This window comes from Pseudorasbora parva, chromosome 1, assembly GCF_024679245.1.
Source record: "Pseudorasbora parva isolate DD20220531a chromosome 1, ASM2467924v1, whole genome shotgun sequence".
NCBI classification, from domain to species: domain Eukaryota; kingdom Metazoa; phylum Chordata; class Actinopteri; order Cypriniformes; family Gobionidae; genus Pseudorasbora; species Pseudorasbora parva.
Genome location: NC_090172.1, coordinates 3,215,627 through 3,287,715, shown reverse-complemented (window position 1 = coordinate 3,287,715; position 72,089 = coordinate 3,215,627). Strand labels below are relative to the sequence as shown.

Genomic DNA, 72,089 nt, shown 5'->3' with positions numbered 1-72,089 from the left:
TTTTTAATACATTATATACATTTTTCAATTGTAGTCTTTTAAAATGCATCTGAAGTAATAAACTAAGTGCAATGTGCATTTCCCTCCAGATGAATATTGTTGCTGTTAAAGGGCTTGAATTTTGGTGTGGGATTGTGCATATTGTAAGTAATTTTACCCATTCCCACAGATTTTGTTCTCACACCCAAAGTGTGCACACATAAACCTCTCAGCACTAAACAGTTATTTTTTGTTGCATAATGCACTTAAAAATAGTTTTTCTCCATTTTATTGATGTCAAAATTGTGGCTACTGAAACGGTGAGTGGCTATAAAATGGAAAATCACTAACCACAATGGCTGATGAGCAAAAAGGTTAGTCAAGCCCTGATCATACTATTTACGGTTAGACTTATTTTCCCGACCCAAGGAGATCTCAAGCCTAATAGTTGCCAGGACTACAAACTGTATAAATTAACATCAAACTTGTGTATTAATGTCATCCAGTTATTCAATGCATACAAAAAATGTATGTACTGTATCATGCACAATATATATATATATATATATATACACACTATACTGCAAAAACCACTGAGCATATGCAATGCAATTAAAAACTATTATAAACTTTGCTTAAGGCAAATGGTATTGCTTTTTCAATTGACAACGAGGAGCATTGGTTACAGCTCGGTCTGAACGACAGTCATAGTAAATACAAAACAAAAGTATTATTAATATAACATTTGCTTTAATTGGGGTTGGGAGTGTGTGTGATGGATTCAAGGTCTAGAAATAAGAGTGAGATGTAACTAACAGCATAAGCCTCATCCTTTGGAAATTATGTACATCTACGTTGAGAAATGTCATGAAATCAAATGCATTGCACTATTAACATTTTACGTACAAATCTTGAGCAGTACACATTCATTCAAATTCATATATTCAAATACTCAATGGCATAATATTTTTACATTGCCAAGAATTTACAACACTAACAAGGCACGTCATTTAAAAAACACTCAAGTCTTCAATCCAGTCTTGTGAATGAATGCTGTTCCGAACCAATGCTAACAAGTAGATGTGGCGCATGACCATTAATTCCCAGCGGTAAATGCAGAACTTTTAGCATTATGAGCCCAAACTCTCTGACAGCGCGTCCCGTTTGGAGTGCGAGTCTTCATTTTGTGTCTGTGGCTCTGCAGTTTTCTCTGAGGCTCTATGATCGGCCCCTATTGCCTCTGATACACATGTGAAACCTTGTGTCCTATAAAAAAACCAGACAAACGTGTTTAATACCTAAAACTAATTTATTTGAGTACACTCACAAAAAAAAAAAAATGCTTTTGTAATATAAAGAAAACATACAGGATGTGCTTTCTACCGCTCCTGTTTGTGAAGCGTGTAACAAAAATGAATGGAAACTTGGCCTATGGTTCGCGCCCCCTTCTGGATGACGGTATTGCATGACTGACTGTATTCAGTGTCTGACTGTATGCATCGAACCGTGATGGCTGTACTGTGTTTTGGGATAGGGCTGTAACAACTAATAGATAATAATTGATAATGAACAATGAATCTCATTATCGACTATTCTGGTCTGCGACTATGCATTGGCCGCGTAATGTTTAACATGGCTTGCTCTGTCAGGAGCTTTGACAGATGCATGTGATGTTTACTGTGTAATACATTTCCTCAGCGCAAAACTTTCATTTTATGGTAATATCTTTATCGGTAAGTTTTACAAATTCATTATTTCCTTTTTGCATGAAGGCTTGTCCTGACTGACTTCACTGAATGAGCGCCGGCATCAAACAGACAGGAAACAGTCGAGAGGCAGACAATTTTGCAGAAATATCTGTTGCTGGACGTTAAATTTAGGTTTAATATGATAGTTACCGTAAAGCGACAACAGCTTATAGTGAATATAAATGTAAGACGTTTATGAAGAAATGACAGTAAGAAACATTCCTCGTATCTCTTAACACTGCGTTTATATTTTTCTTTATTATGTTATTTTATTATGGAGGGATTTAAACAGTCCTTTTGCTTTATAGCTCTTTTGCATATAGCTTAGATATTTAGCATTCAACTGGCACATTTGTTTGAAGGACAGCATTGGTCAGGATGTGGAATATTGTGTTTTGTCAATGAAATATAACAAAGACAATTGGGCTTTTTACCCGATTAATTGAAGAAATAATCAGCCAGCTAATCGATTATCAAAATAACCGTTAGTTGCAGCTGTAGTTTGGGACGGAAACATGCACCATTACACCCCTAATATCTAGAGAAATGGATAAAACATTGGTACTCACCTCAAGAGATCGTCCAGTTCTCGTTTGATTTTGTTGACTACAGGCGGACCCTGGTATACTAGAGCCGTGTAGAGCTGCACTAGAGAAGCTCCCGCACGGATCTTATCAAGGGCGTCCCGTCCGCTGGCAACTCCACCCACTCCAACAATGGGTAACTTCCCTACAATCTCACACAAAAGCTTATTTCCTTATTCTATATTAACCCTCATTTCAATCCATTAGTCTAAATACAAATGAAATGTGTAACAGTAAGAATAAAGGCCCTTTCACACCTTTCACACTTTCAGAGCGCCAACGTTCCGAAACGTTTCAGAGCGTCAACGTTCCGAAACGTTTCAGATCGCCAACGTTCCAAAACGTTTCAGGCCGCTAACGTTCCAAAACGTTTCAGAGCGCCAACGTTCCAAAACGTTTCAGAGAGCCAACGTTCCAAAACGTTTCAGAGAGCCAACGTTCCAAAACGTTTCAGAGCGCCAACGTTCCAAAACGTTTCAGAGAGCTCCAACATTCCAAAACATTTCAGAGCTTGAAAATTCCAAAACGTTTCATAGCTCCAATATTCTGCAACGTTTCAGAGCTCCAACATTCCAAAACGTTTCAGAGAGCTCCAACATTCCAAAACGTTTCAGAGCTCCAACATTCCAAAACGTTTCAGAGAGCTCCAACATTCCAAAACGTTTCAGAGAGCTCCAACATTCCAAAACGTTTCAGAGAGCTCCAACATTGCAAAACGTTTCAGAGAGCTCCAACATTCCAAAACGTTTCAGAGAGCTCCAACATTCCAAAACGTTTCAGAGAGCTCCAACATTCCAAAACGTTTCAGAGTGCCAACATTCCAAAACGTTTCAGAGAGCTCCAACATTCCAAAACGTTTCAGAGAGCTCCAACTAGGGCTGGGCGATAAAACGATAACGATAATTATCACGATATAATTTTCCTCGATAAAACGATAACAACAGGTCGATAAATTCTCGATATAATGCTTACGCGCTATGCGTAATGCTGCGCATGCGTATTGCAGACCGGGCGTCTGCGTGCTGCACGTGGTAATGTTTACAGTCTGTGGCTGACAGGCTTGGAGGATCGGAGATAAGTGGAGCGATAAAAATGAGCAATAGTGAGGAAAATGCAGCGCTCACGGCCAGCTCGGAGGACACAGATATCGTTGACAAGTTAGTTCGCTCAACTTCAGTGGTTTGAGGATATTTTAGTGATCCCATCCGACATAAAACAGAGCGACGTGCGTGGACTGCTTATCATAGGTTCACGTTCACCACACGGAATTTAATTATTAAATTATCGTGTTTCTTCAAAGTTCTTCCATATAACATTGAGCCCAACACAGCGGTGAATCTACATTAACTACATTCACACACCAGCTTATTGTTAGCTGTAGTGGGTGACTTATTTACAACAGGCTAACGTTACCAAACTATATAATCACTAAAACATCGGACTTGTACATCGCTATCATAATTGTTTGTCTTTGGTGATGTATTAATGACTCCGCATCGCCTGTATCAAAAGAGAAATAATGTCATCTGGTGTTTAAAATTAATAAAATAGACTAGACAGCCCTTACTGGAGATCCACAAATACTGAACTTTTCTCTCTCCCGACCAGCCCACTGTCGGTGAGGTGTGTGTGTGTGTGTCGGTGAGATGCACGGTGGACCAATCCACTGTGAGGCAAGAGAAGGGGCCTCAAAATGTTTCTTAAAACGCTTTTTTTTACCTTTTGCGTTTTTAGTGTTTTACTTACACAATTAAATATATATAATGCAATATTGAGCGTTTTTGTTCTATTTCAGCTGCGAAAATCGTTCACAGCAGAACCGCAACGCGTCTCACAGCAACGTGGGTAAATGAACGATTCAGTGTTTGAATGAATCGTTTGAATGAACGACTCAATGACTCGCTCATTAAGACGGCCACCTGCTGCCACCTACTGGTGGTTTAATTTGATCTTTAAACATACTTTCCAACATGTCTTATTTGTCTATTCAAAACTACAAATCTCAAAACATTATTTAATGCTGTTGTAATTTTTCAGTGTAAATTATTTAATTTGATTGGCAACAGCCCTTATAGTGTTTTATTTTAATTTAATGTATTGATCAAAATTACAAATATAAAATGAAACATGAAGCTTAGCCTATATTTAATAAGCTTAAGGGAAAATGCCCTTTATAAAAGGTGAAAATATCACAAATTTCAAATGATTCAATAAAAATAAAAACCACAAATATGCAGATTTAAATATGTCAAAGCTGATTGAACACTGGTGAGAATATTGCTTCAGAATAAATTATATTTACAACACACAAACACACACACACACACACACACTTTTCCGGACAAGCTAATTTTTTACTTGGACAAGCTTGAACGATTTACTTGTTCGAAGGACAAGCACATGAACATGCTTAATTTCAAGCCCTGTATAATGATATATTATTGATATAAAGTGTTGAGTAAAAAAATGCTGACCACAGTTAAGATTTTAATAAATAAATCTACCTCAGTTTAAATAAATTGTTCACTTGTTTGGGAAGTGTTTGTCATGTTTTGACAATAAAGGATAGTTTAAAACCACAGCTAACTGTTTGTTTTCTACATATTTCACTCAGGAGCAAAAATATGCCTTTAAACTTTAAAGAAATAAAGATTTTACATTTATCGGGATATTTATCGATATCGACTGATATGCTAAATTATATCGTGATAATTTTTTTGGGCCATATCGCCCAGCCCTAGCTCCAACATTCCAAAACGTTTCAGAGAGCTCCAACATTCCAAAACGTTTCAGAGAGCTCCAACATTCCAAAACGTTTCAGAGAGCTCCAACATTCCAAAACGTTTCAGAGAGCTCCAACATTCCAAAACGTTTCAGAGAGCTCCAGCATTCCAAAATGTTTCAGAGCTCCAACGTTCCACGTTTCAGTCCAGTGTGAAAGGACCTTCAGGCTTTGACTTTTGAGGATTTAAGGGTACCTTGGGTCAGTGTGTACATCTCTCGCACGGTTTGAGTAGACATCTCCTTCAGAGGCTGTCCACTGAGTCCTCCTATTTCATGCTTTTTAGGGTCTTTAAGAGTGTCTGGCCTGGAAATAGTGGTGTTGGAAACCATTAAACCATCAATGCCAACCTAAAAAAACGAAACAAAAATCCTGTAAATATGCAACAGCCCCCACATATTTGTTTGACCTGTGAATTATTTGGAAGACTGACCTCCATGATGACCTCAGCAATGTCTTGCTTGTCCTTCGTAGAAAGATCTGGGGCGATTTTCACCAGCACAGGCGGTCGCTCCTCCGTCCGCAAAGAATCGCGCTCTTTAAGCACCTAAAAAAAAACACCAACACCGAGATCAAAAGTGATTAACACAAGGACAAGATAAGGTCATTCATATTTTAATGCAAGATACATATCCCTGACAATACAGATTTCACTTGTGTTAAAGCAAAACAGACAGAAAAAAAATAAAAATTTCACTCACTTTTATATTAAACAAGACACAACTTATTGTAGTGCAGCGATATCATTGTGGTGTGATTAGGGCCCGATGATTTTCACGATGCCATAATCATGGAATTCAGTCATAAAAACGTTATTTACTCTATAAAGCAGAGATGCCCAAACTAGGGCCCGCGGGCCAAAGTTGGCCCGAGGTAACCTTTGATTTGGCCCACCGTACCGTCCGAGGAGAGAGATACCTTCGACACAGATTGTCATTTCTAATTTGACATAATTTTGTTTGTTTTATTGTTAAACTACAACAGAGAATGAAATTCTACAACATTAAACTGAAATAAAATGTTTACATTAAATGTAAATTAATTAAAAATATATATTGCGCAATTCAAGGTGCAGCACTGCATGCTTTGCGACACGCGTCAATAAACGTCAAATTAAATGCAATAATGGAGAAATCAAGGCAGTGGCACACAGACAAGATACATTTTTAAAAGCTTGGCAAGATGAGTTTTTATTCACAGAAGTCCAATCCAGGCACATGCGTCTAAAACTAAAGGCAGTGTGTCTAGTTTGCAAACTCAGGGAAAGTCTCAGGGTTTTTCCTACATTGAACATTTTTTGGTGGTCGCCAAAACTAATTTTTGTCCAGCCAAAGCCTTATTTGATGAGTAATTGTGATTTATAAATTAATGTAGATTACTAATGCACATAACACGGCGCATGTTAACTGACGGATAAAGAGCAGCAAGCCCACGAGCGCACTCTCTTGAAGGGGGGATTTTGAAATCCACTGCCGCTTCAATATACCTGTATATATTTATATCCTAATTAACTTCATAATCAAAACTTTAATCAATATGTATCCTATATTATTATAATGATTCTATCCAGTTATGATTTTGTTTTAGTTTCTTGTTTTCTAAAGTGTGTATTTGGTCTCTGAGGAGTGACTGAGGGTCTGGCCTAGAGATGTGTGATGTGTCACTAAACACTGGCAACAAGGTTGTGTGTTTGGATTTTGGAGGTATCACACACCCCTAACATGTCAGGAGTGCAGTAACAGCGTTTGCTCACTTAGCCCGGCTTCCAGATATGAAAAATGGATTTGTCTTTCATTTAATTTATTATGTTTTATTCCTTTTATATTTCCTTTTACTGAAACACTAAAGACTCAAGATGAATATTGCCTGTACTATTGTGTGTTCCTCTCACTAAAGGAAAGCACATGTTATCAGTATGTTTTGGTAAGAACTGGTTAGAACTGGAGCTTAATCAGCTCCAACCTTGGAGAGACTGTGTATCTGTGTATGTGCGCAATATCCTCTGTTACAGATCAGAATGGTGTACAATGGGCACCCTAAGAGATGGGTGGACTTGTTGTTCTGGGCAAGCTGGCGCCTGCTCCAGATCTGGAAGGTCACTACGGGCCTAATTCTGGGTGAAAGTATCAACAAGTGACACGTCAGTGGAAACGTGCATCAGATTAACTGACTTGAGTGGAAATTTACCATGACTGTGCATTGTCTCTGAGCCAATCAGAACCATCCACATTGCAGTAATGACGTGGATAAGACTTTGAAAACGGTATAACTGTTGGGACAATTGTATGTATGAGAGGGCGAGGCAACGAGACGGTGAGAGAGGGAGCGCGGCCTACGAACTCCTTGTGAGACTTGAAGCTGGCTTCTGCTTTTGAAACTGCAAACTATTCTTAAGTAATTTTTTCTTTTAATTAATTGCAATCCTGACTCTGTCTTCATTTCTTCACTACTGGTCCTGGGTCATAAGCTGTTAACCCCTAACACTCTGTCTTCAAAACGATCACCGTCTGAGGTCTTTCTCACTCGCACATATCAATCAAAATCAACCAAACTGACACAATGGTAAAAGCTCGGAAGACTGACTCCATGTTCCACGTGGCGCGTTCGCACAATATTTTCCCCGAATTACTGCTGGATGTGTTGTGTTAAAAAAAAGCACCTCTTCTGACGGACGTTTTGCACACGCAGCTCAAATAAACCATATCTCCAAATACACCGAAAAATATCCTTATGAAGCGTTTTCTGTGATGACAAATCTTTTGCGTTGTTTTAACAGTCTGGTTTCACATGTAACGCGTCTGCTTTTTTCCGATTCGCGAACTAATGACTCATTTGGACCGATTCATTTGAATGAACTGATCTGTCCACTGAACTCACGAATCAGTGTGTAATCATTTACCCACAACACCTCTGAAATGAGAACGCAAGTGTGCTTACCCCATTAAACAAGAGGGGTTAGTAAGAATTAATAAGCCACAGTATTGTCATGTATTTATTTTGAGTATTTATATTAATAATGTGTAGAAAATTACTGCAAAATTTTTTTTGTTTAGACTGGAAAAAGGTAAAACCAGAGCAAGGCAAGTTGTTGATAGCCGATCATTTTATTAAATTGTATATGGTAGAGAATTAGACTATTTGTTATTACATTTTTAATGCTACTTTTTAATGATTGTAGCCAAAATAATTAATCAGTAAACCGTGCAAACTGTAAAAAATTATTTTCGGCCCACGGCTCTCAATCAAGTTTGATTTTTGGCCCTTCATAGGAAAAAGTTTGGGCACCCCTGCTATAAAGCAACAGTAATAACAAATTATTATTAAAACTTTATTTTAAGGAATTTAACACTGAAGGTCTGTTGTACAGAACTTTGTTGGACAAAAAAGGTTTGTTTAATTTCATATGATTGAAAAAGAAAAATTAATGTTGTATGCCTTCATTTGATTGCCAAATAAATTAAAATGCATAACAATTTCTGGGGAGAATTATCATCATTATTTTTTTAATTGTTAAAATTGTTGTTTTTGTGAATTAAATGAATTATACATGCTTTTTGATTAATTAAATTGTATTAAACAATACAAAATGGAATCCAGAAAACTTAAAACACAAACAACTTTGTTGTTAAACTTAATAAATTGTTTTTAAATTGTAGTTTTTCGATATATTAAACAGTTATCAGCCATTTCTTTTCATGTCACTTATTTTTTTATTGCTATGTTTCTAGCTAAGTCATTATATACACAATATAATGTATCAACAGGAAAAGATTGTTCTACACTGTGCTATGGATTTTGTTGAGAGCAGCTCATTTCTGTTAACATTCAAGTGCTACCTTGTCCAGAAGGTGGCGCAGTTCTTCCTTGCCCTGTAGGTCTCTAAGGCCGGGAGTGTTGGGGCTGCTCACATTCACCACCAGATAATCAGCGAGAGGGCCCAGTGTGCGCACTCCCTCCACATAATCTGACACCGCATCTGCAGAGAGCTTGTTCTTCCCAAGATTGACCCCAAGAGGCTTTCCTGCTGATATCAGACATGCAAGCTGTTACAGAGAAGCACGACTTTCCTCGCAAAGCTCAGTTGTATTCAAATAAGTAGGAAAAAGCAGTGAATTTCTTTATTTACAAGGCATTAAGGGAAATTATGTTATGTAAAGATATTTTCACAGAGTTAAGATGAAAACGGAAACTCATACCCACTGCATTCACAAGACCGTGATTTACCTTTGGTTAGTTCTGACTGCACATGCTTTCTGGCCTTCAACCTTTCCTGCACCGCACTAAGGCCACAACTATTAAATCCATATCTGAAATATACACAAAACACACATTTATAATATCTGACATTTACTTATTAAAGTACCATGTTTTGGAGAAACTTTCAGGATGGTATTCTTTGAAGCACTATTTAAATACCACAATATTTGACTTTGGTGTTCATTAAGATACATTTCCATCACCACAACTACAGTATTACTAATTATTGAGAGTCAAGATTAGATCTTTTTGCAGTTGTGTATAATAAAAACAACCCAATTGAAGCCATCATTCATGTTCAAAGCGTAAACAATGTGGAACGTTTAATATGTAGGTTAGGGGTTTGTTCAGATCCTACGCATTTTACAAGAGAACGTCCGGATTTAAACTTTCAAATGACGAGCAGCATTTGGCATTCAAAACCGGCAGGATGGGCAAACAGCACACATTTACTCCATCTGGACGGACTCCACCCTCGTTTGAATGCCTGTGGAGAACCTGTACACAACACTGGCTGATGATATTGGTGTGCAACTGATACTAATGACACTTATGGTTTGATGTTGACACAAATTAATTAAACAGACCAACGAGATTTTTTCCTTTGTTCACTTGAAAACAGAAAACGTCATCCAGTCAGAAATTAAGATTCAGTTACAGCATATACTTCGTTTTCCCGCATTTGCAATACATTTCACTTTAATTATGAATGAAAAAGCAAATCATGGTCAGAATTATTGGCCACCCCAGTAAATGATCAACGACAGTTGTAAAAAAATAAATTCTGAATTATTTATCCATTTTAAAAATCCGCCAAAATCTAATCTTCCACTGAAGTAAAAGCATTGAAAGTGGGGAGAAACTCACATTATGAAATTAAGGCTTTTCTCGAAAACATGTCGGCCATAATGTGACTAGGAGCATGAAACTGTTCCAATATGAGGAAACACAAAGGCCAAATTCCCTTAATCATTCATCTCAATGAGTAAAACCAAAGAATATAGTTCTGATGTGCAGCAAAAGATTGCTTCACAAAAGAGAAAGTGGCTGTGAGAAAACAGCTAAAGCATTGGAGATCCACATTTCCACCATCAGGGCAATGATTAAGACGTTCCAATTCACTAAAGATGTTACGATTCTGCCAGGATGAGGATGTGTGTGTGTATATCGTCCTAATGCACGAGAGGAGGAGAGTTTGAGTGGACAAAGACTCTCCAATGATCACAGATGGAGAATTACAAAGATCTGTTGAGTCTTGGGGGCAGAAAGAAACTTGACTGGAGCTTAAAACGGGACTTGGTTCTGTGGTCAGATAATATAAAAAGAAATATATATATATATTTTTTTAAAAGAGTTCCCGGTCTGCAGTGGTCAGTATCTATAAAAAGTGCTCCAAGGAAGGAACAGTGGAGAACCGGCCACAGGGTCATGGGCGGCTACTGGAGCTACTGGAGCTCAAACTGCTCCAGAAGTTAATGCTGGTTCTGATAGAAAGCTGTCAGAATACACAGAGCATCTCAGTTTGTTGCGTATGGTCCAGTCAGGGTGACCTCTGACCCCGCCGAAAGCACCAACAGTGGCACGTTAGCATCAGAACTGGACCATGGAGCAATGGAAGAAGGTGGCCTGGTCTGAGGAAACACGTGTTCTTTTACATCACGTGGATGGCCGGGTGTGTGTGTGTGTCTTACCTGGGGAACACATGGCCGCAGGATGCACTATGGGAAGAAGGCGAGCCGGCGGAGGCAGTGTGATGCTTTGGGCAATGTTCTGCTGGGAAACCTTGGGTCCTCCATCCATGTGGATGTTACTTTGACACGCTCCACCTACCTAAGCACTGCTGAGACCATGTTCAGCCTTTCATGGAAACGGTATTCTGGTGGCTGTGGCTCTTCCAGCAGGATAATGCTCCTGACACAAAGCACAAATCCTTCAGGAATGGTTTGAGGAGCACAACAACCAGTTTGAGGCGTTGACTTGGCCTCCAGATTCCCCAGATCTCAATCCAATCGAGCATCTGTGGGATGTGCTGAACAAACAAGTCCGATCCATCGAGGCCCCACCTCACAACTTACAAGAGTTAAAGGATCTGCTGCTATCATCTTGGTGCCAGATACCACAGCACACCTTCAGGGGTCTAGTGGAGTCCATGCCTCGACGGGTCAGGGCTTTTTGGCAGCAAAAGGGGAACCAACCCAATATTAGGATATTAATATTAGTTTCTTGAGTAAAGAAAATGCTGTCCTTATTTAAACCAGTTCTTTATTTACCATTGCATTGCAAACAAGCAGAGACACTCTGCTGTGATCGACACTTTATTCACGATAAAGGTGGGGCGGAGTTATGTTTGATGGACAGTTTGAGGATCCTATGGAGGTTTGAGGTTTAGTCACAAGCTCTTTTTAATAATTTTCATTGGTTAGATATCTGCAAAACCTACAGACAGGTGTAAAGGGTGACACATAGTAATGATTTATGGAGAGAAAAACGCCAAAATATGGATATTCGAGGTACGACAGTGACGATATTGTCAAAGTTAAAACATTTAGTTCCTTATCAGAAAGAAAAGAGCTGTTGGGTTCTATAATTAATCATATAAATAGTGTATTATACTCATCACACAATATAAGTGCAGCACACGATGAAGAGGAATCTGAAACGTACTGATGGGTCAGAAAACACAGCCACACCTGTTAATGACTGCCTGGTCCGACTCCAGTCTGAACACACGTGGCTTTGGGTTTCCATCCTGTGCCTTTGGGGTGACCGTCCCCACTTCCACGAACCCAAAGCCCAGTCTGTAGAGGCCATCCACCGCCTCACCGTGCTTGTCAAAGCCGGCTGCTATCCCAACTGGGTTCTGGAACTTTCGACCCATCACATGCACTTCCTGTTGGAAATAAACATGAAAAAAAATGACTTGGTCTTTCCCTGGCCAAGTCAACTTTATTTATAGCACTTTTTACAAGTCCAATTGTTTCAAAGCAGTGTTAATCAGGAACATAAAGCAAAAGAATTTGATTCGGCTGTACAGTCGCTCTGAAGAAAAAAGTGATGGCAAAAGCTGATTTCAATTATCATATAGTGACAATGTTGTCAGATCAGTAATTTAGTTGATATAGTTAATTTAGTTTAGTAATTCAATTTATTTGGATATTTAGTTTGAAATGTTTGTCCCCAACTGAGCAAGCCAAGCCATCAGGGCATTATGGAAAAAAATAAACCTCGGGAGAAAGGTATGCTGACAACCATGTGAAAACAAATCTAAATGTTTATCTGCAAATCTTGCAATCTTCAGAAATCACTCAAAAGAACACGACTGACATATACACTATAGTGTTGTCCCGCAGGGCTCGAAATAAACCTTTTTACTTGTAAGCACTGGTGCTCCCAACTTCAAAACGTTAGGAGCAACACAACTAAAATGTTTATATATATCAGGGCTCGACATTAAGCCTTGTCATGGGCAAATAAAATGTAATCGTCTGAGTTGCTTGTCTGGAAACAATTGCATTTTTGTGTTAGAATAAACTAGTGCTACTTTCGTTACTGAAAATATGATGAAAAATGTTTGTTGATGATGACCTTTTTTTCCATGACTAAGACAAGACGAGATGAAAAACATCCTTAAACAATAACTGACTATATCATCATGCAATATCGTTGACGAAAGAAGACGACACTAAAAAGTAGTTTAAAAAATAAAAACCTGACCAAAATCACTTTGTTTTTGTCGGGGGAAAAAGAGGAGCATTTGAGTGTTCTTGCTTTGGGGTGGCCATATTTCAATCATTTAAATCCCCCGATCAGAGCTTTTCTGTTTAATAATTTATAATAATAAAATACTGAATCATTCAGTAATGAAAACACGGTTGAGTGTTGCTGTGAGATGCGTTGTGATCTTTGTCTGGAACTACTTTTACTAAAGCAGAATAAAAATAATACTGTCAATACTGCTTCTCAATTGTTACTGTTATTTAACTGTTGTATGAAATCAATGTCACAATTTCAACCGTGACAGTATTCAGGAAGACAGCACAGATGGTTGTGTGATGTTGTTTAACTTAAACATTTTAAACATAAAAACTCCACATTTTGGATTTTAACTCCAGTATGTTAAGTGTTAACTGAGTTTCTTTGCGTGTGCTTTCCTCAACAATTATTTTTACTCACACAAATGCTCCCAAATATATTTTTCAGGAGCATAAATGTGACCAAAATGGTCACAATTTGAGCCTCCTTACAATACTGTAATTTCCAAATTTCCCAAAAAATGTGTCTATATTCACACTATTCACCAAGTGCAAATAGTGTGCCTTGTTGGCAAGTGCTATTCGCACTAGCTCCGCCTAACAATGCCTGGCTGTGCCAAACAAGATAAAAAAAAACACCCATAGTTCACCGTCCTCAGTGGCGCAATCAGTAAAGTATTTGCATTGTGAATAGATCACCGTTTTGTTGCAATCAACACGGCTTTGAATCCACCTTTTGCAAAGCTTGCGCTTCTCTCTTTTCCCCTCACAAATCACATCGGAAAGTCATTTATTTTCAATAAAAATTAAGAAATGTTCTTAATGTGGAAATAAAGTGGCTAGAGAAAAGTTTAATAACACTAAAAGCATTTATTGGTTAGAGGTTAGGTGTAAGGAGGGCTTTTAGTGTTCCTTTAAGGCGGCATCCATTTAATTATTTAAATAAAAATAATAATGTACACTGTTATTATTGCATCCTGTTAATGTACAGCAATAATGAGGTGCAAATAGTATGTATCTGCCAAAACAAATGATAAATTACATGCAATTACTATTTATATGGTAAAGAACTGCTACTTTTATATTGTGTAAATAGAATACATCACTATTTTCACTTAGTAAATAGAAACTACAGCTATTTGCACAGTGCAAATATCCTCTATCGGCAAGAAAATATTCGACCATACCATTTTCAATACTATAGGGAAAACTGCCATACACATAATTTATTATCATCTCATGATGTTTTTAATAATTTAGCTAATTTTGGCCAATGCCAACTATCTCAAATGATTAAGCCTAGTCAACAACACAGCAGTCTATCACTAGTTTACCACACTGACCAGTGAGGCTGGATCCTTGTAGTTGTTGAGAGGCACAAATCCAAGCCCAATCAAGCGGACAGCCATAACATGAGCCGTCTCCGCTCCCACAAACCTCTGCAGAACTGGCATGAGAGCATTGGCATAGAAACGCTCGTCTCCCGAGGCCGTGAGGTATCCCAGGAACACGGCACTGCCACATCCTATAATCTTTAAGGCATCTTTCGCTTGTTTCTGCAAAGAGCAAGAGAGGACACTGGAGTAACAAGAGACCATCTTTTTTTTTTAAATCCATTATCTGCTGAACTCACAATAAGACTACACTCCCGTTTTAAAAGAAAGCATCCCATTGTGTCAACTCAAGCAGAGGTCCCCCAACTAATATTTTTGACTCTTGAATTTTGACTGATCATTTTTTTTCTGATGAAAGAAATACAAACTTGAAGAAGAAAGCCAACATATGAAATGTCATGGGTGTATTACTTAATAATCCATTTTGTAAAGGCGGTCAAAATGACGATGTTCATCTGAGATTTGGAGCCAAATTAAAGGGGGGTAAAATGACTTTAGAAAGATGGCAGCATCTTTATTTTACTTGTACACAGAGATCTATTAGTTAAATATGTTGCCAATCTGTGTCAACGGTGATGGTCTTAAAGTGAGAAAAAACTGTTCTTGTGTTTTTTTACCCCAAGTTTGCATCCTTGTAACTCAAGAACTATTAAAGATATCTCTATATCCTGTTCGATTCTGGTCCTTAACAAACATTTCCTTTGGTATCCTAATTTTTAAGGCCCAACGTGGCGCATTTCCAGAGATATGAGGATCTCAAAATGGCACCATGAGTAAAATGGTCCAATGTAAAGATATGTTCAATAAAAACCAAATGTGGGTCTCTTTGCATGCAGCTTATGCCTTTTTATTTTAAATATAAATATATGAAAAACAACTAATGTTGAAACTAGAAATGTATATTGTTTTTTTCATCAACACAATTGCATAGAACAAACTTTTTCCAAAGATTTGTGTGCACATTAAATAAATTAAATAAAACTCAATATTCTTCTAGATTCTCATTCTTTAACTTTTCTTATATGTTTTTTTAAATAATTATATATATATATATATATATATATATATATATATATATATATATATATATATATATATATATATATATATATATATATATATATATAAAGCCATATATGGTTCAATCCCATAGATATGGGGATCTCAATGTGGCACCATGTTCAAATAGTTGAATTTTACCCATTTTAAATGGTCTTTTAATGTATCTTTTTAAACAGCTGATACTTGTTGTGTTAAGAGAGGAATATCTGAAGAACAAATAATACTGAAAAAAGAAATGTATCTTGTTTCCCTCTATCAAAACTGCATACAACATACCTCTCCGTGTGCCAAAAAAGTCATTTTTCCAAAGTTGCATGTCTATAACTCAAGAAGAATTAACGAGATCTCAATATAATTTAAGGTTCTTGTTCATATGAGGCGCTTCTTCAAAAATCTTACTTTTAAAGGCTCCATATGGAGATATTGGGATGTCAATGTGATAATGTAGTTACAGTACTGCATATTTGAACTCTTGGTAGCTTGAGACGCTGTAATAATTAACAAAATCCCTTCTTTCAAATATCCCTAAAATATAGATTTTTATAAATACACTTTTGAGAGCAAGTCAATGTGCCTCACCATGACCATTTCAGTGGGTTTGGGGAATTCAGAGATGTGTTTTATACAAATGTGGTATGCAAAACACACAAGTGCTTTTTTCCATTTTTGAATGGTCACCGTTGGCATAATGCAACATAGATTGCTAAAGTCAACAGAACGAACTAATAGATCAACCAATCTCTGTGTAGAAATAAAATGACGATGCTGCCATCTTTCTAAAGTCATTTTACACGCCTGTAACTTGGCTCCAGATCTCAGGTGAAATTTGTCACGTTGACTCTCCTCTACAAAATAGTGGATTACTCAATAAAGACATGACATTTAATATTTGGGCTTTCATCATTATCTATGTTTATCTTTCCTGAGTACTGAAATGTTGACAATATATATTAGAGGTTATGTAAATATCGTTTAAAAAAGGTATTAAAAGAAATATTCTTATACCCCCATAAAGCCTACCCTTAAATAAAGGTAGTAAGTCAGCACTATGGTCTAGTGCCATCATACCATGGGACTTAATGGTTACCATGTCTTTATATTGGGATATGTCCATGGTAAATGCCCAAAATATAATTGGCATTATTCTGGTACGTTTATGTTAGAGTAAAACACAGCGTTTAATACAATTAAAACGATCATAGCAATCAAATAAACCTGGAATGATTTCAGGGGGTTTAACGTTAGTTACTGATATTTCATGTACAGTTTAACTGTGAAAACCAGGAGTTAATTCAGTAAGTATAAGACGCAAAACAATGCAAAAGTGCCAGATATGACAGCTGTAAATGCATGCGCTGCTCGAGCTGATGAGACTTTAAAAAACACAAAACAAACGTTATCTAAGAGCAGCCTATTCACCTTCAGTCGTCCCGCCATGAGTGCTGCATTACTTCATCCAAACGGCGTGCAGCGCAGAGCAGAGCTGGTCACTTCCTGGACGAAATCTCGCGAGAATAACGAGCTCACAGAGGTATTTGGGTATTTGTTATGTAACACAGCTGAATGTGTGATGATGTTGCGATTCATCTTTTATTTGAATTAGAGAATGTTTTAGTTGACGTCTCTAACTTCATTTTGAGGCTGATTGAAGCAATAATTGATCTGTATCATGTCGTTTTCTTTTTTTGTAGCCTACTATTGATTCCAAAATTAGCCTATATACTTTTTAAAGTCCCTTGGATAATAGGCTAAAACATTCATGTGAAGAAATGGGCCAAGTCTAAGCCAAATTTTGAACAAACAAAAACCAAAGACTTACCAAGCATTTCATCACTTTTACTGTGGAATAAATACACTCTTTATATACATTTGTTTTCATGTTTGTTGTGAGTTGTACATGTACACATTTTGTAAATTTTCTGTAATATAGATAAAAATAAAAAATATAATAAAAAAATAATATAGTCATTTGAGAGGCTGTTCCCGGTCTGCAGTGGTCAGTATCTATCAAAAGTGCTCCAAGGAAGGAACAGTGGAGAACCGGCCACAGGGTCATGGGCGGCCAAGGCTCATTGATGCACGTGGGGAGAGAAGGCTGGCCCGTGGGGTCCGATCAAACAGACGAGCTACTGGAGCTCAAACTGCTCCAGAAGTTAATGCTGGTTCTGATAGAAAGCTGTCAGAATACACAGAGCAGCTCAGTTTGTTGCGTATGGGGCGGCATAGTGGGATGTGCTGAACAAACAAGTCCGATCCATGGAGCCCCCACCTCGTAACTTACAGGACTTAAAGAATCTGCTGCTAAAATCTTGGTGCCAGCTACCACAGCACACCTTCAGGGGTCTAGTGGAGTCCATGCCTCGACGGGTCAGCAAAAGGGGGACCAACACAATATTAGGAAGATGGTCATAATGTTATGCCCGATTGGTGTAGGCTACATACACTCTAAAATGCTGGGTTGTTTCAAATTTGGTTCAAATATGGTCAAACCCAACAGCTTGGTTAAGTTTTTTTTATTATTTAATGTTTCATTTGGGATGAAATAAACCAGCATTTTGTATGCCATAGTTTGTAAATAAATATCACTTAGTTCCATAATATATATATATATTTATATATATATTTACCATCACTATACCACAGTATTGCCAAAGTACTTTTTAGGTGCTTTTTCTCATTTTTCTAATGTATTATACAATATTAAGTTGGCCTAATACAGAGAGAATAAGAATGAATCTCTTTTCCATCCTCACTGCACAGGATTGTGTGGCTTAAAACGTCCTCATTTTACAATTCTGAGTCAGTCATAGATAACAATGTAGTGGAAGCTTTTGGGATGGAGAATCTTGGTTTAAAGTACAGACTTTGCATGTATTTGAGTGCCTGCCTCCATTTCCCTAATGAAGTTAGTTCACATTCACTGTTTTCACAAAGTGAGATTTCAGATTTGCCTAAGATGTACGTAGACTCCCTGTTTTCTAGTCCGCACAAACTTTCCTGAACTGAAGGTTGCTTTTTAGCTGGTATCAGCCATGGCAGTCTCAAAGCAAGTGCTTGTTTATTGCTGGATTTCAATCGTTTTTATGTCGCTTACAACTTCAGGAAAAAGTGGACACCAGAAAAATCGCTATGGAAGGAGAGTTCTGGAAATTAATGGGGAAATGTATGAGTTTGTTCAGGAGTCCATGACATGGGTTCAAGCCCGAGAGCGATGTGAAAAACACGGTGGACATCTTCTAAAGGACATGAATGATGAGATTAAGCAGCTCTTACAAAGCCAGTCCACAGAAACTGGACCGTGGTGGGTCAGTCAGGCCTTGATGTATAAAAACTCCTTTAGGGGTGAGTAGCGTTCACAGTTTTCCTACTTAGAAAAGTGCCTAAAATAGAGGCTGCTAAGTTAAAAAAAAGTTGCTACCTTAAATTTTTAAGTACAGTCAACTTGGATGTTTAAGTCATTTTAACTTAAATTACATTAAACTGAGTTGAATCATGTATAAGAAATGAGGATGAGTTAAAGCAGTCTGGAAATATGTTGTCATTACTTTCACACTTTTTTAAGATGAGAAGTTTTGATTGAGGTTTTGTTTTCTAATCACTTCAGAGATTTTAGATGTCTGTTCATTAACCTACGGTTTTGTCTAAAGATAAAGAAGCAAACTGTGTTTTACAGTCTGATGCCTTATTTGAACCCAGAACCCAATGTGGTGATTTGAAGAACATCGTAAAAAATAAATAAATAAAAAACCTATTGTTCCAATTTTTTTTTTAAAGTATTTAAACCTTTAAGCTTAGTCAACTTAAAATGTGAACAAAAAGTGACAACACAGAAATATTTGAGTTGACAAAACATAGACTTTTTTAAGACACAACAAACATTTTAATTTGAGGGGGGGACGGGGTCTGCTTGGTATACAATGTTTTGGTTCAGCAGAACAAAGATATGTATACAGGTTTGGGACAACTTAGGGGAGAGTTAATGCTGACAGAATTTACATTTGTTGGTGAACTATCCCTTTAAGTTTAAATGTATTTGTTTACAGGGGCTGTGCACATGAATAAACAAACGTAAATGTGCCAGAATTAGCCAAAAAGGCTATTTTTCATCTGTAGACCCTTGACAGAGTGTTAAAAAGTACAAAACACTAAGCATTTTATATTACTACACACACACACATACACATACACAAAAGAGAAATACAAATAAAACATTACCATCCTAAATAAAAGTGCAATGCGAAAATCGTGCTAAAATATAAATTTTACCTTTACATATATTGTGCTACATAAGATTAAACAAGTTATTGATGTTACTAATGTCGACAGTGCAGAGTAGTAAGTAACCATTTTTTAAGATGAAACTTAAAAAATTATGTGTATCCAGATATTTATTATTTATCTTTATGTAATCTCAAGAACTTGAAGAACCCTATAGGGTGAAGAACCTTTATTTTTAAGAGTCTACGGCAATGAATTAAACGAGATTTCTTTTATAGGATTTGAGGCAGTCTCACGCTCCCCTGTTGATGGCAGGGATGTGAATGTAGAGGACTTTTCTTGCACCTACATGCTCATCCATCCGTTTCAGCTGCTGACCACACCCAACTGCACCATGAGCTTCAGCTCCATCTGCACACGAGGTTCAGGAACAACACCTCTCCTCCACACTAACATTACAGAAAACAATATGTGTGATAGTTAGAGTGAGATCGCTTACACATTTCCTTTTAAATATGGAACGTAATGTAACGTTGCACTTATGTTATTCCAGAAACAAATGACACAGCTGGCACAACTTTAAACACACAACCAAAAAGGAGCCGCAGAAGTCTTACTGACATATTAGCGACATTGCAAGGCGTTTTAAGTACTGGTCAGCTGTTGAAGGTTTGTGATGATATTCAATTTAAAGATCATTTTGGTTGTGCATGTCTTATTTAGTAAGGCCTCTTCAGATCCAGATCTGTTTTATGAAAGCAGGCCTCAAAAATAAACGGTATGAAAAAGCTAAAAGAAAGATTTTATTGAATAAATAAATATACAAGAGTATTTGGCATCTGCGAGCTTGCTTGAAATGCATAATGTCATGTCTTTCATGTAAGTGTAAAGAAGTAAATAATTTAATATGACAAATTAAAAGCAGATTTTGTATTTTTAAGAGACTGGACCATAACCAAACACTGTGTGTATGAGTTAAAAATGTTTTAATGTAGGCCCATGTCTTATATAGAACTGATGTATACGAGTTAAATTACAATCTCAACAACAGTTCATGAACTCCTAACCTTCAATATCAATCTTGCAGAATACCAAAGAAATGTTGAAGAATTTGGAAACAACAACGGAAGAACTGTCAAGGGATAATAGGGTGATGTATACAATACATTATTGCATATTAAATAGTTTTCCTTTTTTTATTTGACAAAAAAAATAAAAATAAAAGTCACAATAAATAATTAATTAGGCTTTTTGCAATATTCTTAATTGCTTTAGCCAGCAAGATAACTTTACCCTTAGATAACTTTTGTTTTTATTCAAAATTAGCAAAAGTCGAAGCAGCATTGATCATTCGTCCAAAACGTGTTTTTGTCTTACCTTGATTCACTATGGAAAGCCTATTGTAAGTGTTTATATTTTAGACCTGTCGGGAATACGGATGGTTTTTATACCCATTTTCGAAATGACCCTGTCATAGGGGTAAAGTTCAAACTTTTTGATAATTATTGACCTGGAGAGTCTTGAGAATTTAGCTGTATTGGGTTTTATTCAAATTGAGCAAAACACCTTGGGCTAGTTCGCAAAAGTAGGTTTTACAAAAAATCCAAAATACATGAAAATTTCACCAGAGCACCGAGCATAAACTGCACTGGTTTTATTCAGATTGAGCTAAAAACCTAGGACTGGTTTACAAAGCTACACTTTTTCACAAATACGCTTAATCACAAATGTTTAATAAAGATTTGATTGACAGCAGTGGCTCATGAGACAAAGTTGTTCAGCATGAAAAGATCTATCAAATTATATGAATATTGTGTGAATGTGTGAAATTCCACGTGATTACAGAGGCATTAAACGTGTTTGCACCATTTCGTGGCCAATTTCTTTCCATTTCTTACAGACCTCCAGAGCCATTAGTCAAACATGCCCACTGAGTTTTGCTCCAGTCTGCCTCCGATAACCTTTTCTAATAGGTGTTCGAAATGTATTTGCCAATGGCGGCCATGTTTTTTGAGATACGCCAATGTCCTCATAGACTATCATGGCACCTCGGACAGACACACTGCATGCCAATTTTTAAATCAATTGGACTAGTGGTTTCCTTTTTTCCCCTGTTATAGCGCCACTAAGTGGCCCATCGTCACGATTTTTTTCATGTGACCTCAGATTGAACTCATACACGTGTATCCCAAATTTGGTGGAAATATCTTGTTCCTTTCACGAGTTATAGACATTTAAGTAGAAGTGGACCTGCTCACATTGAACATTGGCTCCCATTAGCGACCATGAATCGACTTTTCAGATTTTTTTGGAGAACTGTTGAGAATATTTCTGCACTGGTTTGGTTGCAATCAGATTAAAAAAAAAAAAAAACTAGGGCTACTTCTCAAAAGTAGGTTTTGGACAATTCAAAACGGCTGAACATTTTACCACAGATCCCAATGATATAAGACACTTGAGTCTACCTCTAACAGTTTAGGAGCCATTTTGTACTTTTGTCTGTTGTTGCGCCCCCATCAGGCCAATCGGGCCGATGATCCTTGCTGATCCTTGGAAAATGTAACAATTACAATAGAGTTTCAGCTCCGCTTGAGCCCCTAATATCAGCCCAGCATTGGCCCAATAGGCCAAGAACAGTTCCTGAACCCAGTACTTCAAAATCTTTAAACCATAAATTCAACTTGTTTTCATCTTAACGCATTGATGTATCAATGTAAATTGTTTTCTTTTACTTCTTAATCGGATAGATCAAATACCTGCAAAACATATATGATCACCTACTAAAAAACACCGTAACAGATGCAGTCCAGCTGGATGAAATCGTCAACAGCACTGCAGCCATGCTTTTGTACTCGCAAGAGTGTGAACCTGACGACATGGAGGACGTAAGTCAATGGATCAAATGATTCGGAGGCTGATTATACCTCTTAAAGGGATAGTTCCCCCAAAAATGAAAATGTGATGTTAATCTGCTGACCCCCAGTGTCCAACATGTAGGTGTGTTTGTTTCTTCAGTAGAACACAAATGAAGATTTTTAACTCCACCGTTGCTGTGTGTAGGTCATATAATGATGTGAATGGGTAACAAAGTGTCTATCAAACACACCTACATGTTGGATGCCCTGGGGGTCAGCAGATAAACATCACAGGCTCATTTTTGGGTGAACTATCCCTTTAAGAAAGCCGAGTGCTTCATATTGTTATATCTGTTCAACAGCTCGAGGGACTTATTACTCTTGCCGGCCTGATTTACGGGAAGACTCTAATTGGGGACAAGGACCTTGTCAAAGAACTTCCAACAGGCACCATTTATGTCAACAGGTCATTATCAGTTGATTGATTTTCTGGCTTATGTTATCATACACTGTCAGAAAAAAAGGTACAGTGCTGTCACTGGGGCAGTACCCTACGGTACAAAACCGAAAAGGTACTAATATGAACTCTTAAAGTACTGATATGTAGCTTTTAAGGTAAGGTAGGGTAGCAAAGATGTACCTTTTCACTTTTGTACCTTAGGGTACCGCCCCAGGGACAGAACTGTACCTTTTTTTCTGAGAGTGTATGCAGTGGCTCATCAGCTGTGTCTCTATAGGCTAGACTCAAAGACCATAGGTGGAAAGTCCATCGGCTCAGCAGATGGAGGATCTTGCCAACTTCCAGCTCTTTCTGCAATGAAAAGCCAACTGCCCACTGGGAATGTCAATATCCAGGTGTGGAATTCACTCGGCTATTGTTTTTAAAACATCCTCACATTTTTTGAAGTTAACCTAAAAACTTGACTTTCTCAATATAGTCTACCATTTGGAAATGTAATATATGTACACAGCTGAAATATACATATATTAAATATATCCACATAGAAAGTGAAAATATATATATCTGCCTATATTTAAAACCAATTAGAAAATGGAAAAATTTCATATATTGACATATAAAACTAGCCCCTATAAATGAATGTTTAGTAAGGAGCTGTGTTTGAAGTCCATAAAAAAAATAACGTGCTCCACACGACTCCGATGGGTTAATAGAGCCTTCTGATTCCAATCGATGCGTTTGTAAAAGAAAAATATCTATATTTAAAACTTTATAAAGGAAACCCGCCTTGAAGTCTTCCATTGTAGCCACGGCTGTTTAAGTATTTAACAGCCACAACATAGAAGTACCGGTCAAGATAACTCGCAGTACCCGGATGAGCGGCTGTTATCTGGGAATAACATACCGCTGGAATGCGCGATTGACCAATCAGAATCAAGTATTTCACAGAGCCGTGTAATAATATAGGCCTATGTATAATACAGTCTTTTATATATGTCACATATATAATTATCAATATGCATGACATAAATTTCTTTGTATATATGCTTATTATACAAATGCATAGCATATTGCTTGCATACATATGACATATATGTCCATAATATGTTTTATATAGTCTTAGTATATATTTTACAATTAAAATAAAATACATTGCAACAGTCTCCCTAGAGAGGCAAACTACAAGATACATGTGAGGAAGGGACCAAACGACCATCCTTTCATTTAAAGACAAAGAGCAAATAAACAATTCAACATAAACCCCAAAACACAAATATAGACTTGATAAAAGTTAAAGCTGTTCAAATAAGGAAAACATAAGCATGTCAAAAGTTTGTATGTATGTTGTTTAAATAAATTGGCATATATAAATAAAACATATATTGGTGACATATATAGTCATAACATATAATATTATATAAACAGTAATCATATGCATAGTATTAATATATGTCTTTATATGTGTGTGTGTGTGTGAGTGTGTGTGTGTGTGTGTGTGTGTGTGTGTGTGTGTGTGTGTGTGTGTGTGTGTGTGTGTGTGTGTGTGTGTGTGTGTGTGTGTGTGTGTGTGTGTGTGTGTGTGTGTGTGTGTGTGTGTGTGTGTGTGTGTGTGACCTGGTAATCCCTACGTTATGGGGACAAAATGTCCCCACAAAGATGGCAATATCCGAAATCCTTGTCCTTGTGGGGACATTTTTAGGTCCCCATGAGGAAAACATCTTATAAATCACACAGAAGGAGTTTTTTTGAGAAAGTAAAAATGCAGAATGTCTCCTGTGATGGGTAGGTTTAGGGGCAGTGTGTGTGTGTGTGATGGGTAGGTTTAGGGGCAGGGGCAGTGTAGGGGGATAGGATGTACAATTTGTACAGTATGAAATCCATTACGCCTATGGAAAGTCCCCATTAAACATGAAAACACGACATGTGTGTGTGTGTGTGTGTGTGTGTGTGTGATAGAAATATATTGTCATATTTAGCATATATGAATGTGTCACTTGAGATATAGGGACATACATGACATATATTACATTTCCACATTTCCATATGGGCTGTTTCTGCTCTTATTGTGCATGATTCAAGATAAAATGGTTCCGTGATAAAGACCTTTATTATTCCAGCTCTTCCAATTTAAAGAGAACCCAATGGAACGGAAGTCCAACGAAAGCATCACTGGAACGACTTGCAGCTTTTCTTTACAGAGTGGAAACTCTTCAGTCAAATTCAAAAATCTCGAAGACAACATTGAGGTGAAAAATGCATATTATAAAATAATTAATCATTATCGTTTGAGGGTTACTTCAGCGATTAACATACGGCTTTGTATCAGTAGAAACCCTGGAGTATATTTGAATGATCGTGCGCCCCTCCCTCATATCCCCCTGAGACGAGTAATTTATGCATTTTATTTCTGGACAAAAATCCTCCGATGATGCAAATATCGCCATTTTGCGTCATCAGAGGATTTTTTGGCCAGAGGCTAAAGACTATAGCCAGTAGAAGGAGCTATTTACACACATTTACAACTGTCCATGGGCAGTGGGATTGCACTCACAGCACTCTAATAGGGCAGCTACAGGCATTCATGTAAACGGAGCGATGCGGAGCAAAGGGAGTGTTTCAACTTCTCAAATTAATTCTAATGAAAGTTAAAGGAACTGTGTAAGAAATATATTTCAATTAATCATAAAATGGCCCTGATATGTCACTAGACATTAAGAAATCATGTTAATTTCAAATAATTATATCACTGACAACAGTAGTCCGGCCAGGATATTGTCATTTAAAAGTTGGTGTTGCACCCCTTAACTGATGTTGATGTTGACATGTGTTTTGGCCTGAAGCTCCGCCCTCCACCTATCGACCAATCATGAAGTCAGTAGTGTTTGGGCATCCGGGTTGCCAGATCTGCTCTAGTTACCACAGCTGCAGATCTACAAACACTTGCAGCGATCAAAGCTGATCCTGCAGCCAATCTGGCAACCTCGAGTCAGGGGGAGGGGGTGAGGGGAAAGTGATTGCAGTACCAGTTTTGGCCACAATATTATATACTCTTCCTTTAAGCTTCCAACAGCATGAACTGAAAACACACCAGATTGAACACGCGCTGTGAATTGCTGTGACGGCTGCGTCCGCGCTTACCTCAGCTCTCGTGATGAATGTAATTCGCTCGGCTCACTCACATTATATTGAACACACACGTTCAGTTTTTAATTGTAGTGTCTGTTCTCTAACTGAACTGATTTTATGAAAATGAATGCGGTGGGAAAGTGATCCAGTGATCCAATGGCCGTGGCTTTGGGAGGGAAGCAATGCATTCTGGGAGACGTTGTCTTTCATCCACATGAGCCAAAAATACATTTTCTGGCTTTTCTCAGTCTAGAAGGCACCAAATTCACAAATAATTTCACATTTCTACTACATTAATGGCCAGTTTAAAGTCAAAGCGTAATGCTAAATCACTAAAGTAACCCTTTTAGTGTAATTAGAAGTAATAACTACAATTTTCTGTTCAGATATATCTCCCTCGCCCTCAAGCGCCTGAGCCCGAAGTTGTGGATATAACCTGGAAAAAAGGGTACGCTATCACCTCAACGTTCAACATCTCAGACGTTAACGTGACCGTAGTTGTTACAGCGACTCCAAATCGAAACGTATCTCTCACTTTCACCCTGCACCCGCCCTATGATTCAAACACCACCTCTCTGAATCAAAGCACTGTGGTGACCTACAAAGGTAAAGTTTGGAAGTCTGGGAAATACATAAATACAATGAATAGTATTACATGTGCTGTTCAAAGAACAGATCGATAAAGATTAAAATCACCTTTCCCATGTCTTATTTTGTGCACTAGATAACTATCGCTGGCTGATCACCCCGGAAATGACAAAGCAGGTGGATGGGACCTGGAAGGTGGCGGTGTTGCCAAATAATTACCTTTCAAGCGAGGCGCTGTCCTTTAAAATCTCAGTTTTTATAACCAAGTGCCTGTACTGGGACACGACTCTTGGAGACTGGAGTAGAGATGGCTGCAAGGTAAGACTTCAAAATGGCTGCTAAGTTAATAATGTACATTATCTTTTCATAAAATGTATGATCTCATGTCTGTCCGAAGGTTGGTCCCAAAACAATGCCAAACCTCACTCACTGCTTGTGCAACCACACAACGTTCTTTGGGAGCTCCTTCTTCGTGATGCCCAACCAAGTTGATCTGTCCAAGACGGCAGCTTTGTTTAACACAGTGAATGAGAACTATATAGTGGTGGTTTTACTCAGCTGCTTCTTTGCCCTCTTCCTGGTGGGTGTGATGTGGGCCTGGTATGCCGACCGCAGAGCTCAGAGAACGGTACAGTATACTCGCGTTTACTTGTCTTCTTTACACACTCATGTGGCTGTTCGAGGAGAGAGCCGCTACCTGCGATTTTCACCCAGTGAACGATAAAACAGCTGACATTCATTAAGCTCTCGTCCAAGATCAAAGCCATATTTAGAGATCAGAACTGCGAGATACAAACTCACAATTCAGACTTTTCTCACAATTCCAAGTTTATAACTCGCAATTTAAACTTTTTTTTGCAATTCCTAGATTATTGCTCCCATTTCCGACTTTTTTCTTGCAGTTTGTGAGTTCATATTCCACTATTCAGACTTGTTTCCTCTTAAGTTTATAACTCGCAGTTCTGAGATTATAACTTGCATTTCCTGCAGATCATGTTGGTAAGTACTTTGTGTATTATTTTTATTTATTTATTTATTTTTTACAACACTAGCAAAGATCATTTATTCCAGTGTGCGTGCAGACAGTGTTGCCAAGTTTTTACAACAAAACCCGCCAATGACTAGCTTAAAACAATAGCTTCTCATGGGGTTCTCCAGAAAAAAATGGCGTTTCGGGGGTAAAATGTACCAACTTCAGTATCAGACTTGGCCTGACGTGGTCATACTCAATTCTAGTCAGAATGAGTCTGATGCTCCATTGGGCTGTGATTATGGGGTGTGTTTCAACCCAACCAGGAAAGACATCAATTGGACAGACCTACAACCAATCAGAGCAGCGGAGCGACGCATAACGTTAGTTGTCAAATGTCAACAGAGCTCAACTGCACTGTGTTGCCAAGTCTGTGGTTTTCCCGAGGGTTGAAGAAACCTCAATGACGTTTCTGTTGATCATCTGTCCATTATCAGCTAAAGCCCGCCCTGATGATCTCATTGGTCAGTTTCTGTTGATCATCTGTCCATTATCAGCTAAAGCCCGCCCTGATGATCTCATTGGTCAGTTTCTGTTGATCATCTGTCCAACATCAGCTAAAGCCCGTCCTGATGATCTCATTGGTCAGTTTCTGTTGATCATCTGTCCATCATTGGCTAAAGCCCGCCCTGATGATCTCATTGGTCAGTTTCTGTTGATCATCTGTCCAACATCAGCTAAAGCCCGTCCTGATGATCTCATTGGTCAGTTTCTGTTGATCATCTGTCCGTCATCGGCTAAAGCCCGCCCTGATGATCTCATTGGTCAGTTTCTGTTGATCATCTGTCCAACATCAGCTAAAGCCCGTCCTGATGATCTCATTGGTCAGTTTCTGTTGATCATCTGTCCATCATCGGCTAAAGCCCGCCCTGATGATCTCATTGGTCAGTTTCTGTTGATCATCTGTCCATTATCAGCTAAAGCCCGCCCTGATGATCTCATTGGTCAGTTTCTGTTGATCATCTGTCCATTATCAGCTAAAGCCCGCCCTGATGATCTCATTGGTCAGTTTCTGTTGATCATCTGTCCAACATCAGCTAAAGCCCGTCCTGATGATCTCATTGGTCAGTTTCTGTTGATCATCTGTCCATCATTGGCTAAAGCCCGCCCTGATGATCTCATTGGTCAGTTTCTGTTGATCATCTGTCCAACATCAGCTAAAGCCCGTCCTGATGATCTCATTGGTCAGTTTCTGTTGATCATCTGTCCGTCATCGGCTAAAGCCCGCCCTGATGATCTCATTGGTCAGTTTCTGTTGATCATCTGTCCAACATCAGCTAAAGCCCGTCCTGATGATCTCATTGGTCAGTTTCTGTTGATCATCTGTCCATCATCGGCTAAAGCCCGCCCTGATGATCTCATTGGTCAGTTTCTGTTGATCATCTGTCCATCATCGGCTAAAGCCCGTCCTGATGATCTCATTGGTCAGTTTCTGTTGATCATCTGTCCATCATCGGCTAAAGCCCGCCCTGATGATCTCATTGGTCAGTTTCTGTTGATCATCTGTCCATCATCGGCTAAAGCCCGCCCTGATGATCTCATTGGTCAGTTTCTGTTGATCATCTGTCCGTCATCAGCTAAAGCCCGCCCTGATGATCTCATTGGTCAGTTTCTGTTGATCATCTGTCCGTCATCAGCTAAAGCCCGCCCTGATGATCTCATTGGTCAGTTTCTGTTGATCATCTGTCCGTCATCAGCTAAAGCCCGCCCTGATGATCTCATTGGTCAGTTTCTGTTCAGGCTTAATTACTCCTCTATGGATCAAGTCCAGACCGAACTGCCCGAGCTCAAATGTGGGCGGGGCTGAGTTCGGCAGCCATCCAGGCTATATCGGACATATATTCTGACTAGAATTGAGTATGACGACTTTTTTCTTGTAATTCCAAGTTTAAAACTTTCCATTCTGACTTTTTTGCAATTCCGAGATCATAGCTCGCAATTCTTAATTTTTTCTTACAATTCCAGATTTATAACTCGTAATTCTGCCCTTTTTTCCCTCACAATTCCAAATATATAAGAGCACTACATAGTAGGACTTTAAGAAAAATGTTATTAAACAGATCGCTTTAGTTTGTCCACCAAAGTTACTACAAAAGTAGTAGTTGTACATGCTATGTACTGTATTTTTACTCTTCTTATATTGGGTTTTCTGAAAATATCCCAACACAGAAGTTTAATGCTTTATAATTCCACTGATTTCACTGCATCCATTGCCATTGATAAACCAGGATTCTAGTTGCATACACAAAAATGCTGGGTTTAAAACAACCAAAGTTTGGTTGAAAATTGACAAACCCAGCAATTTGGTTATTTTAATTTAGCGATTGGGTTGTTTTAATCCAGGAATTGGGTTGGATTACAAGTTATGTAATCAGATTACTTTTTCAAGTAACGATTAAAGTAATGCATTACTTTTAAATTTACAAAAAATATATATCTTTTACAATTTTAAAATATAGCTGCTAGCAGCAATTACAGGGTTGTTTTAAGCAAACATTTAACCCCAACTCTCGGTTAAAACAACCCAATTGCTGGGTTTGTCGATTTTCAACCCTAACTTGGGTTATTTTTAAACCAGCATTTTTTAGAGTGATCTGTAATGTGGTTAAATGTCTCTCCACAGCGTAAGATGACTCTTCTGGAGGACAATCATCCATGTGCCCAATACAACTACCTTGTAAATGTGCAGACAGGCCACAGAAGAGGGGCTGGCACCACTGCTAAGGTGATCTGGGTCCTATATTTCTCAAATTGAAGAACTTTTGGCTTTTTAATGATGCTCACTGGTATGTTTAGAAGGTGTATTATTAAAGTCTTTCCTTTGCCAGGTAATGGTGACCCTCCAATTCGCAGAAGGGGAGAGTGAAACGTACAATATGTCTGACCCTGAGAAGCCAGTGTTTGAGAGGGGAGGCGTGGATGTGTTTCTGCTCAGTATGCCCTTCTCTCTCGGAGAACTGCAGAGCATTGAGATATCGCATGACAACTCAGGGAGAAGCCCTGATTGGTGGGTGTTTGAATGTCCCAGCTTTTTGCATGGGTTTTCTTATTTTTGCATAGCAAGGCAGAAACAGAGTACTTTGTTTTTGTTGCTTTCTATTCCATTTGTATTACATTTAATCTTAAAGATCCCACTTTATATTAGGTGTCACAAAGTGTATACATCATGAAAAATATGTATTGTTAGATACAATGTATTTATTGTAATGCGGTTGTAATGCGAAAAGTAATATGGGTAAGGTTAGGACAGGTTTAGTGGTATGGGTACATTTGATGAGTGGAAGAAACACTCTTAAAAATGCTGGGTTAAAAACAACCCAAATTGGGTTGAAAATGGATTATCCCAGCAATTTGGCTGTTTTAACCCAACAGTTGAGTTGTTTTAACCCAGCAATTGGGTTGTTTTAAACCAACGGTTGAGTTGTTTTAACCCAGCGGTTGGGTTAAATGTTTGCTTAAAACAGCCCAATTGCCGGGTTAGTCTATTTTCAACCCCAACTTGGGTTGTTTATAACCCAGCCCTTTTTTAAAGTGTATGTATGAATTAATTGGGTTGCATATGTCTAAAGCATGCCAATTTACTCCTTCAGGTACTTGGACAAAGTGCAGGTTCTGGATTTACAGACACAGGAAGTCTCACACTTTCTCTGCTCCACCTGGCTGAGAGGGGAAACGTGCAAGAGGACCTTCAACTCGGCCAAGATGAATGAAATCGCGAGCTTTGGGTAAAAACTTAAACTTGCATTCTCATATCAGGCCCTTTTCATACCTGGTATTAAGATGTGTTTTGGTCGATCGGATTACAGGTAGACGAGAAAGACACGTTCCCATTACACCTGGTGTTTTAATCTGTCTCTTTTGTCCACTTTTGGCAACTTCTGACCCAATGGAGGGTCTATGGATGGGTAAATGTATGGGCTTTTTCAGACCTTGCAATCTTATGGATGAAAAAAGCACAATTTACATATGAACACGCCAGAGACGACTGAAAAACATACGGAGAACATCAGCTTTCGCTTCTGCTCTGAAAGCCATAAGACCAGCTCAATGCGTAGACATCAGGAATGGTTAGAGAACATTGTGCTTTGGTACGTTTTTCATTTTCAAACCAAATTTGAGTCTTCAGCCAACAAAGTTTAAATCCCGTCTGGCTCGCGCTCTTCCCATAATGTTCACACAATAGGTCAGTAGGCGGCGAGAAGACGGTCTTTTGTGGATCTTCGAGTACATTCGACCACATGAGCGTCTATGCTATGAAAGCAATCCGGTCCAAATGTGTTTTCAACTTCCTCTGGAAGTGGTCGAAAGTGGACAAGCTCAAAGTGTTTTAGACCCGTTTACATCTGTAGAGTCGTCCACTTGAGATCCGATTGACCAAAACGCATCTTAATACCAGCCCACGCAGCAACAGATGTCCCAGATCCAGGCCACATCTGGTACATGTGAGTCAACTCGTATCAGATGTGAGTTGGATCTGAGCTGTCTGGAAGGTGTAAACAGGACCACAGAAACTACACTTTTGATCATTCGATTTATACCTGCACTACCAGTCAAAAGTTTGGACACAGGTACTTATTCTTTAACAGTGTTGGGGGTTACAAATTATGTAATCAGATTTCTTTTTTCAAGTAACTAGTAAAGGAATGCATTACTTTTAAATTTACAATTAAATATCTCATGTATAATTACAATTTTAAAATATAGCTGCTAGCAGCAATTACGGGGCCACGCCCCTTATCGCCATTTTTTTAGGATGGCTAATTAGGCTAAATTAGACTTGGTTAATCACTTGCTACACATTGAATTTGATCAAAAACAACATGGCACTTTTGCAGAGACTTAAAAGAGACTTCAGTCTTAAGAGACTTCAAAACTTCAACTATTGGCTCTAAATGACTACACACAATTTTACAAAGTCGCCCCACGTTGGATTTGATCCCAAAATCTCTTTTCCAGTGAATTTTTGAACTAGTGGTGGCGCTATAGAGTTGGTCCTAGAGATTACAAATTTGGCCAAATCACTCTTCATTACCATCTCTACAATTTTATAATTTTCATTGCATTTTCATGTCACTACCAAAACTATGTTTTAGTCCACTGGCTGAGATTTTAGCTACACCCCTATATTTTTGATCAGGAAATATCCCTGTCTCTCTCTCCTTTAGCCTCTCTCATAAAGTAAATAGGTCCCATCATTTTGAGGTAAATGTTTTCAAAAGTCTGAAAATCTGTGTGTAACATTATGGAACATCAATACCAATCACATTTTTTCTGCAATTAGGCAACTTTTTTGGGTGTTACACTGGTGGTGCCGCTATAGAGTTGGTCTTAGAGACTCCAAAATTGGTCAAATCACTATTCATTACCATTTCTACAATTGTGCCAAATTTCATAATTTTCTCATCTTCCCGCATTTTCATGTCACTACCGAAACAGTGTATGTTTTAATCCACTGGCTGAGACTTATTTTTACTACACCACTATATTTTTGATTAGGAAATTTATTATGATTATTATGTAATCATCATAAATCATCATAAAAATTATGATTTGATTATTATGTCCCTCTCTCTCATAGCCTTATAGGTCCCATCATTTTGAGATAAATGTCTTCAAAAGTCAGAAAATATGTGTGTAACTTTAAGGAATGTCAATGCCAAACACTGTTCTGCACTTAGGCAAACTTTTTTGGCAGTTATACTGGTGGTGGTGGTGCTATAGAGTTGGTCATAGAGACTCCAAAATTGGTCAAATCACTATTCATAACCATCTCTACTATTGTGCCAAATTTCATCGCTTCCCTACTTAGGGCTGCCATGGGAAGGAATAATAAGAAAACCAATGGATACAATAGAGGCTACAGCCCCTTAGAAACTTGGCCCCTAATAAGTAAACTTTGCAAATACATGCCAAGTAACTTTCAGAGAATTAGGTTAGGGTTCGGATTAGAATTATAAATTGATATGTAGTTGCAAAGTAACGTATAGTTAGTAGAATGTCTAAAGTGGACCATCGAGATAAAGAGTAACCAATGTTAGCTCTAAATTCAGTAAAACAAGCATTTAAGACAACGAGAGTCAACTAAACTTTAGAGTGGATTGAATATTTTAAAATATTGTGAATATTGGATATATGTATGTTTCTAACCACCCCACCCCACCCCAGCAACATCTTCTCGGCCCGGACATCATCTGGCTTTCGGGATGAGCACATCTGGGTGTCGATCGTTGACCCGCCGCGCCGCAGTCCCTTCACGCGCGTGCAGAGAGTGTCCTGCTGCATGTGTCTGCTGCTCTGCACCATGGCCATTAACATCATGTTCTGGAACCTTCCTGCTGATCAGGAGTCTCCTGTCCTTCTAAAGATAGGTCAGAAAACTTCCCTGCAGCATTTTTGATTTTCTGAATTTATGTAACGCTCAAATGTGACATCCCGCTCTCATCAGCATGCAGGTATTATTATGCAACGCATCCTGTTTGAAAGGCATGTTCTGTTCAGGTATTAATTTATTACATACTTATTAATTTATGTTCATTACACATATATATTTTATAAGATATAAATCTATCTATTTATACAGCCAAGCTCAAAGGTTTACATACACCTCGCAGAATATGAAAAATGTTAATTATTTTAACAAAGAAACAAAATGTATGCTATTTTTAATTTAATACTATTCTGGATAAGATATTTTGGTAAAACTTTATAATAATGGTCCGTTATTAATAGATAACTATGCAGGAAGTAATGCAGGACTAATGCGTAGCACTACATTAACACTTCAGCTACTACTATTAACTAATATAGAAACAAGCTGAACTAATCAGTAAGGAATATTGAATTTAGGAGATAGTTCCTTATTAAAGGTAGGGTAGGACGGACTGATCTAAAACTTGTCCAAATTTGTTTAAACTTTCTTTATGTGTCAATACATAATTAAAATGTAAGTTCTCTGAAAAGGAGAGTATAAAAACCGAGTGACTCTAGAGTTTTTAATCTGCAATAAACACCACTCATTATTTTTGTTCGGGACGAAACAAATGATTGCCTTGGGCGACTGTCACTCTCTCTGATTTGAGGAGTTCAAGAGGCAAGAAACCTCGGCAAAATAATGGCAGAGAAAGAGCATTCAAAATTCACAGTGCAGGGTTTTACAGTCAGCGAAGGCAATCAATGCAAAAAAGGAAGACAGTACGAGAAAAGGCAATGCACAGAAAGTCTTTGGATAAACAAAGAAATCAAACTCGAGTAAATATCTGCGTGGCTTTTCAACGATGGTGAGAACTGAGGGACCTGAAAAACGACTCATTGCTGGCTGTATTTCTGCTGGACAGGTCATCTTTCATTTTGATTATACATTTTTTCGGTTTATGTTTTCATGAAGCATGTATCAAGAGCACATGAAGCTGCCTAATATAGCTAACATAACATTACTTAGCATAAAGTTACAATATTTTACACTTAGCCATTAGTAGAGATGATAAATACTCAATATGCTTAGCTCAAGTTGATCGCTGTCGTGTTGAATTTTGCAAAATTAACTTTAGATAACAAAATGCATGTGTAGAAGCTAGTACAACGCATCCAGGAACTTTTTTTAGAGCTAAGTTAGCTTTAGCTACTGCTAATCAACAATGCTTTCATCATGGAAACTCTTACATGCAAAACACAGTATATGTTATGAATCTTACACCAAATTCATCTTCATTACAATATAACTGATGCTATTGAAAAAACATGATGCTACCCGTTTTCTGTGCCTTGTAAAAATAACTAGCTCGTTACCAAATCAAACAAAAATATATTTTAAACTTTACCAGTATCTGTATTCTAGTTTGATAGTGAGTACTAAAAGACATCTTATCTGTTTATATTCATACTGATAAAGTTTGATTTTTTATTACATGTGATTCTGATTGGTCGGTGTAGCGCGTTCATGTGTTTTGGGGGCGTGGCTTTGGAAAGAGCCCAGAAGGGAGAAGGTGGAGTAAATGGAAATAATGAGCTGTCTTTAAAACAGTCGTGAGAGGTCTACAGACACTCAAGTTTTATACTTTCTTTTTCAGAGTACTTACATTTTAATTATGTATTGATATATAAAGAAAGTTTAAATAAGTTTGGAAAAAAAAGTTTTTTAACCAATTCCTACCTCCCCTACCTTTAAGTAATCAATAATTACTGACTGAGATTAGCCTCATTAATAACTATTAACTAACTGACCAATTATCACAACATTATTGTGTGTCTGAGATGTAATTAATCATATTCTTTACCCTGAATAAAGTCATAAAATGCATCACTAATTACTAAAGTGTTACCTAGTCATTATGCAGGAGTTACTCTAGTGATCTGGACTATTATTTTAAAGAGGAAAATATGGTTTGTCACTTTAAAATAATGCTCCAGATCACCAGAAGTCCTTGAAGAGTGATTGGGTACTTGAGTTATTAGTTATGCATTTTATGACTTTATTCAGAGTAATAAAGGAGAATTTTTAAGAACTGCTAGTGATCTAACAATGTTTTCCACTTTAAAATAATGCTCCAGATCGCCAGAAGTTCCTGCATCATGACTAGGTAACACTTTAGTAATCAGTGATGCATTTTATGACCACATTGAGAGTAAAAATAGACAATTTCTCACATCTCAGACATGTTAATGTTGTGATTAGTAATTAATTAGTAATTCTTTATAATTTTTCTTGTTACCTATGAGTTATTAGTGACGCCAGTCTCATTCAGTAACTATTAATTACCTAATAAGGAACTATCTTTAGTCCTGAATTCAATATTCCTTACTGATTAGTTCAGCTTGTTTCTATATTAGTTAATAGTAGTAGCTGAAGTGTTAATGTAGTGCTACGCATTAGTCCTGCATTACTTCCTGCACAGTTATCTATTAATAACGGACCATTATTATAAAGTGTTACCAATATTTTAGATTAAACATGTTTACAATACTTGAATTCATAAAAAGGACCCCGCTCAGAAGTTTTCATACCAGTGATTCTTAAACCTGTGTATCGTTCCTTGGATGATCCACGTGTGTGTGTGTGTGTGTGTGTGTGTGTGTGTGTCCTTGTGTGTGTGTGTGTGCGTTTGCCATTCCCTGGATGATCCACGGCTGTGTGTGTGTTTTGTGATGGTTGTTCTTGAGTCTCTTGTTTTTCCTAAGCAGTTCAACTGACTAACGTTCTTCAGAAAAATCTTCAGTTTTCCAGCATCTTGTGCATATTTGAACCATTTCCATCAGTGAATGTATGATTTTGAGATTCATCTTTTCCCACTGTGGACGATTGAGGGACTCAGATATTTAAAAAAAAAAAAAGGTTCAAACATTCACTGACGCTCTAGAAGGAAATATGACACATTAGGAGCCGGGGGTGAAAACTTTTGGAAGATCAAGGTAAATTGTGCTTCATTTGTCTTCCAGGAAACATGTAAGGAATTTCTGTTGCTTCTAAAGGGCAGCACTAAATTAAAAAAAGATAAGATAAACAAAATAAGAAAAAACTTCATGCTGTGCAAAAGTTTTCACCCCCGGCTGCATCATGTTTCCTTCTGGAGCATGAGTGAATGATTGAACGCTATATATTAGGGCTGTCAATCAATTACATTTTGTATGTAATTAATTATACCATGTGGTGATTTAATTAATCTAGATCAGTGATTCCCAACCACATTCCTGGAGGCCCAACAACAGTGCAATATGTCTGACACACACACACATCGGATTTTGGAGTCACTACTAATGAGCTTACGACTTGAATCAGGTGTGTTTGATCAAGGAGACATGCAAAATGTGCTCTGTTGGTGTGCCTCGAGGAACGTGGTTGGAACCACTGATCTAGTTCATGTAAAAATTAATCGCACATTAAATTTGGCTTTCAAATTACCCCAAAAGGGTTTTTTAAAGTCATTATTGTGTTAAATGAGAAGAATAGATTCTAAAGCTTTAGAATACAATTGTTTTACACATTTAGGCTTCAACAGCCATGAGGGTGAGTAAATGATTACATCATTTTCATTTTGGGGTAAATTATATCTTTAATAGGATATATTTTTTAATTCTATTAAATTAAACTCTAAATAAGAAACTCATACTGCCAGTAGGTGGCGGTAAATGTCTAAATGAGTGAGTCATTGAATCATTCATTTGATTCATTCAAACGGTTGATTCATTCAGGAATGAAGTAAATGGCTCTCTTTATAAGTGAGTCATTGAATCATTTCAGAAACGAAACGCTGTGTGTCGCTCAGTGAAGCACAGTCGTTCTGCTCTGGCTTTATAAGTAACAAAAACACAATATTGTGGCTGTGTCCAAAATCGCCTCCTATACCCTTAAAAAGGTGTAGATATGTCCGAAACCATAGTGGATGTTTTTTAATGCTCTCATTCTATCCCACAATGCACCTGCTGAGACATACTTAAAGTGAACTAGGTCTAGGGTGTGTGTGCAAAATGTGCTAATATTTCTAACGTGTTATTTTTTCCCCATAACTGATTGATTTAGTTAATGCATTAAATCAACAGCCCTAATATAAGTTTTAAATGTTTTACTAAAAATATATGTCTATACACAAAATATTTTCTTGAATTTTACAGGTTCTTTCACACTGACATGGCAGGAGTTCATGGTAGGCTTAGAGAGCGGCCTTTTAATGTTCCCCATCAACATCCTCATCATTACTATCTTCAGACACATCAAACCACGCTTTCTCCGAAACCTAGAAAAGGCTGAGTCCTCCAAGAAAACAACAGCAGTTGCTGCTGTGTCTATGAACATCATCATGAAGGTATGAAGCTTAATAACTGCTCTCTCAAGTAGATTGCTGTATGTATCGTGGTTATAAGTGAATGCTCTGTTCGTACACATAGGAAACCGTAGGACTGTTAAATCATCTCAGCAAAAGCCCGAAAAACATGCTGGCTGCCAAAGAGATACGGCCTGAGACCAGTGGGGATCTTTTCTGGGCCCTGAATAAAGTCAATGGCGTCCTTCAGATTATGCAAGGTTCCCTGATCAGTACTACACACATTACATGTTTATGTGCTATATTGAGCATTATCTCAGTGTCGTTTACGCATGATATAGTAAGTCAGTTATTTTATTATAATTGACAGTTTTTATTACATTACTTTACATTTATGTATGTGTAATTTTAAAAAGTTTTAAACGTTTTTGAAACATCTGCAAATTCTTCTGCAATGTCATGTGTTATGATTCATTGACATTCATTCAGTTTGGGCGTGGCTACTGTAGCTGATGGAGGGTTTGGGGCGTGGCTACTGTAGCAGGCTGAGAGTTTGGGGTGTGGCTACTGTAGCTGATGGAGAGTTTGGGGCGTGGCTACTGTAGCAGGTGGAGAGTTTGGGGCGTGGCTACTGTAGCAGGTGGAGAGTTTGGGGCGTGGCTACTGTAGCAGATGGAGAGTTTGGGGCGTGGCTACTGTAGCAGGTGGAGAGTTTGGGGCGTGGCTACTGTAGCAGGTGGAGAGTTTGGGGCGTGACTATTGTAGCAGATGGAGAGTTTGGGGCGTGGCTACTGTAGCAGGCGGAGAGTTTGGGGCGTGGCTACTGTAGCAAATGGAGAGTTTGGGGCATGGCTACTGTAGCAGGTGGAGAGTTTGGGGCATGGCTACTGTAGCAGGTGGAGAGTTTGGGGCATGGCTACTGTAGCAGGCGGAGAGTTTGGGGCGTGGCTACTGTAGCAGGTGGAGAGTTTGGGGCATGGCTACTGTAGCAGGCGGAGAGTTTGGGGCGTGGCTACTGCAGCAGATGGAGAGTTTGGGGCGTGGCTACTGTAGCAGGTGGAGAGTTTGGGGCATGGCTACTGTAGCAGGCGGAGAGTTTGGGGCGTGGCTACTGTAGCAGGCGGAGAGTTTGGGGCGTGGCTACTGTAGCAGGTGGAGAGTTTGGGGCATGGCTACTGTAGCAGGCGGAGAGTTTGGGGCGTGGCTACTGCAGCAGATGGAGAGTTTGGGGCGTGGCTACTGTAGCAGGTGGAGAGTTTGGGGCGTGGCTACTGTAGCAGGCGGAGAGTTTGGGGCGTGGCTACTGTAGCAAATGGAGAGTTTGGGGCATGGCTACTGTAGCAGGTGGAGAGTTTGGGGCATGGCTACTGTAGCAGGTGGAGAGTTTGGGGCATGGCTACTGTAGCAGGTGGAGAGTTTGGGGCATGGCTACTGTAGCAGGTGGAGAGTTTGGGGCATGGCTACTGTAGCAGGCGGAGAGTTTGGGGCGTGGCTACTGTAGCAGGCGGAGAGTTTGGGGCGTGGCTACTGTAGCAAATGGAGAGTTTGGGGCATGGCTACTGTAGCAGGTGGAGAGTTTGGGGCATGGCTACTGTAGCAGGTGGAGAGTTTGGGGCATGGCTACTGTAGCAGGTGGAGAGTTTGGGGCATGGCTACTGTAGCAGGCGGAGAGTTTGGGGCGTGGCTACTGCAGCAGATGGAGAGTTTGGGGCGTGGCTACTGTAGCAGGTGGAGAGTTTGGGGCATGGCTACTGTAGCAGGCGGAGAGTTTGGGGCGTGGCTACTGTAGCAGATGGAGAGTTTGGGGCGTGGCTACTGTAGCAGGTGGAGAGTTTAGGGCGTGGCTACTGTAGCAGGTGGAGAGTTTGGGGCGTGGCTACTGTAGCAGATGGAGAGTTTGGGGCGTGGCTACTGTAGCAGGTGGAGAGTTTGGGGCATGGCTACTGTAGCAGGCGGAGAGTTTGGTGTGTGGCTACTATAGCTGATGGAGAGTTTGGGCGCGGCTACTGTAGGAGGTGGAAAGTTTGGGGTGTGGCTACTGTAGCAGGCTGAGAGTTTGGGGTGTGGCTACTGTAGCAGATGGAGAGTTTGGGGCGTGGCTACTGTAGCAGGCTGAGAGTTTGGGGCGTGGCTACTGTAGCAGGCTGAGAGTTAGGGGCGTGGCTACTGTAGCAGGCTGAGAGTTTGGGGCGTGGCTACTGTAGCAGATGGAGAGTTTGGGGCGTGGCTACTGTAGCAGGCGGAGAGTTTGGGGCGTGGCTACTGTAGCAGGCGGAGAGTTTGGGGTGTGGCTACTGTGGCAGATGGAGAGTTTGGGGTGTGGCTACTGTAGCAGATGGAGAGTTTGGGGCATGGCTACTGTAGCAGGCGGAGAGTTTGGGGCGTGGCTACTGTAGCAGATGGAGAGTTTGGGCGTGGCTACTGTAGCAGGCTGAGAGTTTGGGGCGTGGCTACTGTAGCAGATGGAGAGTTTGGGGTGTGGCTACTGTAGCAGATGGAGAGTTTGGGGCGTGGCTACTGTAGCAGGCTGAGAGTTTGGGGCGTGGCTACTGTAGCAGATGGAGAGTTTGGGGTGTGGCTACTGTAGCAGGTGGAGAGTTTGGGGCATGGCTACTGTAGCAGGCGGAGAGTTTGGGGCGTGGCTACTGTAGCAGATGGAGAGTTTGGGGCGTGGCTACTGTAGCAGGCTGAGAGTTTAGGGCGTGGCTACTGTAGCAGGCGGAGAGTTTGGGGTGTGGCTACTGTAGCAGGCGGAGAGTTTGGGGTGTGGCTACTGTAGCAGGTGGAGAGTTTGGGGCATGGCTACTGTAGCAGGCGGAGAGTTTGGGGTGTGGCTACTGTAGCAGGTGGAGAGTTTGGGGCATGGCTACTGTAGCAGGCGGAGAGTTTGGGGCGTGGCTACTGTAGCAGGCTGAGAGTTTAGGGCGTGGCTACTGTAGCAGGCGGAGAGTTTGGGGTGTGGCTACTGTAGCAGGCGGAGAGTTTGGGGCGTGGCTACTGTAGCAGGTGGAGAGTTTGGGGCATGGCTACTGTAGCAGGCGGAGAGTTTGGGGCGTGGCTACTGTAGCAGGCGGAGAGTTTGGGGCGTGGCTACTGTAGCAGATGGAGAGTTTGGGGCGTGGCTACTGTAGCAGGCTGAGAGTTTAGGGCGTGGCTACTGTAGCAGGCGGAGAGTTTGGGGTGTGGCTACTGTAGCAGGTGGAGAGTTTGGGGCGTGGCTACTGTAGCAGGTGGAGAGTTTGGGGTGTGGCTACTGTAGCAGGTGGAGAGTTTGGGGCGTGGCTACTGTAGCAGGTGGAGAGTTTGGGGCGTGGCTACTGTAGCAGGTGGAGAGTTTGGGGCGTGGCTACTGTAGCAGGCGGAGAGTTTGGGGTGTGGCTACTGTAGCAGGTGGAGAGTTTGGGGCGTGGCTACTGTAGCAGGTGGAGAGTTTGGGGCGTGGCTACTGTAGCAAGTGGAGAGTTTGGGGCGTGGCTACTGTAGCAGGTGGAGAGTTTGGGGCGTGGCTACTGTAGCAGGTGGAGAGTTTAGGGCGTGGCAACTGGAAAAATGTGCCCAGTGCAGATGCGTTGGATGACATTTGCGCTAGAGTTTTTAGCTTACTCAAGACACATAGCAACACAGCTAATATGTAAGACCTTTTATTAAAAGTAACCTGTTGAGATAAGCATTCACAAGCACCCCTGAGAGCTGTGTCTGTGATGTTTGAGTTGGGAAAGGTGCGACGCAGATTGTTTAAAAATATGCTTTATTTTTGTAATCCCAGGTGCAACTAATGTCGCAAAAACGACATACTTCACCTTTAAGTTCTGTTTCATTAAAAAAAAAATCCCCCAATGTGCATGTTTTTTTATTACACAGGGACTCATCATATGTGTTGTGTGTTCCCGTGCAGTAGAAAGTGTTGGTGACCCCCATTGGTCGTTCTGCAGCCGTTTCGTTTTATATACACTGAGCCACATTTCTCGCCTACTGGAGCACGTGGGAGAAAAGGGTTACTTTCTTAATGAAGAGCTTCGGGAGGCACGTGGGACAGTCAGTGTTCTGCTGAAGAAGGCTGAAATGGTGTCTGTCCAGCACACTTCCCAAAGGTCAGCTTGTCCTGTTGTAAATGTATTAACCCTTGTGCATCAACTTACAAAAGTTACTCTGAGGTCCTTAGAGGAAAAAATGTCTAAAAACTGTCAAAAACATTTTAAGCTATGGAGACTTAAGGTTGGTCTAATCTTAGAGAAGACCCATAACAAAAAAAAAAGCGTTATAGAGGATTATAAAAATGATTTATGAACATTATGTTGAATAAAACATGTTGAACTCTAAAACTGCTAGAAAATCAAAGCCATTAATTTAATTAAGTTGTTTTCCAAATTTGATGTTGATATTTCAAAAAATTAGCTTTCAGTGAGATTTTGTTTGGGCGCAGTACCACTTTTTCCCCATTACATGCAGTGGGTGGATTTGGGATTGAGTTTTTCTCTCAAATTTTACACGCACAGACAATTTTTTTTTTATTACACACAATCAAACACACTCTGCCATTCATAGTAACACACCCACACACACACAATTATAGCTGCATAATTTATTCAATTGACTAATATGCAGAAGCAGAAAATATTTGCTTTATAGGCCAAACCTTAGAAAACCGCACCATCCGGTAAAAAAACAAAAAACAAACAGCAAAGCTTTGCTAAAAGAATGAAAGCCTAGCCTATTAACAAACACTGTATCATTTTATAGTGAAATGACCCTGGGGTTAGAAATTTCAGTTTTATTGGGTTTCATTTGGGGACATTTTTGTCCAAACGGTCCTGAGACGAACTATTTTTGTGTTACCAGTGTTAAATCTATTTATTAAAGGAAATGAGGTTAAAATAGTAAACTTCCAATAAAAATACACACTTGTACCAAAATGTATGCAGTTGGCATTAACACAGGCAAAATGATCAACAACAAAAATGTACTTTTGCATAAAAAACATTACTGTATAAATGCTCTCATGTACCATGTGATTTAAAAAAAAAAAAAAGCCTGGATGGATCTCCCAAACATAAGGTTGTTGCCTATCATAATAAATTCCCCTTAGTTCTAAACGACCTGCAGTATACAACTATTTGTTAATTTTCCTGGTTGTTACCCATTTATTTTCCAAAATGTGCATATTGGTCCCTTATACCGATATGTATGTATTCTTTATAGGTAGCCTACACTATAATTATCGAAGGTTACGCTGTAAATTAGTTTTACTTGCGCAGTACTTTGTGGGCTGTGATCTAAAGCTGTTTTTGTGTGTGACTTTTGTTCCAGCACTCCATCTGTGCAAGTAGAGAAGAAGAAACAGGGATGGTGGTTGCCTTGGTGGTTTCTTTTTATTGGCTGGACCCTGCTTTTTACCATTAGCGGTATTTCCACCTTCTTTACCCTGTTTTATGGCTTCCAGTACGGAAGGGAGTCATCCATACAGTGGGTTGTCACTCTTACCTTGTCGCTTGTCCAAAGCATCTTCATCATGCAGCCCCTTAAGGTAAGAACCAGGGGGATTCTTTTCCTCTTCTCAGGAAAAGGTGGAGGTCTTGGGAAAAAGGAGAATTAAAGGGATAGCTCGCCCAAAAATGATAAATGCCTGCTATTCTATACTGGAAAACAAAATTAATCAAAAATTAACTTATTCTTACACAAACGCATCGTTTCAGAAGGCCTTAAAAAATGTTCTAAAACTTTTGAATGGTATTGGATGTAAAGTCTTTATGTAAAGACAATGTAAAGTCAGTTTACTTCTTTTAAATTAAACATGATTTTATGAATAAACTACAAACACCCCGCATATTCTGACAATAAGTGTCCAACAAAAGTTAAAAGGCTCTATTGTTTTGTATCAATGAGTGATCAAAACGGTTTTCACACTGTTCTGAAGAAGAAAAAACTCTAGGCAACAATATCCAGTTCTGAAAAGCCTTGTGAACAAATGTTTAAAATGTGTTAGATGGCCTTATTTCAGTGATTTTCAAAAACTATGCATATACATTACCTTCTCAAAAATACAAACTTTTATGTACATGTTGCTCACATATTACTGTAGCCCTGTTTGTGCTGAATCCAGTGTAATCAGACTTTAGCCATTAATATGCTTTAAAACAACTGAAAAAACAAAACAAATGTCAGAGCATGTCAAACTTCTTCACAGCCATAAATCAGCCTTGGGCTGCCATTCACTGCCATTATAAAGATTGGATCCGGCAGGACATTTTTTTTATATAACTCTGATTGTACTGATTATATCAGCACTGTAAAAAAAATCATAATTTTAACAGTAAAAGACTGTAAAAATACTACGGTTAAAAACAGTTAAAGGACAACTCCGGTTAAGAAATGAGCCTTGGGGTAATAAACAGATGGTTACCGAGTAGATCGTTCTCTGGGATGCGTTTTCATGAAATCGAATGTAAAGAGTTTTATCTCTAAAAACAGATTAGCTTATAGCGCTTGTCTATGAGGCATGGGGTAAGTGAAATTAAATTGCTAGTTAAAGGGGTACTTCAGTGCTGGGAAGATGAATCTGTATTTAAACTGGGTCATTAATGTAGTAGAAATGTGAAAATATTTTTTAATTTGGTGCTTTCTAGACTGAGAAAAGACAGAAAATGTATTTTTGTCTCATGGGGATGAAAGACTACAATTCCCAGAATGCTTCGCTGCCCTGTGAGGCCATTCCCAAAGCCACCACTACTGGATTACTGTAACTGAGTTCCTACAATTAAATACTGAACGTGCCTGTTCAATATAACGATCGAGTTGCAGCGTTTCACAGCAGACTCAGATTACATTTAACGTCATAAATGAGCTGATGAGCTCTCGTGATGAGAGCTGAGGTAATCGCGACCACATTCGCGGCATACATTCACAACGCGTTTTCAGTTCATGCCTTTGGAAGCTTAACTTTCATAGAAATTAATTTGAGAAGTTAAAACACTTACATTGCTTAGCATCCGTTTAAATGAATGCCTGTAGCTGAGCTGTGAGTGTGATCTCCATTCCCCATGCACAAGTTGAAAACATGCGGAAATGGCTCCCTCTGCTGGCTGGAGTCTTTAGCCTCTGGGCAATCATTCCTCTCGTGACGCAAATATCGTCAATTTGCGTCACGAGAGGAATTTTTTCAGAAATAAAATGCATAAATCTCTCGTCTCAGGGGGATATAAGAGGGGGGAGCACGATCATTTGAATATACTCCAGGGTTTCTACTGATACAAAGCCATATGCTAATCGCTGAAGTAACCCTTTAATACCACTAAAAAGGCTCAAAATAGTCTCACACTAACACGGCAGCATAATGAGGGTCCCTACATGCAAACCGAAGCATTGAGAACTTTGTAAGAGTACAAACAGATACAAGAAGATACTTTATAAACACAGCGCATTACGCGTTTACAGACGGCAGCCATCTTGGAAAACAGTCTCAACGAGTCGAGCCACGAACGCTGTGCTATGTGAGCTGATCAAAAGGAATTAAAGGTGCCCTAGAATGATTTGAAACAATATGTTAAATTGTTCTCTAATATCTACATAGAGGGTATGTGGCTTATTTAAGGTCAAAATAGGTCCAGACACAGTTTTAAAGGTCCTTTTACAACCCTATAAATTGTCCCTAGGATGTAATGCTCTGTTTTTGCCTTATTTGGAATAGTCATGAATATTAATGTTGAGCTCTGCTCTGATTGGCTGTTTCACTCAACTCCTTGGATTTTATTTTTACAGTGTAGGATGGCTTGAGGGCAAATAAATAATGGGATAATTTTTGGGTGAACTATCCCTTGAAGTACTGAGTATGATTAATTGTGAATAATGAGGATACATGAGTGTATACATTTTTAATTTTGGCTCTCAATTTAATTTAATTTTGATGACTAGGAGAAATAATTGAGATTACCGTTCTCTTTCACAACCGTTATGGATTATAGGTGATATTTGTGGCGATCTTCTTTGCCATGATCCTGAGGCCAGTAGCTGTGGAGAGCAACGAGGAGGTCAACCTGCTCTTGGAGGGTGAGAACATGCTCTCGGAAAAACGAAATCATGCTTTCTGTGCCAATATCTGAACAGTAGTACCAAAATAATACTAATGTTTCCATTTTACAGAGCAAAAGAAAAAATGTGAGGAATACTCTGGGAGATCAATATCCTGATTGTGTCGCAGCCCAAATTCAAAATGAGAAGGAAGATGCTTGGCTTGAGATTGTCATCAAATTCACCCACTTTTATTCTAGATTTTGGTGTTGGGAACAGAGGATGCTATTTTCATAACTATGTGAATGATTGGCGTCTCGCTGTCTCTTGCAGTTATAATCCATTTGTGTAGGCGGACTTTATTTTTCATGTAAGCGTTTTAGTAAAATACCTACGTGTACAGAACTGTTTAAAAAAAAAGTTATTTAGTCTATACTGTTACAAGAACGAAGGTTTTTATTCTGATCAAATCAAAAAACAAAGTGGGTTTTCTAATTCATTTGAAAACGGATAACAAATCTGTCAAATGTCATATTGGGATTGTTTTACAAACAACGATAGATGTACATGCTGGTGGTCAGTATCATTCTAGACATTGTTTAAATTATTAGAAGAGCAGGTTCTCATACATTTTGGTAACTAGTGTTTCTGATGTGATTGTTGAGATTTGCTTAGTGTCATCTTAGTCTGAGAGCTATATTACATTCTTAAAAAAACACTGAATATTCACTAAGTCACTGTAAACCCCATAAATACTCTGTAAAATGTATTTACTGTCAATAAAAAACTTATTTTCCAATGCATTTCAGTGTATTAATCAAAATATATTTGACTTTGTGCATTTTTGTGCATGCATCTTTAAATGCAAATGAGCTGCTGCTTCTCCCCGCCCCCTTTCCAGATGAGGGCGGAGCCTTACCACTCTTAGCTTATCATCTCTGGCTGTTATGCTCCTTTGGCATTGACTTCTTATATTTGGTTTTCAATTAAACTATTTATGTAACCTTTGTGTGTATTTGACAGTCGTTATATCTGTAAACTAAATAAATCGCATGTGTTTTTGAGATATTAGATATATTAAAGTGGCAGCAGCTGAATATTCACTGCTATTGTCTGAATAACTTTAATAATTATTCATGTCTTTCTTGAATGTGGCGGTTAAATGCTCTAGCGAGACTATAAACAAGGCTGACGGTGTTTACAAGGATACCACTTCGTTAACATTCATAATCAAAGACTGATCATCATTTGATAATTTTAACATGTAACTATTTCATGCATCTATAAAATCTGTATAGGTGAAACTGTAGTATCAAGGGCTGAAAATTGTAAAATGTGCTAAAACTGTAAATTATTATATCAGCCTGTAAACATTTAGCTGGGACTGGCAATGCAGGCCCTCTCTGTGCTTCCCCAGAGCGCACTATTATTAGGAAGGTGTGTCATTGCCTCAGTTGTACATCCACACACCTGCTTCAGGCCAGATGAGTTAGCAAAGCACATACAGACGTTACTCTGGCTCTGTTTATTCTTCACAGAGGTGAACTGAGCTCCTGGAGGCCGAGCTGTCCAAACCGCTCACTATCTAACATGCCTAGTGCCACACAGAGGTCCCGTTTACACCTGGTATTAACCCCTTAACTGTCACCCCCTTTTTTTAGAATAGTCATGAAAATAGACTTTGGAGTATAGACTTGAGTTTGGTCTTGATTTAAAGGCGACATGCAGCAGATTATTGCTGAAGTGAAAGCATTTCAAAATATGAAAGAATTAAAAAGTTATGGAAGTTTAAATTGACGGAAAATGAAAAATACAGTACTAAATATTTTTTATAAATATAAAATATATATTTTACCAAAAAATTTTACTCTAAAATTACTATAAAACCAAAGCCATATGTCTAACCAAGTTGTGTTCCAAATTTGAAGTTGATATCACAAAAATTGAAGTGCCCATGAGATTTTGTTTAGGCGCTGTACCAGAAATAGCCACCGGGGGTCATTCAATTTCCATTGATTGTTTTTTTTGATGCATTTTCCTGTAAATAAAACAAAATATGGAACCTTGAGACTCAGACATTTCCAATGATGTGTGTTTTGTCAAGATTAGAAATGATTTTGATTTTAAAGTAGTTCAAATACATTTCATATTCTGAAACATGACACCGCCCACTAGGGGAGGAGCCCGCTAGAAGATTTTAGAGTATCGTTTCCATGGTAACGCAACGTCTGATTTCAAAACGGTTTTCACAGGATGAAACTTGAGTTTGTAAGCTTTCGAATGATACCTTATTTATGATAATTACTAAAAAATATGATTTAAAAAAGGCGATCGAAAAAAGAGTGCCGTGCGTCCGCCAGGGGGACGGTAACAGTTAAGGGGTTAAGATGCATTTTGGTCGATCAGATCACAAAAGGAAGACAGTAAATACTGGCGTAAACGGGTCTAAAACGCTTTGAGCTTGTCCATTTTCGACTTTCGTTTTCGTAGTGTAGACGCTCATGTGGTCGAATGTGTTCAGGTTCAAACAAAAGACCGTCTTCTCTCCGTCTACTAACCTAATGCGTGAACATTATTGGAAGAGTGCTAGCCAGACGGGATTTATGCTGCATATCGGAATTATCGTAAATATGAGTTTCCGAGGTAAAAATGGCACATGAGCACCTCCCGATGTCGTGTTTACCACTGGGACATTTGGAAATAATTTTGATTCCCAAGTTCCCGAGATGGGCGTGGCATAACCATTAAAAATGGCGGATGGGAGACGAATTTCTGCTGTAGCAGGTGTTTTATTCGGGGGGTTTTCCGCAACAATTTCATTGTCTTGTCTTGTCGTTAAAGTAGTACAAATTTACATAAATTAATAATCATTTGAAGCATATTGTATATTTTAAATACATCGAAAATCGCATTTAGTTGACCATCATTCCAGAATAGTGAGCAAGCTGACTATAGATAGTGTGGTAAAGTAGCTATACAATAGGATCATGTATGGCTGAAAACTATTACCATTTGAGTCTTTAAGCAGCCTTATCTCGTCTACATTATGCCTTTATTGTGAATGTAATTATAAACAATATGCCCAGTGATATGATTTGATTTTTGGGACCAAGAAATGACAGTGAAATGGTTATAGTGTTAAAGTAACATTTTCCCAAAAGTATGAACCTGGCATCCTCTATTCTTACCGACAACAAAGCACTTGAACACAACAAGCTCGTAATCACGACTTCTGAAGTGGGAAGTAGAAAACTTCTGATAGCACGTGAAGGCGGCATAATACTGCATTCACATGCTCTCGGAATTATCGTAAATACGAGTTTTCTAGGTAAAAATTGCACATGAACGCCCTCCCATTTCAAAATTTGAAATGCACAAAATCAAAATAACGACTTTATCCGCCAAGTTATTGACGTGAACTCGACGCATGCGTGAGAATATGCCGCAGCTCCGCCGTTCATGACCCGGAAGAGGAGGAGCCGCTATCGCCTGAGCTCACGGCCGAGACCGCCACGGAAGACAATAACTTGGCACTATTTTGATTTTTTTTGCGCACAATAACTATTCTCGTCGCTTTGTAATATTATTGTACAGCCGCTGTAGTGAGATGGGCTTTGTATCGATGTCTTTAGTGCCTTTATGGGTCTTGTGAGTGGGAATGGACTGAATGCCAATGGAGGCCTTTCTGAAGCCTTTCTCAGCTTTCAACAAAAATATCTTCATTTGTGTTCTGAAGATGAACGAAGGTCTTACGGGTGTCCAACGACATGAGGGAGAGTAATTAATGCATTTTTCTGGGTGAACTAACCCTTTAAGGATACATAGAGTGCTTACCAACAATGATCCTCATTTCTGAGAGAAATAGTGAAGGTGATGCAGATACGAACAAGCTCTCCGTTTAGGATTAGAACGAATTTAACCCAAGCTCCTTTGATGACGTGATGATTACGCTACTGTTGATCATCTGTCCATTATCAGCTAAAGCCCGCCCTGATGATCTCATTGGTCAGTTTCTGTTGATCATCTGTCCGTCATCGGCTAAAGCCCACCCTGATGATCTCATTGGTCAGTTTCTGTTGATCATCTGTCCGTCATCGGCTAAAGCCCGCCCTGATGATCTCATTGGTCAGTTTCTGTTGATCATCTGTCCGTCATCGGCTAAAGCCCGCCCTGATGATCTCATTGGTCAGTTTCTGTTGATCATCTGTCCGTCATCGGCTAAAGCCCACCCTGATGATCTCATTGGTCAGTTTCTGTTGATCATCTGTCCGTCATCGGCTAAAGCCCACCCTGATGATCTCATTGGTCAGTTTCTGTTGATCATCTGTCCGTCATCGGCTAAAGCCCGCCCTGATGATCTCATTGGTCAGTTTCTGTTGATCATCTGTCCGTCATCGGCTAAAGCCCGCCCTGATGATCTCATTGGTCAGTTTCTGTTGATCATCTGTCCGTCATCGGCTAAAGCCCGCCCTGATGATCTCATTGGTCAGTTTCTGTTGATCATCTGTCCGTCATCGGCTAAAGCCCGGCCTGATGATCTCATTGGTCAGTTTCTGTTGATCATCTTTCCATCATCAGCTAAAGCCCGCCCTGATGATGTCATTGGTCAGTTTCTGTTGATCATCTGTCCGTCATCGGCTAAAGCCCGCCCTGATGATCTCATTGGTCAGTTTCTGTTCCGGCATAAATACTCCTCTATGGATCGAGTTCAGACCAAACTGCCCAAGCTCAAATGTTGTGGGCGGGGCTGAGTTCGGCTGAAATCCAGACTACACACACTCACATTTCTCCATGTGTTTTTCCATTGTCTTTGGGTGCATTTATATGCAAATTAAATGAGCTTATTTCAACCATTTGATTGAAAGATCAGAAAAAGGTCATACATTTACCCTCCCATAGACCCTCCCTTGGGTCAGAAGTGGTTGAAAGTGGACAAAAGAGAAGGGTTAAAACACCAGGTGTAAATGGGAACGTGCCTCTCTGGTCTACTTGATGCACTTGGTGGTACATCCATAATACAATGTGTCCAAACAAACCACGATTTAACATAGACCACAAATAGAGGCACAGAACGGTAGATTTGCAGTCCTAGTGCTTGATTTATACACCTGAACTCAGGGATTTAGAGAGGTGTATCAAGACTTTTGGCAATATAGGACCACATGGAGATGAGTTTAGCTAAAAATGTTGTATCGGATCAGCGTTTTAGGAGTCTGAAACCGGTATTTTTTTTAAATCGGGTCCCAGAGTGGATAAATCTGAAACCGACACCCTGGCTTTCTTATTGTAACGTAAAGTTTAGGGTTGGGGTAGGTGTAGGCATTAATAAAACACAATCTGGAAATTAGCTAATTTATGTATTGCTATTTTGTCGTCACTACCCCTTCAAGCTATAAGAGTTTTTTAATGTATTTCTGTGGCAGAAATATGTAGTAACTCCTAAAACATAATTCATGCTTCAAAACCAGTTTGTGCCAAACGCCACAAAACCTACAGAAGGATAAAGAATAGAATATGCACATTTGCATTAATTTTAGTAGCAATATATTACATGTAAATAGAAAACATTTAATGTCAGATATTTAAACAGATTTTGAAAATTAATGGATAATTTTGCATGCAATGGCTCAGACAATGAAGAGTTTCACTGAGAACCAACTCATCAGTTTTGATCACGCATTTAATTGTGCAAATGTACATTTGCTTAACTGATTTAAGAATTAATGTGCACATGGTAAAATCCCAAATGAGCTAAGGGCAAATTATTTGCATTACTTCGCCCTCTAGTGGTTAAAAACAGAGCTTCATCACATCATATAAACCATTATATGGTAGTTATTAATGGAAAACTTGTTTTAGAAGTTTAGTTAATTTCGTGGTGTGATCTTATTTTATTTTTTTGCAAGAAAAAAACTCATTACTCAGTGAATCTAGCTGAGAAGTCATAAGGTTATGAGCAAATATACTTTATTACATGGCATATTTTCAATGCAAGCTAAAATCAGCATCAAACATACCAAAACATTACCAGAATCATATTTAGATGATTTGAAAGGGGAAAAAAAAACACAAATTAGTGTTATAAAGTCAAGGGCAAAGCAGTCACACAGATATAAAACCTACTATACAATCCAAACTCAAGACACTGACACTGGTAAAACCTCCACCCAGAAGAAGAATCAGACTTACTAAAGGAGCTGCTCATTATACAAGCTGTCAGATAGTCACGTGTCTCAGAGAAAGGGTGGAACGGCAAGGCCACAGTTTAAGAGATGGAAACTAAGGCAAACTCAGGCCAGAAAACACACAGACAAGACCAGAAACAAGGAGTGCTATCAACTGTGGACCAATGAAAAGCATTTCCTCTCGAGTCAAATAATAAAACAGGCTTATATTAACACAAACTTTAGGACAAGGAGATGATTTATTAAATGTTAGGGTCAGATTCTGCCTCGAACATCAGGGGCCTATTGCACAAAACTAGGATAAGGGATTAAGCCAGGATTTCTTGGTGATCCTGGCTCAATTTATCCACTAATATACAGTTATTTTTCGTCTTTGTTATCGTTCTTGGTGTGAGTGTGCCTTCAGGGTACGTTTAAATGACAGCGGTGTACTACATTTTGCATACAGATGACAAGATCACCAAGATATCCCGGTTTAATCCCTTATCCTAGTTTTGTGCAATAGGCCCCAGGTCTAAATGGCTTCCTGTCAATAACAAAAACGCAGAGTCACTGGATGAGCAACTCATGACGTGTGTTATGAAGGTTCGGTCGTTACGCAGCTCTGGGTGTAAATAATGGCAACAGGTTAAACCTGCTTTTGCTGAGGGAAAGTTAGATATTGTCTGCAGCGATTACACGATAAGATGAAGTCTAGCAGAAGTCTATGCAAAGTGCTCATAAAAAGGAAGTGTTCGGTCAGTAGTCCATTTGTATACATTTCTCCCACGTGCACGCCTATCCTGCGTCCCATCCTTCATTGTGTTAGGTAAGAAATATGATATGACACCTCCACCAGAAGATCTGAGTATGGGAATAAATGAAGCGTATCGATTAGGTCTTCTTCTTGAGCTCCTCGAAGCGTCGTGACAGGTCGTCGAAGTCGATGTCGTCCGATGTGTTTGCGTTCGCTCCGAAGGATGAGGCCGGGAGTGTGTCGGGAACAGACGGGAGTTCGGGAAGGTTGGAGTTGTCATAGATCTGACCAGACGGGGACGGGCCTGAAGAGAAAAAAAACACAGCTTATAAGATTATCATACACTGCAAAAAAATGCTTTTCTTATTCAGTATTTTTTTCTTGTTTCCAGTCCAAATATCTAAAAATTCTTAAATCAAGATGCATTTACTAGATAAGTGACAACTGGGGAAAATATCTAAATGAAGTAAGTTTTTGCATCTTATTTCAGTTTGGGACGGAAACAAGGAACACGATTATTTTTCTCACCCCATTGGCAGATCATTTTGCCTGTTTTAAGCAAAAACTCACTCACATTTTGATTTATTTTTAAGAAAACAACGCAAAATATCTTATGTCGTTTTACTGATCTAGTAAATGCATCTTGATTTAGCATTTGTTAGATATTTAGACTAGAAACAAGACATATTACTGAGTAAGAAGAGCAGTTTTTTTGCAGTGTAATAAGACTGGGGGGTCATATTAGGACAGAGCACATACCTGGGATGACCTGGGAAGAATCACAGGGTTTGATTGACATGTCATCGATCTTAAAGAACACATGAAACAGGTTAACAACCACTCACAGCAGCCAGACTCGTACTGTGAAGAATTAGTGTTCATTTAGTGTAAACCTATTAATCTGTGAGTTAGTTGTTAGTGAACACGGACACCTCCTATATAAAGAGCACCCGAGAGGCCAACATACAGACATATCACAGACGTTCCCACAAAATATTCTTAAAACATCCAAACGCACAAAATAAGAGCATCCCACTTTATAAATCGCACAATTAAATGTAAACAAGCATAATCGACTCATCAGAACGGTTAAAGTGATTAAAATGTGTGTATATATATTAGAGCTGTCAAATCAATTAATTGCATCTAAAATAGTGCTATATATAAGTACCATAATATATGTGTGTGTGTGTGTGTACTGTGTATAATCATTGTATATATATATATATATATATATATAAATAAATATACACACATACATTTTATATATATATATATATATATATATATATATATATATATATATATTTATATACATACACATACATATATATATATATATATATATATATATATATATATATATATATATATAATGTATATACTGTAAATACTGTAAATATAACGTATGTGTGTTATGCATGTACGTACGTACAGAAATCCAAATGTTCATGGTTTGTTCAAGTTAATTCACAGCATTAATAATGTTAATAAGATTTTAATAATGTTGAAATTAACATTAACAAAGATAAACAAATGCTTTATTAAACAGTGCATTATTACTTCATGTTAACTACTGAGCGTTTATATGCATTATTAATGCATATAGTAATACTGCATTATTACATAACTGGTGTACGCATAAGAAAATGTTTGCCTGTATAAATAATGATTTGTATGTTTGGTGAAATCCGACTGATGATTAAAGCCGATCACGCGTGCACTTTATAAATGAGGCTCCTGTTGGTCAGTGTGTGTGTGTGTGTGTGTGTGTGTCCTGTACACATCTCATGCACAGTGGAGGAGTTTTTGGGGAAATACTTCAAGATGAACGTCTCAAACAGCAAAATCAGAAGAAAAAAGGATTGTATTTTTGTATAAAGGCAATGAAATATGTTAGGTGACATTCCCATGACAATTTAATAAATCCCCATAATTATAATGACAATATTCACATCTTCATTTTCTTTATGCAAAATACAATTGCACGTTTTCTTCCTTCTCATTTTGAGATTATGTGAGATTTACCTTTTGAGTTCATGACTTTTGCATCTTTATGCTGAACGCATACAGCATATGCATACCAACTTAAAAACTTAAAGGGACAGTTCACCCAAAAATGAAAATTGTCATTTACTCACCCCCAAATCCTGTATGAGTTTCTTTGTTCTGTTGAACACAAAATAAGATATTTTAAATAATGTCAGGTGACGGCACCAATTGATTTCCATTGTTTTTTCCTACTATGGGTGCCGACAACTGTCTGGTGTTTCATTTTTGGCTGAACTATCCCTTTAAAAAGCATTTCCCCCAAAACAAGCCAAGCACTTGGTGCTGGAGAGATCAGAATGCAGTGTTTTGGACCCGTAGCTCATGCCTGCGGAGGCTCCCTGTGTGACATCAGAGCCCGTCGCTCCAGCTGGACGTGCAAACTGGTTGAAAGACTAAATGTGTAAAACAAAACCTGTTGCACCATTTTAGGCCCCATTTACACTGCATGGTTAAAGTGACCCAATTCCGATATTTTTCCTCTCATGTGGATACGACATGTGAATGTGTAAGCAGTAAAGAAACACATGAATTCCGATATCCTCAGATCGGATTCAGGCCTCACTCATATGTGGTAATAAATCCGATATTATTCAGATACGTGCATTATCGTCTGCCAAGTAAGCGGTCAGATCGGATATTCCCCAGTAAACGCGATCAAGGGCTCTCCTCTTTTATCTCCGCCTTATGAGAGAAATGTTTTGCTGACCTTTAAAGATGTGTGAAAAAAAGTGCAGAAAGCAAAACATTGAATAACCATTTTGTCTGCGTTCATTGCATATCGTGCCGTTTTACTTCCTTTTCCGGTTAAAAACATCTTGGGCTGCTTCGCTAGCCTGGTCTTACCAGACTCTCATGCATTTCATTTGTACATATAGTCTGGCCACTCTCCATTGACAAGCGTTTACTTCCGGGAAGGCGGGAACTCTGTTGAGGTTTAAAACTATTGGATGAGCCGTAACCAATCGCTAACATTTGGTCGTGCCGTATGACATGCGCCCTTCGCCTGTTTCACACAAATCCGACAACATAAATGTGCACTTGTGCAGGCCACCTCAGTGATAAACCGAAAAGTCATGCATTGGGATTGGGATTTATTAACGGTGGACAGGAGAGTTTTGTGATCTGGAACGCGCCGCTCACGTGGGCCGTAACATGATTGTATGCTGTAAATAAAATATCATATGCTTGGTATGATAATAAATGCTGCTATAAATAACGGACCGATTTAAATGTTTAAGTGCTTTTATTTTCATTCGTTTGAGCGGTGATGAAATATATTGCTCTTTAAATACTTGTCAGCATTTTAAAGAAATACAAGTTTAGAAATGCATCCTAATAACAGCAAAGCACAATTGTACGGTGCTCTGCAGGGGTCAAAAAGGATAATAAACAGTGAATTTTGAAGTGGTATATTCTTGAAAACTCAGAGATGTGAAAACTCTTACATCACCACACGACCTGGTGTTTGTCTAAAGCAGTAACGTTAGGTAACTCGGCCGGGGATTATGCGGGTGGTGAGAGACGGACGGCTATATAATAACTGGCCAGCCCCTGAAACTTAAATGATGGCAATACCTTCTGACCCCACGAGGAACAGTTACCGTCCGAACAGCTTCAGCAACTCCTTCATCACTAACGGAGCGAGCTGGAAAATCAAACTTTTCCTAAATTTACCCTGTTGGAGGGCCACAACATCATGGCCACCAACAAACCCCAGCAAAGACTGTTATTGCTCCGACTTTAACTTCTGGATATTCAGCAGCGGAGCCACAACGGAGTGAATGGTTTCGTTCGCATCTTTCTCCGCCGCCATTACTGAACTACAACTCAAACTAGCGCTCGACATCAACGTCATCGTTCTCAGACACTCCCTCTGTTCGCTGATTGGACCGGTAAAAATTTGTTCAGAGAAAACCTAAGACTACACAGCAGTCCCAGACGGAGTACTGAAGGAAAATGAAAATTGAGCGGAAACACGTATGAGGGCAGAGCCAGGCTACAGCAGTAAATGCAAATATCGGATACGGGTCGCTTTTAAAAGATGATGTAAGCGGGTCATCCAAAAAATCTGATATAGTCACCAAATCAGAAATTGTGCATCAAGACCTGCAGTGTAAATGCGGCTTTAGTGTAGTGTCCCAAATCAAATACTTCCCTACTATGTATTTTTCACTTGTTATTATCAAAGTTCGTAACTGTTGGGAATGGTAGAACGTGTCAGTGTGGAAGTGCATCATCTAGTTGAGTCTGGTCAGAGTTTTAAATGGTGCAACAGGTGTAATATTAACCGGAAAACTGGACGTAGCCTAGCGTAGATCTTACACCAAACCGTTTTAGGTCCAGCTGGTGCAAACGGCCCCTTAGGACGGACAACAGAGCGGATGTGACTTAGACAGGATGTGAACTGTAATAAACGTCTCTTCCCTGCGAGGTGAAAGGTCGTCTCCGTCTGTCTGGAAGGGTGAGCACTTGAACTTACAGACTCGTAGGTGGGGGGGCAGCTGGGGAGCTGTGGGGGAAGCCCTCCTCTCGCTGGGGGCTGGAAGTTGCTAAAGCCATCATAGGTGCCAACGGGACCGTTAAAGGGCTCCTGTAGGGGGAAAACATTATTTGAAACTGATTTTTTTATTGGTCATGTAGAGCTGCATGATTTGAACGTAATGATTCATCCAGTAATGAACAAGTGAAGTATTTATGAGTTAGTCATTGAATCATTCATTCAAGAGATTTGTTCAAAAACACTGATTCATCCAGTAATGAAACAAGTGAAGTCTTCGAGTGAGTCATTGAATCATTCATTCAAGAGATTTGTTCAAAAACACTGATTCATCCAGTAATGAAACAAGTGAAGTCTTCGAGTGAGTCATTGAATCATTCACTCAAGAGATTTGTTTAAAAACACTGATTCATCCAGTGATGAAACAAGTGAAGTCTTTATGAGTGAGTCATTGAATCATTCACTCAAGAGATTTGTTTAAAAACGCTGATTCATCCAGTGATGAAACAAGCGAAGTCTTTATGAGTGAGTCATTGAATCATTCACTCAAGAGATTTGTTTAAAAGCACTGATTCATCCAGTAATGAAACAAGTGAAGTCTTTATGAGCGAGTCATTGAATCATTCACTCAAGAGATTCATTCAAAAACGCTGATTCATCCAGTAATGAAATAAGTGAAGTCTTTATGAGCGAGTCATTGAATCATTCACTCAAGAGATTCATTCAAAAACGCTGATTCATACAGTAATGAAACAAGTGAAGTCTTTGAGTGAGTCATTGAATCAATCATGCAACCTAATTTTGAATTAAATAATTAAAATGAATTAAACAGAAATTAACCTTTTGTCATTTTGTTTAGTTGTCTATTCAGAATTATATAAGAATAGTGAGCTCTATTTTAAAAGTGATTCTCAATTCATCCTGAATCATGCAGCTCAGGTAAAGTAAAATCAGCTAGACAGATGTCATGTCTTACAGCTCCTTTGGCCGGTGGGTAGTTGAAAGCCGTGGGCATTGGCATGGGCATTGGCATGGGCATAGGCATGCCGACAGCGGGAGCGGTGAAGCCTCCTCCACCGCCTCCTCCACCACCTCCTCCTCCGCCCGCTCCAGGCTTCCTGAAGTCACTGTTCACATCTATCAGATCGGCCTCTTCCCCCGGACACACTTCTGGCTGTGAACGTTACAACAGTTCAAACAACTCCAGCTTATAGAGATGAGCTAAGCCAGAAAGGAAGAGGAAATCCATTCCTACCCGAACCATGGCATCAGGTTCATAGGGGACGTTGTAGTTCTTGGCGATCTCAATGAGGTAACGCTCCACCAAAATCTTGGGAGGGGCTTCCACGCTCAATTTGTGCATGAGCTACAGAAAGACAACTCAATATTAAAACACAAGCTTAAAAGAAGATCTCATATTAAATATCTGTGATATTCAGTATATGACTCAGCTTCTCAATCAATTTAAAGGGATAGTTCACCCAAATATAAATGTTATGTAATCATTTACTCGCCCTCATGCTGTCCCAAACCTGTATGAGTTTCTTTCTTCTGTAAACACAAATATCTTGAAGAATATTGGTAACGCACCCATTTACTTCGATATTATTTTCTTTCCCACTATGGAAGTCAATGGGATGTCTGGCTCCCAACATTCTCCAAAATCTCTTCTTTTACGGTCATACAGGTTTGGAACGACATGAGACATTATTTTAGGTTGGACTATCCCTTTAACAAGCATGATTTGAGGTAACATACAACTCAGGATTACTGTTAAATGCCAAAAATCAAATACTTAAAGTGTTAAATGGCTATAAAAATGCCCTAATGAAAGGATGACCACCTCTAAAACAAGCATGCGTCATCATACCCTATCATTAACTGTTCCAATCTGGTTTGTCCTACATAGCTTTCCATACTCTTTGCTGTATTTGGCACACAGCTGATCTGAAACCTGTGAAGGAGGGGGGAAAAAAGACATAAATGATCCATACTCCATCTCTAGAAATACATGAAAATAACGGAGACAAATTCTACCCACAATCTTGAGCTCCGCCACTTCTGACTGCAGTCGAGGAGCAGCCCAGATGAGAGTGGACACCGCTTCCTGTAGACCAGGGTCCAGTTCCCTGAAGAGAGGATGGAGAGATTAAAGAACAGGCTGCATCTAAAATAACACGCTTCCCTACTATACAGCAGGCCAAAAACAGCTGGTAGAGCGGCATGATTCATCGTTAAAAGATGGGGATCTCGATTCAAACACCCACGAAATCTTATTCCTAAATGACAGCGATTCGTCTCTGTCTAATAAACCTTTGAGGAGTATGATCACAGTGAACTAGGGCTGCACGTTTTCAAGTTTTTCATTAACCGTTAACCGAGGCCCTTAGCGGTTAATACTCGGTTAACCATAGTGTGCGTCAGGGTTATTATTTTTAGTTTATTAATTTGACGACCACCATCTCCGTAGTGAACGCGCCTATAGAGAGAAATGCACATCATGAATTACGTAATCAGAGAGTAGCCTATTTCTTTTCGTTTTAAATTGTTAAAAGACATTTCAAGCTTTCTTAAGATCTATTTCATGTCTGCGAGGCGTACGCTGAGTTTCGTTAAATTAGGATGAGATGCGCTCCAGTTCACGAGCAATGTGAGTGGCCGCGAGGGCGCCTGCATGATTAGGGCATGTAGTAAAATATGCAGCCGAGAACGATTCCCACACTTTTGACTCGCGGCTGAGCCTCTTTCTGTGGACTCGTTCCTTCAGCTCTGGCCATCTTGCTTTCAGTCCGCGATTAGAATCACTTCAAACTTTCTTTCTTCTGCTCCGTTATGCACAGCGCGTGCGGCTCCCGCTCTGCTTCTGCCCTAATGCGACTTACAGTCCAGTGCGACTTAAGTTATTTTCCTCTTCATGACGCAATTTTTGACTGATGCGACTTATACTCCGGAGCGACTTATAGCTTGAAAAATGCGGAAAGCACTGCATTGCAATACTTGCATTTTGCCCCGTCACTCTCAATTTTAAAGTGATCCCACGCTGTACTTTTCTTTGCCCGCTTAGAAACTAAGCTGGCATGACTTCTTGTGGATATTACAAATGTCTGGGAGCGCTCTGGCGGTCTCTAGTGGTGCAAAAATATATTACAACTAAATTCAAAGCACGTCATTGACGCCACTTAAAGGGGGGGGTGAAACACTCAGTTTCAGTCAGTGTCATGTCAATCTTGAGTACCTATAGAGTAGCATTGCATCCTGCATATCTCCGAAAAGTCTTTATTTTTTTTATAATTATATAAGAAAGATGCGCTGTTCCGAGTCTTTCCGAAAAAAGCCGAGCGGGTGGGGGCGTGTCATGTGAGCGGAGCTAAATAATGACGTGTGCAGCAGCGCGCTGCAGTGAGGAAAGTGAGTCGCTCTGTGAGGAAAGTGATTCGCTCTGTGAGGAAAGTGATTCGCTCATTGAGGAAAGTGATTCGCCCGCCGCGTGAGGAAAGTGATTCGCTCTGTGAGGAAAGTGATTCGCTCTGTGAGGAAAGTGATTCGCTCAGTGAGGAAAGTGATTCGCCCGCCGCGTGAGGAAAGTGAGTCGCTCTGTGAGGAAAGTGATTCGCTCTGTGAGGAAAGTGATTCGCTCAGTGAGGAAAGTGATTCGCCCGCCGCGTGAGGAAAGTGAGTCGCTCTGTGAGGAAAGTGATTCGCTCAGTGAGGAAAGTGATTCGCCTGCCGCGTGAGGAAAGTGAGTCGCTCTGTGAGGAAAATGATTCGCCCGTCGCGTGAGGAAAGTGCTAATACAGATCGACCGCCGGCCTATCAGTGGGTAAGTCAGTAGCTACTGGTTATATCACCTGTTTAGCATCCTACAAGCCAGCGCTTTGATGGGCGTAGCCTGTTGCTTTCGCTCTCTCCCTCTCTCTCTCTCACGCTCTTCCGGTAGAATTGTCCGTAAGGCCCATACAAGGAAATTCCGCCCCCATTAACGTCAAAGGGGACGCATGATCTCAAAAAACTTGCCGAAACTTATGACTAACCGGAAGTAGTATTTTTGACAAAGAAATACTCCCATCAAACGTCCACCTTAACTTTTGAAACTTTGTCTATGTTTAGTATGGGATTCCAAGTCTTTAACAGTGTAAAAAGATCAGTATGCATGAAACAGCATTTCACCCCCCCTTTAACCGAGCAAAATGTTTCACTCGGTTACGCAATTTTTAACGGTTAATCGGTCAATCGGTTAACCATGGACACCCCTACAGCAAATATTCAGATCTGTGTTCTGATCCAGGCAGAGCCATCATCATGTATAGATATGAAACAGCTTTTCAAACACACAGAATCATTATTTCCGTCTTGCAAATTAATCTCTTGAACAAATTCAAATTATCACAGAAGTCAACTGTATTTGTCATTAAATCATTCATTCAAAAGATTTGTTCAAAAGCACTGATTCATCCAGTACCGAAACAAGTGAAGTCTTTATGAGTGAGTCATTGAATCATTCATTCAAGAGATTGGTTCAAAAGCACTGATTCATCCAGTAATGAAACAAGTTACAGGTGTGTTCGACATCGGCTGCGGCTGGATGGATGCGATCGGCGACAGTAGCTGCGTGCAGGCGGGGAGGAGCTGCAAACGGAGACGTGAAGTCGGACACTTTCTGCTTCCCGTAGTGACGCTTGCGCTGTTTTTCAAACTTTATCACAGCTGAAGTTAAATAAATGCAATATTTCTCAAATACACAGCTGTTTCAGTTTTCATTCAATACTTTATGTACTGCTTAATAAAGTGTCTATTTGGACAAGATTAAAGTTCAACATATAAGCCTACGCTATCAATGAAGTGTTGTCAACAGTTTTTATCAGTTTTAGTTTGATAAGCATGACAATATAACATCGCAACTACACAAAGAGGTTTTACTGTTATAAATAAATGATTTTTGAGCATTAGCGTAACATAAGGTTTTAGAATAAACACGAAACGCATGTGATCGCTGTCATGAATCGGCCAATCGTGGATCAGCTGTGTCGTCATCAGAGCTCGAGCAGCCTCCTGCAGTCCCCCTTGAGAATCTGCAGCGGCTGCATCAGCCGGCTGCTCTCGAATCGCTCTCTCGATACTTCGTTGACATCAACACAGTCATGTGCGTCGCCGCTGTCTCAAGTCAGACAAAATTTCTAACCGGCATGCACTGCTTCAAGTCAGCCGCCGATCGGTCTGCGCATCGCTGGGTGAAGTCGAACAAGCCTTAAGTCTTTATGAGCGAGTCATTGAATCATTCACTTCACCCAATTAAAAAAAAGATTTAAAATGAATTAAATATTTTTTAAATAGACTGCAGCAAATAACATTTTTATTAGAACTTCTAGTAAAAGGCATGTTATTTTGTTAAGTTGTCTGTTCAAAATCGTGGGAGAATCATAATTACTTAATTACAGTTGTACTTTCCTTCTCAAGAGAGTATGGGTTTTCAGAAGCAGCCCCAGAACATTAAGTCACATTTAATGAGAGAACAAAAGGTTACTCACTTCATGGACTGTATTAAGCCGAATCGGGTGAGCAGCAAATCACAGTATAACTCCAGGATCTCCATGGCCTCCACCAAATAATCTTCCCTGATGATGTGCTCGACTCGGATTCTTGCGCGCTCATCTTTGCCCGATGACAAGTAGTCTGCAATTTCCTTCCGAGCCTTCTGGGCTAATTCGGCTAATTCAGATCAAACAGATTCAATTCAGTTAGAAGGAACTTACCCCAAATATGTGCACGACAAAGACACACTAAACTTACTTTTCTTCTTCTCAAGAAGTTTGAGGCGGTTTATGACCAGCCTGAGATTGACACGGAGTCTCTCGGATTTGAACCCTCCACCAAGCATGATGGGGCTCTGCAGGAACAAACATCAGGGTAAAGGCACAGAAAGTCATACTAGTATGTTATTGAAGCTACAGACAAACAGATGTTGGAGATACGCAGGGCCGGCGCAAGCTCAAATGCCGCTCTAGGCAGAGCACGATCGTGCCGCCCCACTCACAATTAGGTATCCTTAAGATGCATGTACATACAAATTAATATTTTCTTTATCTATAAAATTAAACTAAAATAAAAACATGCAAGCATGTTTTCAGATTTTATTTTTCATTCTGCAACGTGAAAAAAGTACACAGTGCTACAGCTGCAATTTCTGTTTTATAATAGACAGTGTACCGAATAAAACTAAACATAGGTCAGTGTATATTTTGGCCATTCGATTTTCCTTAAAGAAACGGGTATTCAAAAACAAAAAACGGCTCCTTTTTCGTTTTTTCATTTTTTAAACAAAACGAAAAACAAGAATTCAGCATGATTTGTCGTTTTTCGTTCAGAGGTAGAAAATGAATAAACAGCTTGAATATTCGATTTCTACACATGGGCGGTAACTGCTCTTCCTCAGTTAAGCACAGCAGAATAAAAGTACGAACGAAATATCGAACCCATAAACCGTTTTATAAACCGCAAACGAAATATGAAAAATCGAGCCAAAATCTAATTTTTCGTTTTTAAACTAAACAAAAAAACGAATAAACAAGCGGATTTATCTGTTCTCATTATTCCATTCCTAACAGGAAATGAAATGATCAGATGATACACGGACCTGATGCACGCAACTTTTTAGCTCATTGGAGGTTTTGATTTTTTCTTGACTGATACACACAAACAGACATTCACTGATTCACATAATAGCCTACATTTCAGAAGCGTGCGCGTCGGGCTTTCGCAGCGGCAAACGCTTTGATTGCGTCCTCGAGTTTAACTTTTTCTACAAGTTCATGCTCAATTGCAATTGTTGCTAGTCCATTGAATCTGTCTTTTGTCATTGTACGTCGGACTCGGAGATCATTTTTAATCAGTTTAAGCTTTGAGAAACTGCGTTCTCCAGAGCTCACAGTGACGGGGAGAGTGAGAAGCACTCTCAATGCTATAAAAACATTTGGAAAAATCAACACAATCTCATGGTCATGCGTATAAATAGATACGCACTTTATGCGTATAATACGCCATAACCCTAATAATACGGTTCGTATGTATAATACGCCATAAAGTGCGTATCATATGCACGCGAAAAACCGCGTACCATATGCACCACAAGATTGCAAACTCGAGAGCGCATTATTGTAGCACGAAAGTACATTAATATAGTGCGCGAGCGCAAATCTCTCTCTGCTCGCGCGCGGAATGTAATGTGCGAGCGCGAATCTCCCTGCTCGTGCGCGATAACTCTGCGTGCTCTCAGATACGCTGCTCTTGTTAGAATGTTTTGTCTGGGCTCACTCAGAGAATATGCCTGCACTTAAAACGTGTCCAGTGCAATCGCGAATTCAGATTCCAAAAGGCAAAAATAATTAAAATCTGAACAAAATGCCCCCTAATAGATATAATATAAGCATATATAATGTAATAATAGATACGTGGGCAAAATGCCCCAGTAAAATTATGATATATCTAACTGCATCAAACACAAATGCAACAGAATAAAACTAATTAAAAATACTGACTACTAAATTAATGAAATCCATTTTATTGGGAAAATGTTACTGCAATTTGTGAGTTAAGTTATCTTTCACCGCAAAAGTTGGCATACATTTCTAAATAATCCACTGGCAGTGGCAGAACAAGACTTTTATACATGGGGTGGCCACGGCTGCTTTGGGGGTCCAGAGACCGTGAATATCATGTGTTATACTTATTTGTTTTCATTGTTTTGACCAATGTAACCTTAAATATGTAACAATAAATAAGCACCCACAACAGTAGATATCAGTGAAATTTCACAATTCTCAGCCTAATAATATAAATGTAAAACATTATTGAATACAAGTGAACAGTTGAAGCTGCAGGACACAGTGATTCAGGTACAGAAATTAAATAATCAAACATAATAACATTGCATAATCGTTTTAAGTGCAGGCATATTCTCTGAGTGAGCCCAGACAAACATTTCTAACAAGAGCAGCGTATCTGAGAGCGCACGCAGAGTTCTCTCGCACGAGCAGGAAGATTCGCGCTCGCACATTACATTCCGCGTGCGAGCAGAGAGAGATTTGCGCTCTCGACATTTGACAGGGAAATAACGCCATACTTTTCCAGTCTTAAGCAATCCTGAAGAACTATTGTAGGCTGTTCTCCTATTTCTTTGAGAGATGCGATGTCATATAAAAGTCCAAATAAGCGCCCATGGTCTCGAAGCAGCGGAAAGCGCTCTTCAACGGAACGGATGGCACAGTCGAGAGTATTTTGCACGCATATACTAATCGATGCTGCTCTAAGTGAGGTGGGGGCGCGAATTTTTATTCTAAATTTAAAGTTAATTTAAATTCATACTAATGGAGTGGGAAAAAATGTTGTTGATATAAGTGCGATAATTGTAACCTACCTAATGTAAAACTAACAAATAAATTTATAAAAAAAATTCTCTCTCTCGCTTTCGCTCTCTCGCCTTCTCTCTCTCTTGCCGCCCTGGCTGAGCTGCCGCCCTAGGCGGCTGCCTAGTTCGCCTATAGGCACGCGCCGGCCCTGGAGATACGCCTCCTGTTAGGTGAGTGACGTCACTGGCAAGCCATGACATCCCCACAAGTCAGCTATTAGAAACATTAGGGTTTCAGATAAAAGTAGTCCCTAACGTTACCCATGTCAAAAAAAGCATTATCAGTAACATTTCTATGGTATCCGTTCAAAATACCGCGGTTACGCTACAATTACTTTTGTACAGAATTATTGCGGTATTTACGAGTAGTACAAAGAACACCAAGGTACATTTCCAAGAAAAGATGTTAAAAATCCAGCACTTTTTAAGTTGGATACACGCTTATATGTTTAAAAACACTGCCTAGTTAGTATTTCGGCTCCCTGGGGTGTGCTAAGTAGTATGAGTCACGGCAGTTAGCCAAAACAAGTGTCAAAAACAGTGTTATATGGATCGATTTAATCATCTATACTGGTTATTTCACAACGCATAAATAATATTTAAAACGGTTTTCGAGCTGATAAGGATTCTGATTGTCCAAACCAGGAAGAGACTCTCGATTAGCGGCTAGATGAGCTAATTCAGTAAACAAAACCTACAGACATTAATAAATCATCATCAATGCCGAATACAAATGATACATAAGAAATAACAAACGCCATATTTACATGTGAATTCCTCTTTAGACGCTGGCAATCAGTCGGTTTGTTTGGACAGAATGTTTGGACGACCGCTCGGTTAGCATTCACTTCCGCATTGGACGTGACTTCATTGATGACGTTAGGCGTCACGTGGTCACCGGTGGGAAACCCCGTCACTAATCACATGTCTTTAATGATGTCATGTTTATGATATTACATGATATGGTAGAATAGTTACTACTCCAAAATAGGCCAAATAATAACACATTTTATTCTGATGGGTTGTAAAACGAGTGGTCCATTTCTAAATATGATCCATATAATGTTGATCTGTATAATCGTCCTGCAAAGAGTCTAATGTAGGCTACATGCCATGATAGTATTTGTCCTGTCACTGTAATATGATTGGCTAAGTGTAAATATCGTTTTTTTAGACCTGATCTGATCATTTGCTTATTAAACAGGTATAGAGGTGATATGGAGAAACTGGTGATCATTTGTTTCGGGAATGTCCTTTTACTCGATCTTTCTGGAATAATATTGATGCTCTGATTGTCCAAAAGATTTTCTTTATCATTTAGACACATTCTTTTTGGCTTTTATGCCAAAGAAAGTTATCTAATTGATGCTAGTTTTTGTATGAACCTTCTTTTATTTATTGGAAAGTTTCACATCCATAAATGTAGGCTACATTTATAAAAAAGTAAACCCTACTTTAAATTCTTTAAAGAAGAATTGAAGATGTATTTAAATACAATTTCAACTTCTGTTAATAAGAAAGCAATGAAAACATCAAGAATATGTGCCATGTTTAATATTCTTTCTTTATTTTTGCCCTCTTCTTTCTTTTCTATTCTCTCTGCTTCCGTCTTTTAGGATTATTGTTCAAAATCTGAACTTTTTACCTACTTTTTGATATTTCTTGTATGTATCGAATTATTTGTTTGTTAATTTTGCAATAAAAGAAAAAAGGTGGCATGGACAGTCTCCTTCTTTCTCACGGCTGCCATCTTTTGGAGAAAGTGAGAGAAGCAGCTGTCATTTACAGTCATCATGAAATCAAAACGGACAGTTCTTTTTTTGGGGGGGGGATATTGCAGTGTTTATTATAATTGATTTATCCGTGTACATCATTATTTTACATAATTCATGTGTAGTAATCAGTTATGATTGATTTGAATCAGAATAACTTCCTCTTGCAGCATCTCTCCTCTTCTTCGATGACGAGGGCGGGCCACCTGTCACTCACACGAGATCAGCCAATGGCAAACCACAACCGTCCAATCAAGCCCCGCCCTACATTTGTTCTTGTTCGAGGAGCCGGATGGATATAAACTCGGATATAACTCATTTTCATGCCAACACAACAATACACACAAACCTGACAAAGAAAAAAATCTATGTATGAGTAGGCCTATACAAATTCTTAAAGGAACTGAAAGTGGATAGAGATGCATTGTAACATTTTAATTTCAGCTGTATCCTTTTTTATCTTGAGCCAAATAAACGGCCGCACACGTTTATATCTCACAATTCTCTATATCTTATAAATTAATTATTTATATGTATTATAGATATTTTTTTATATCTCAATTCTGACTTTATATCTATCAATTCTGTCTTTATATCTCACAATTATGACTTTATATCACTCAATTATGTCTATATCTCACAATTCTGACTTTATATCTCACAATTATGACTTTATATCTCACAATTATTACTTTATATCTTACAATTATGACTATATCTCACAATTATGACTTTATATCACTCAATTATGTCTATATCTCACAATTATGACTTTATATCTCACAATTATGACTTTATATCTCACAATTATGTCTATATCTCACAATTATGACTTTATATCTCTCAATTATGTCTATATCTCACAATTATGACTTTATATCTCACAATTATTACTTTATATCACTCAATTATGTCTATATCTCACAATTATGACTTTATATCTCACAATTATGACTTTATATCTCACAATTATGACTTTATATCACTCAATTATGACTTTATATCTCTCAATTATGTCTATATCTCACAATTATGACTTTATATCTCACAATTATGACTTTATATCACTCAATTATGTCTATATCTCACAATTATGACTTTATATCTCACAATTATGACTTTATATCACTCAATTATGACTATATCTCACAATTATGACTTTATATCTCACAATTATGACTTTATATCTCACAATTATGACTTTATATCTCTCAATTATGACTTTATATCTCACAATTATGACTTTATATCTCACAATTATGACTTTATATCACTCAATTATGACTTTATATCTCACAATTATGACTTTATATCACTCAATTATGTCTATATCTCACAATTATGACTTTATATCTCACAATTATGACTTTATATCACTCAATTATGACTATATCTCACAATTATGACTTTATATCTCACAATTATGACTTTATATCTCACAATTCTGACTTTATATCACTCAATTATTACTTTATATCACTCAATTATGTCTATATCTCACAATTATGACTTTATATCTCACAATTATGACTTTATATCACTCAATTATGACTTTATATCTCTCAATTATGTCTATATCTCACAATTATGACTTTATATCTCACAATTCTGACTTTATATCACTCAATTATGTCTATATCTCACAATTATTACTTTATATCTTACAATTATGACTTTATATCTCACAATTATGTCTATATCTCACAATTATGATTTTATATCACTCAATTATGTCTATATCTCACAATTATGACTTTATATCTCACAATTATGACTTTATATCTCACAATTATTACTTTATATCTTACAATTATGACTATATCTCACAATTATGACTTTATATCACTCAATTATGACTATATCTCACAATTATGACTTTATATCTCACAATTATTACTTTATATCTTACAATTATGACTATATCTCACAATTATGACTTTATATCTCACAATTCTGACTTTATATCACTCAATTATGTCTATATCTCACAATTATTACTTTATATCTTACAATTATGACTATATCTCACAATTATGACTTTATATCACTCAATTATGTCTATATCTCACAATTATGACTTTATATCTCACAATTCTGACTTTATATCTCACAATTATGACTTTATATCTCACAATTATGACTTTATATCACTCAATTATGTCTATATCTCACAATTATGACTTTATATCTCACAATTATGACTTTATATCACTCAATTATGACTATATCTCACAATTATGACTTTATATCTCACAATTATGACTTTATATCTCACAATTCTGACTTTATATCACTCAATTATGACTATATCTCACAATTATGACTTTATATCTCACAATTATGACTTTATATCACTCAATTATGACTTTATATCTCTCAATTATGTCTATATCTCACAATTATGACTTTATATCTCACAATTATGACTTTATATCACTCAATTATGACTATATCTCACAATTATGACTTTATATCTCACAATTATGACTTTATATCACTCAATTATGACTATATCTCACAATTATGACTTTATATCTCACAATTATGACTTTATATCTCACAATTCTGACTTTATATCACTCAATTATGTCTATATCTCACAATTATGACTATATCTCACAATTATGACTTTATATCACTCAATTATGACTACATCTCACAATTATGACTTTATATCTCACAATTATGACTTTATATCTCACAATTATGACTTTATATCTCACAATTCTGACTTTATATCTCACAATTATGACTTTATATCTCACAATTCTGACTTTATATCTCACAATTCTGACTTTATATCTCACAATTATGTCTATATCTCACAATTATGACTTTATATCTCTCAATTATGACATTATATCTCACAATTATGTCTATATCTCACAATTATGACTTTATATTACTCAATTATGACATTATATCTCACAATTATGACTTTATATCTCACAATTATGACTTTATATCTCACAATTATGTCTATATCTCACAATTATGACTTTATATTACTCAATTATGTCTATATCTCACAATTCTGACTTTATATTACTCAATTATGACTTTATATCTCACAATTATGACTTTATATCTCACAATTATGACTTTATATCTCACAATTATGTCTATATCTCACAATTATGACTTTATATTACTCAATTCTGACTTTATATCACTCAATTATGTCTATATCTCACAATTATGACTTTATATTACTCAATTCTGACTTTATATCACTCAATTCTGACTTTATATCTCACAATTCTGACTTTATATCACTCAATTATGACATTATATCTCACAATTATGTCTATATCTCACAATTCTGACTTTATATCTCACAATTATGTCTACATCTCACAATTATGACTTTATATTACTCAATTATGTCTATATCTCACAATTATGACTTTATATCACTCAATTATGACTACATCTCACAATTATGACTTTATATCTCACAATTATGACTTTATATTACTCAATTATGACTTTATATCTCACAATTATGACTTTATATCTCACAATTATGACTTTATATTACTCAATTATGTCTACATCTCACAATTATGACTTTATATCTCACAATTATGACTTTATATCTCACAATTATGACTTTATATCTCACAATTATGACTTTATATCTCACAATTCTGACTTTATATCTCACAATTATGACTTTATATCTCAGAATTATGACTTTATATCTCACAATTATGTCTATATCTCACAATTATGACTTTATATCTCACAATTATGACTTTATATCTCTCAATTATGACTTTATATCTCTCAATTATGACTTTATATCTCAGAATTATGACTTTATATCTCACAATTATGTCTATATCTCACA

At 38.5% G+C, this 72,089-nt stretch overlaps 3 protein-coding genes across 6 annotated transcripts; 1 reads left to right on the top strand and 2 right to left on the bottom strand.

Annotated features, from left to right (window-relative positions):
• Window positions 1-655: 655 nt before the first annotated feature.
• On the bottom strand, window positions 656-17,063 carry dhodh (dihydroorotate dehydrogenase). Of its 2 annotated transcripts, none has more exons than XM_067448168.1 (9): window positions 16,978-17,063; window positions 14,446-14,658; window positions 12,041-12,240; window positions 9,318-9,400; window positions 8,930-9,114; window positions 5,527-5,640; window positions 5,290-5,443; window positions 2,297-2,456; window positions 656-1,245 (listed from the first exon to the last, which is right to left on the bottom strand). In XM_067448168.1, the coding sequence occupies exons 1-9, from the start codon at window positions 16,993-16,995 to the stop codon at window positions 1,110-1,112; spliced, it is 1,263 nt and encodes a 420-aa protein (XP_067304269.1). In that variant the 5' UTR covers window positions 16,996-17,063; the 3' UTR covers window positions 656-1,109. The 2 variants fall into 2 exon arrangements, with proteins under 2 accessions (XP_067304269.1, XP_067304262.1); XM_067448161.1 differs by having other exon boundaries at window positions 658-1,245; window positions 8,930-9,117.
• Window positions 17,064-34,106: 17,043 nt separating this feature from the next.
• On the top strand, window positions 34,107-46,854 carry pkd1l3 (polycystic kidney disease 1-like 3). The gene is made up of 7 exons (XM_067448182.1): window positions 34,107-34,203; window positions 38,441-38,631; window positions 38,714-38,849; window positions 42,485-42,680; window positions 43,897-44,113; window positions 46,548-46,632; window positions 46,726-46,854. Exons 1-7 carry the CDS (start codon window positions 34,116-34,118, stop codon window positions 46,770-46,772), a joined length of 960 nt encoding a protein of 319 aa, XP_067304283.1. The 5' UTR covers window positions 34,107-34,115; the 3' UTR covers window positions 46,773-46,854.
• A 5,684-nt stretch (window positions 46,855-52,538) lies between these two features.
• ist1 (IST1 factor associated with ESCRT-III) lies at window positions 52,539-67,356 on the bottom strand. Of its 3 annotated transcripts, XM_067452291.1 has the most exons (11): window positions 67,232-67,356; window positions 63,851-63,947; window positions 63,589-63,769; window positions 60,105-60,192; window positions 59,934-60,017; window positions 59,319-59,429; window positions 59,040-59,237; window positions 58,046-58,156; window positions 55,656-55,683; window positions 54,274-54,322; window positions 53,749-53,818 (listed from the first exon to the last, which is right to left on the bottom strand). In XM_067452291.1, the coding sequence occupies exons 2-10, from the start codon at window positions 63,936-63,938 to the stop codon at window positions 54,315-54,317; spliced, it is 897 nt and encodes a 298-aa protein (XP_067308392.1). In that variant the 5' UTR covers window positions 63,939-63,947; window positions 67,232-67,356; the 3' UTR covers window positions 53,749-53,818; window positions 54,274-54,314. The 3 variants fall into 3 exon arrangements, with proteins under 3 accessions (XP_067308316.1, XP_067308392.1, XP_067308256.1); XM_067452215.1 differs by lacking the exon at window positions 55,656-55,683 and having other exon boundaries at window positions 52,539-53,818; XM_067452155.1 differs by lacking the exons at window positions 53,749-53,818; window positions 54,274-54,322; window positions 55,656-55,683 and having other exon boundaries at window positions 55,751-58,156.
• Between the last annotated feature and the right edge of the window lie 4,733 nt (window positions 67,357-72,089).

Excerpts from the sequence above, each read along its gene's own strand:
- ist1 (XM_067452155.1), bottom strand. The coding sequence starts at position 63,938 with ATGCTTGGTGGAGGGTTCAAATCCGAGAGACTCCGTGTCAATCTCAGG. Across the intron at positions 60,193-63,588 it reads GGCTTAATACAGTCCATGAA|GGAACTGGACCCTGGTCTAC; the intron begins GTGAGTAACCTT and ends TCCTCTCTTCAG. Across the intron at positions 58,157-59,039 it reads ACCCACCGGCCAAAGGAGCT|GAGCCCTTTAACGGTCCCGT; the intron begins GTAAGACATGAC and ends TTCCCCCTACAG.
- dhodh (XM_067448161.1), bottom strand. Across the intron at positions 9,401-12,040 it reads GACCAGGCAGTCATTAACAG|ATATGGATTTAATAGTTGTG; the intron begins GTGTGGCTGTGT and ends TGTATATTTCAG. Across the intron at positions 1,246-2,296 it reads GAACTGGACGATCTCTTGAG|GACACAAGGTTTCACATGTG; the intron begins GTGAGTACCAAT and ends GTTTTTTTATAG.
- pkd1l3 (XM_067448182.1), top strand. The coding sequence starts at position 34,116 with ATGTGTCTGCTGCTCTGCACCATGGCCATTAACATCATGTTCTGGAAC. Across the intron at positions 38,632-38,713 it reads CTATGAACATCATCATGAAG|GAAACCGTAGGACTGTTAAA; the intron begins GTATGAAGCTTA and ends TCGTACACATAG. Across the intron at positions 44,114-46,547 it reads TCATCATGCAGCCCCTTAAG|GTGATATTTGTGGCGATCTT; the intron begins GTAAGAACCAGG and ends TATGGATTATAG.